This window comes from Numenius arquata, chromosome 12 (assembly GCF_964106895.1).
Source record: "Numenius arquata chromosome 12, bNumArq3.hap1.1, whole genome shotgun sequence".
NCBI classification, from domain to species: Eukaryota; Metazoa; Chordata; class Aves; order Charadriiformes; family Scolopacidae; genus Numenius; species Numenius arquata.
In genome coordinates, this window is record NC_133587.1 from 8,078,329 (window position 1) to 8,150,417 (window position 72,089).

Below are 72,089 nucleotides of genomic sequence, written 5' to 3' on the forward strand. Positions count from 1 at the left end.
ATTGCTCGGTCCCCCACCAGATTCCCTTTTGCACAGCAAAGCCTCAAATGCTGCAGACGCAATAACAGGATATAAAATCACTGTGGTGACTCTGCACAGTTACCCCATGCAATGGTTTCCTGTAAATATTTTAATTCCTTTATAACAGAAAAGTGAAGCTTTAAAGGGAAAAGCAGATGGGGAGAGGGCACACGGCATTGTGTAATTGAGAATTCCCGTGCCCTGCTAGGCAGGGTTAATGGGCATTGCCCTGCAGTAAACTGGCTCCCGTGAATCCTTGAAATGTCAAAGTGGTACAAAACAAGCCTGTGAACCGGGTCCTTCTGGTGCTAAATGGAGGCTGCAGGGCAGCTCTGCACCCAAATGCATAATTTGTAGACAGAGGATGTCATTTACGATTGCTTACCTCTCATTAGAACTAATCAGAATGGCTTTCTGTGAAAAATTGATTTTTAATTGGAAAAGTTAAGTCTGTGGACGGGTTTTATTTTTCCTTGAAAAGCTGGGAACATTTTGCTGGGAACTGATGGAGAATATCCTCATTTGCCGATAATTTCAAAAGCACTGAATGACCTTTTTTTCCTTCAGTCTTTGGCCAAAAATAGCAATGAAAAGTATCTGTTCACATGGTTTGCACAGTGATTTTTGTCAGAAAAGTCATTTTCCATCAAAAACAAATTTCAAGAGATGTTTTCACTTGCCAGATTGAGAAGCACATTAACTCTGGGATGCAAACAGGAGGGCAGACTCTTACGGTGGGCTTCCACACTTCTCCTGATACTTTTCAACAGGACTGTCACGAGCAGCACAAGGTGCAGCAATGTCAGTTTTAATTAAAACCTTTTGTTTTACCCACTGCACAGAACAGCTGCAGCATAAACTGAGAAGCAAAGACACCGCAACATGCACAAGATCAGGTTTTGTTGAGCATAAATAGGAGATGGTACCAATGTGAACCCCACACAAAGCTGGTTCCTCCCATGTATTCTAGAAAGCTTTGATCGCTTCCCCCTGAAATGTTCCACACAAACTTTTCCTGATTTTTCAAAGAGCGTTAGCTGGAAAAATTTGCACGTTTTTTTCCTCAAAAAGTAAAAGGCAACCAACTATTTTATGCTTAGATGTATGTGTGAGTGGCTTAGAAATCACTGCTATAGGTACCATTAAACAAATAGCTCCCAGAATTTGCTGAATCTAATTCAGCAACAATTACAAATTTAAGCTTGCTCCCTGGGCTTTCCAAAGGAAACAATACTTTTTATAGGGTGGATAGTAGTTGTTTACTGTTACTAACCACAGTCAATCTTTGAAGATGTTTAAGATGAAGGAGCTTTAGGTAAGAAGTAGTTGTAGGTATCAAGTTCTTTTTGAATTTCAGTGTGACAGCAGCATTTGGCAATACAAAATGACTTCCATAAATAGGTGGTAACCCTCCCTCTGTCCCTAAGCCTCATGTGCTGCTGCTCATCCCTGCCTGACGATTTCACCTGCTGCTCTGACTCAGCTGCCACCGCCCCTTTAGGATGTTCAACCTCCTATTTTGAAGCGGTTAGTGTAGCTCTCCACCTCTCTCAGCAGCAGTCACAAGAATAACTTGGGGTAAAAGCCAAGCCTGGGCAGAGGCTAACGTGTATGTATGCTTCTGAAGGGGGCCTACAAGGAAGCTAGAGAGGGACTTCATACAAGGGCATGTAGTGATAGGACAAGGGGTAATGTCTTCAAACTGGAAGAGGAGAGATTTAGATTAAATATTAGGAAGAAATTCTTCACCGTGAGGGTGGTGAATCACTGGAACAGGTTGCCCAGAGAAGCTGTGGATGCCCCATTCCTGGAGGTGTTCAAGGCCAGGCTGGATGGGGCTTTGAGCAACCTGGTCTAGTGGGAGGTGTCCCTGCCCATGGCAGGGGGGGTTGGAACTCAATGACCTTTAGGGTCCCTTCCAACCCAAACCATTCTATGATTCTATGCTTCATGCTGACCCATCACACCGGACAAATCTTGTCCAGAATTGAATGCCCATCTGAGCATGTAGAGAATGAGCTGGATGAGCAAGAGTGATCCTGAAGGAGATAAGTTATCTCCTTCCCCAATAATTAAAATGGGGCTGGAAGTGTGTACCACAAACCGGGGGTGGGGCCTAATCTCCTTGAGCACCCATTATTAAATAATTACTATAGGATATCATAAACTGGTGTGTCTGATAGTCCTTGTCCTTATAAATCTGAGCTGCAGCTGTGAGGGTGTAAGCAAGAATGCACTTTGAAACAGTGGTGGGAGTGGAAAAGATGCTATAGAGCAGCCAGCCCGGCCTCACTGAAACCTTCAAGCCCTACAGCAGAGTTGGCTGGTGCTTCCCAGCCCCTTCCACCCAAAATCAACCTCATGAGCAAAGATGATTTACACGAATGTGTCAACTGAAACAGAGTAGGGAGCATCACAAAAACTGCCCTCTTGTAAGGTGGAAATGCCCCACATGGGGAGAGGTGATGAGGACCTGGAAGTGGCAACATCTTCTCTAGGCAGCTGGGGCTGAAGGAGGACACGTGCCTCCACCTCGTTCCCACCGGAGTCCCCTGTGCATCAGACTCCCTTTATGTGCAAAATGCAGGTAAACTTATTCATCTCCTAGGAGGGGGAGACTGCTAATTAGATAATGATACTCAAGTTATTTTAAATTGAAAAATTGCTAAGTCTGGTGTGCAATGTGTTTTCATTTCTTTGCTTGTTTTCCAGAGATTTTTTTATTTCTTTGTGAGCATTCATAGAAACATCCTTGCAAGATGTGCATCTCATTTTCACGAGAATTTTATAAAAACCCCAGGGAACAGCAACTATATTACCTGAACTTACCTTTATATCATAAGATATAGGTAGCAACTAGTCAAGAGGCACAAAGGACCTTTGGAATTTAAACTTGTTAGGTGTTTTGCTTAATATAGCTGAGCAAGAATTTATGCTGGCATTGAAGTTTTCAGAGCTAGGCTGTGCTATTTAAAATGGAATTTCACACTAATGAGCCTAAAATAAAATAATGTGTGGAAGGAGATTTCAAAGTATACTCAATTGTATCAGTCGTTCTGTATGAACAGAAAAAAAAAATTACAAATGCAACCAAACAGCACCCTCTTCCGGACACTAGCACCCATGCAAAATGCTTCTTCAAAAACACGGGTTTTGCAGCAAGTCGTAAGAGCTTTGCTGGTCCTAAAGGAGAAAGGGAGAGAAGGTAAGATGCTGTAGATAATGTTTCACATTCCATTTTCCAAGAAAAACATAGAATATATTACTCTACTTTTATTTTTCTGTATGTTTTATATTAAATCATGAAAAATTAACAAACAAAGAGCCAATTTGCTCCAAAAGTAGATTCTAGTTATGAAAGGTTTATTTTCATCACAATTTTATCATTACTGTAAGACCTTTCAGGTGGGTCACTCAATAGATCTGGGTTCATAATTTTTTTGCATCCAAGAGATACTTAATTTTTGTCTTTTTCTAAGCTTATCATAAAGAGACAACTTTTTTTCCCCACTATATATTTTCAGAAAACATTTTGTGGAGCTACATTTTACTCTGCAGTTCTTTATGAGCAAATACGTTTTATGTATTTGACATTCTGCCTTCTTCAGGAAGATGCTCTTACATTTCTGATTCTTGACTGAATAAATCTAATTCTTAAGTTCAAGCTTCCAGTGCAAATTTAAAATTTGCTTTCAATGAATACGCTGCCACACTCTCTGAAACTCATGAAGCCTGATAATAGATGAATGAATTTTTTCTAGGATTCCTGGAAAGCAAACACATATGAACATGGGAAATATTGCCATGACAAAGATTTAATTGTAAAATGAAAATGAGTGGCAGTTGAAGTTCAGATAGCATTTCCCTAGCTGTGATTTTTGCATGCAGATCTTAATCTAAAGGAACCTAAGATATTACCCCCTCATGTTTGTTACTCTTTTCACGATTTTTTTCAGTGCCTGAAAAAATAAAGTACCAATGTCTTGTGACATGAACACGCAGCTGAAATCTTCCTTCAGAAGGATTATAATTTTTTTTTTCCAGCGGGTGGTACAGACTTCAAGAATAGTAGCATTAAGTTGTGGTGCAAAACCAAAATACTACTTTTTTTTTTTTTTTTTCTATTACTATTATTTTACATCAGAACTGACCAAGCTTGATAATTAGAGATCAGTAAATAGAAGTTTCTAGTTGGAATGTCCTCCAATGCTTTGTAAAATAGCAGTATGTTTATACAGTTCAAATACAGAGTTCTTTGCACACTATTTCTGAGAAAGATTTGTAGTTATACTTCTCTGTGTCATGGCGGAGTTAAAATTTGCACACAAAGAAACTGTCTATAGACTGATATACTTTGTTTATCATTCTAACAATATCAAATGTAATCTAATCCCACTAAACTCAGAATAGGACTTTTCTTCTAAGGAAAACCTGCAGCTGTCAGGAGTTGTAGCTCCAGTGCCCAGGACATGATATTTAATAAGTTATGTATAATTAAACAACACAAAATTAATTTTCTTTTTATTTTTATCTATCATCAGATAATCTAGCTGAAGAAATCTTTTCGTTTAAAAGTTGGAGAGGTTTGATCTCTAATAGCCAAGATACAAGCAAAACTCTTTCTTACCATCCAACAACAAAAAAAATCCTCTTTTATGGACCACTGCACAAATTATGGTTGTGTGAAGAGGAAACCCGATAAAGGGGGTTTTGTGGCAAATCGAAAGGCACTGCTTGTACTGAAATTCTGCAGACTTTTCTATATGCACAGACTTCATGAAAGATGGGAAGATTTATAGAGAAAAACTGAAGGAAGAAGATTATTTTTTGTAAGCTTTGGAGTGTATGAATTAATAAATTCTAGTTGTCCTGGCTCTTAGGAATTCCATTCTGTCTAAATTTCAGTTTTGTTTTCTAGTTTCCCTCCCCGGTAGAGTTGAACCTGGGAATAGCATCACTCAATGGCTCGTTAGTTTGATAAAGTGGCATAAGTGACTATAGCTACAATGGGTACTTCTGGCTCAGAAGCATTTATAGGTCTCGAGGGAATTCTGAAAAACACCAGAAAGTCTTTAGGTACTGAATCACAGGCAAGTATTTTGAATCTTTAATTTTTTTTATATATTCTTTTCTATGAGAATGTCAGAACTAAAATATGGAATATGCTTTTCCCACTTGGTTTCTATTACTTGTAAAGCATTCAAAAGCTTCTAGAATAAAATTACCTCTATGCCCTGCCAGGGAGCAGGCAAAACTCCACTGAGTATCAAGGGAGTCCCTCTGCTGGTGTTGCTTTCCATCTTTAACCCAAATATAATAATAAAAATGACTAAATATTAGACTGGAGCTGTACAATCTTAGATCCAGCATTTATTTGTTATCATGTTTATCCCAGCGGAGCTTTACTGTACTTTTATATTTATACAAAACGTGCTGAAATATATTCCACAAATTAACTAGTTTATTTTCAGGTGTGACACGCTCATCATCATGATAATGTAAGTTTGTTTTAGAAGTTTGTTCAGATTATGAGAGCAGCCGATTTGCATTTAGGAAAAAAAAAGAAGAAACAGAAATGCAGAGGTAAGAGGTACAGGAAGGATGGGAAGGTATGGCAGAGAAACAGTTTGTAAAGAAAAAAGTGAATTGCAGATAATAGATTAACAAATAGATATTACAAAGCTTAAAAAAAATCCAACAATTTTAGAATAGTTTACGGATACTGCAATTCAGCAAAAATCTGAAGGCCACACGACTATCAGGGGGGTGAAAAAAGGGGCATAAAACATTTTCTTAAGGATAATGAGAGCCTGGTATCGGAACAGCATTTTCATGCGGGAAACCCCAATGCAACGCTGCCCCCCTGTGCGCCCTGCGGCAGCAGCAGAAAGGCAGTGCTAGGTACGTGCCCGCTGATGCCCTCGGTCCCTTGTCCTGGGTACACCAAGACACCCCAAATCCACGCATCCAGGGGCTGAGCAGGAAGCCTGCGCCAGCCGGGGCTGCCAGGCACCACGGAAAGGACAAGTTATGCCGAGAAGCAACTACAGATAATCAGAAATTCCCTGAGAAACAGAATTCAATCTTGAAACAATATAGCTAACTTTTCTTATCATAACTGTGTATTTTCCACTGTGTGAAAGACAACGAAGCACAGTTGTGCAGTTAACCCCACAAAACCCTGAAAATTTCCCTGGTGTGGATTTCCCTGGTCTGCTTTCTGGCAATGAATAATTAGACATCTCAACATAAAAATACATTTCTATTTTGTTACAGTATACATTTAAGGTTTAATCACAGTTGTCAATGTGCTATTTCAGTGAATAATATCTTGAGTTATTTTACAGTTCATACAGCAGTAAGAAATATCTTAAGGTACTAACTGATTATTTAGACTTTATTTATTGTAGAGGAAAGCAATGACATTGAATATATTGTATAAATAGCAAATACATTAAACAGCAAAATCCCTACCTTGCATTATGAATTGAAATGACATTATTTAAAAACATTTGAAAGACATCATCATAATTATGTTATCAACACAGAGACAGATTACCTATTATTTTAACATAATTAATTTGAGCTCAGTGCATTTATGTTGCTGTGTATGTCATTATCCATCAATATAATTATGAAATGCTAAAAATTGGATTTTGAATCTTCAAGTTATTTTAATTGGCTGGGTTTTTTCTCTAAATCCACCATTCATTTGTCTCCATCTTCAACGTCTGAAAATTTTAATTACCATTTATATTTCTTTTTTGTCTGTCCCCTAGGCCACATTCCAATCTCACTTGTGATGTTTCCACACCACGGCCTTCAAGAGAGATAAGCATTCCCTCTTCAGTGACCACAAGCTTACAACCAATTTTATATTCTTTTCTTGCGATGCTGTTGGGGTTTTTTCACATCTTATTGGTATGTTCTGTTCATTTATACATTTATACATCTGGTTTCTATCTTTTTTTTTTTTTTAAACTATCATCCTCCACCTATTGTGAAAGACAAACAAAATAATAAACAGTATAATGTTTTAAAGAGCTCTCTCTATGTCAGGGTTTGTTCGCTCAACTGGTAACTCTCCTCCACGTACTTTCAATAGGTTTGGGTTCTTTTTTTCCCCTCTCTGCTTGCAAGGTAGGATACGTTGCCCCTGTGTGATCTTGGATGACAAGGGGGTAGATGGAAGGTATGTATGAAGGTAAAAGTCTACACATTTCTTGTTGTACATAAATGCCTGTCTCCAGGAAAGCATTGAGGCCACAGCTGTCCAACGCAGTGCCCAGGAACGGCTGTCTCCGAGGCTCTGATGAGGCCTGACTTTTTTATGCCGCTGTCTGATTTTTTTCCTTTCTCGCTCATGATTGACATTTGTCTTTTCTGGGCCTTGTTTGCTTGCACTGCACTTGTAGGGAGCCTGAAGCACTGCAGTATTTTCATTTCAGTCAGGTTAAGGGTGACGAAGATTACACATGCATACTGATTTATGCCTTAAAGGCTGGAAATATAGTGTCAAGTGTGATCTCAGCAGAGCTCTGCTCGATGACTTAAGTGCTCAGTGCGGTGTTATACTCTCAGACATCAATCCTCATCCAGGGAAATGAAAAGTCTCTGTCCAGAGCACCGTTCAATAAAGTCCTGATCTGTAACTGTTATTAGTTATTAATAAGGTAATAATGATGTTTTCAGCGTTCACACCAAAGCCAGAATTGAGCCTTTGTCGGGCTAAGTACTGTTGAAACATAAAGCAGTGAGCAGTGTCAGCCTCAAAGAGCTTTCACTGTAAATGTGCACCTGATAACTGGTATCTCTGCAAGCCACGCTACGTGCAGACTTGTGGGCTTCTGAGGACATTTCACTATGAAGGTTTTATGCAAAAAGGCGATATAAATGTATGTCCAATGTTTTTAAAGACAGGTCCTTACATTATTATATTTGGAAGCTTCTAAACAGCAGTGGATCTGAAGGTGGCTGTTATCCCAAAGACATGAGGCTTTTTTTTTTTTTTTTTAAATATTTCCAGCTCTGCATTACATTGAAGTCACTGACTAGTGACTGTTTTTTTCTTCTTCTAACCGCATATGTGAAATAAAAGCAGAACAAAACCCAGAGAGTGTGATATGACAGTTAATATTCTCTTAAGCTATAAAAAGCCAAGGACTTGAACCACAGGCGCCTGCATTGCAAGCTACTGGTTCTTCTTGTGCCAGTGCATTTCTCTCTCTGGTTTTAACCACGTGAGGCTGCCCACACCTGAAAAACTCTACCCAGCACAAACATTCTCAAAATTCACACATCCTTATGAAAAGTATTAATTTGGCCCCACCTCCTCTTTCCCCAATGAAAAAAAGCTTGCAGATTCCTAGCTGAGCTATATTTGCAGCACGCTGGGAAATACCAGAGATGGGAAGAACAAGGGAAGAGTAGTCCAAGACTGAGCGCTTTCCTTCCAATTGCCTTCAGCCCCTGCCAGCACAGGGAACTGAGCAGCTCGGTTTGCTACTGACCCAGCGCTTTTTGCAAGACAGCTGGAAGGAACGATAGAAGGGGTGGAGGGAATTCCTCTTTCAGATGCCAGTTGCAGCAGTGCAGTGGCTCTGAATCTTTTCCCCTAAGTAAATTTAACACATCTCGTTAATAGCGTCCAATTGAACAACGTAGCAAACATTTCTAAAAGAGCTGGTAATGCAACAGACATGAAACCATTCACACTTGACTCAGCAGTGCAACCTCAGACCATCCCTGTATCAATTAAATATTGTTACCCTGACACCCGGTCTGAAAGAGCAAGCACATCAGTGAGTATGGCTGCAATGCTCTTTCCCTGCTGTATTTGTTCTGGCAATAAAAACGGGGGCACGTGGTCTAACTGTCATTACAGGTCCTTGGATAAGTAAAAATTCACTTCTAACAAAACACAATGCCTATTCTTTTCTAATCACGTCAAGCAGGCTTCTATTTTAATCAAAAGGCATTAAACCAAGAGAGAAATAGATTAAAATAAGTTATGCTATATTCCAAAGTACACCTGTGACTGCAACTGTAATTGGTGGATAGACAGACAGGCAGACAGGCTGTCAGCTTTGGAAACGGGTCATAGTGTTCTGGAAAAAACAGCAAAAAGGAGTTAAAAGTCAGCCTTCAGTTCTATCTACGCTGTGGAAAAATAGATTCAAGTTGATTACTCTTACTCCGATTTAATTTCTTTTGGATATAGTCCCAAAACAGTCTCATCAGCACTAACAGTATTCTGTGCTATGCTTTATAGGTACTGGCTATGTGACCATGACGACATAAAACCGTCTATATTTCCAGAATCAATGTAAATTCCTTCATTTTTATTATTGTGGAGGGGGATTCTAAATGAATTTTGAAGCTAGTAATGAACCACGTTGAATGCGCATCCTGTTTATTTTGCTTTCCTTCTTTGTTAGTATTTTAATGTGTTAATCACATTTTTAATCTAAAATTGGATTAAAATATACATGAGGTCTTGAAGTGAGATAAATTTGATTCTTGCAACCAGCATTACGATGTGCTATCGAACACAGTTAGCGGGTTCCAAAGGCCGGAACTAGGATTATCACCTTTTGTGTCTTATCTTGGCCCCCTAACAATCCCATGTCTGTGCTATATTGTTTTGGCAAAATGGGTCAACGGAAATGTCAAGCAGACACCACTTTCCCAGGAAAATAAAACTTCAAGTGTAATATGAACTGGCATCTGAAATTCTGGGTATGTTTAGTGCATACACAAACTATTCTGCATTTATTAATGAATACACAGTTACATCTACACAGCTACAAAACCATTCTGCAACAAAATCAGACTTGCAATGAGAAAGCAGAATTAATAGTTTGTTTTCCCGTTTTGTTCATCCACACTGTATGATCTTGTTACCCATGTTAGTCCATTCTGCTCCCCCTGCAGCCGCTTTACCCCTGTATCACCAGGTATTTTCCTCCCCACTTCTGTGCACTCCCCAGAGCCCAGCAGAAATATTGGTCCCTAACACAAGTCTGAAGGTAGCAGGAGCCTGAATTGGATATGATGGAATGTGTCTGTCAGAGATTTCAGATGCCAAATGCTGAGTCTTTACTGATCACATGCAAATGGAGCTTTTTGTGTCTTGCAGCTTGGTGAAATTCAAGTAGCAAAAGGCTCCTACCTGACCTAAAGGCCACCAGATTCCAAATTTCCATTTTCTATTCCATGTATGTATAATGCTGTGGTTCTTTCCTGAATAACTGCATTTTTAATACAGACAAAGTAAAATAATTTTCAGGGACCTGGCACTCCAAAACGGCCAAGCCAGTTTCTTGCTGCAAAGCGCTAAATGCACTTGGCACAAAACATGTCAATCCCCCCTAAAAAGGGGTGTCATCTTATTGGAAAGTTTTCTCCAGTCCTGAGCACGGGGAACACTGTCTGCCTATAATGCACACCGAGGTCCACATCCAGAAACCCACTCCAACAGCCAAGAGGCTTTCCAGTTAACTTCAGTGGGCATCAGGTCCTTGTTTGGCACTATAAATCACATGATTTTCAAGATCTGGGGTGAGCATGACTGAAGAAAAAGTTGAGGGCTTGTGGAAGGTAAACGGCCTGTAAGGTGCAAGGTCTTGAAGACTGGTAAAATGAGCTGGAATATCAGTGTGGTCTTCTGGGAATTATGGCCAGATTTTGCCATAATTTCGCATGCAGACCAGTGATATGACCTAAAAGACCAAAATCGAAGAGTAGTTTTCACTGCTTCTACTACCCCAAGACTTAATCCCAGCGCCAGCCCTAACTCATTGCCAAACTCCGGCAAACACTGCTAGAGGAATTAAAGCTATGACTTAAGATGAAGGCCTCTGGGGAAGCAGGACTGAAGCACACACGAGGCCTCAGCTCCGCCGCCATGGCCGCGGCCGGGCCGCCTCAGCCAAGGTGCTTGTGGGGCAGCTTGCCCCTCACGGAACGCAGAAGCCCCGCTTTAGCGGCCACAGGGTTTAATAACTGCGGTTGGGCTCGTCAGGGACGTTCCTGCATGGGGCCCGCCCGTGAGGCCGGTAGAAACGAGAGGCGGGGTGGCGGCAGGAGCCCTCACAGCCCTCAGCCCGGCGGTAGCTGAGGGCAGCCGCAGCCTCGCCGCTGCCACTGAGCATGCTCGGCTCCTCCGCATCCGCCCCCGCTCGGCGGCCGGGAGGCGCGGGGGGAGCGGCTCCCCGTCGCTAATAAGCCCCTTGCAGGTGGCGGAGGCGGCGTGCGGGGCTGGCTGCCGTCATGAACACCGGCGGAGGCGGCGTGGGGGTGGCGCCGGCCTTCCCCGGCCCCGTACAGTGTAAGTGCCGCTGCGCGCCGGCGGGGTATGCGCGCTCCGGGGCCCGCGCGGCGGAAGCCGACTTGAGCCGGGGCCTGGGCAGGCCCCGAAACCTGAGTAGCGCAAGAAACAGGCGGGAGCGGAGCCCGGGAACCTGGCTGGGGGGGAGGGGGGGAACCCGGGAATCTGGGTGAGCGCTGCGGCCCGCACCGGCCCTGAGGGGCTGCGGCCGCCGGGAGCGCCGGGCACCGGGCGGGTTCTGCCGAGCGAAGTCGCGGAGCGGTGGCGGGGACGCCCCGCGGGACCCTGAGGCCTTCGGGGAAACGTGCCCGGAGGCACAGGCGGCCCGTTTGTTCCCGCAGCCCGGCCGTCCCGCAGCGCCCTAATTGACCCCCGCAGCTCCAGGCAGGACCGGGCCCGAAGGGGCTCTCCTGCGGCCGAGCCGCTCGGTCAGCGGGATGTCCGTGTGTCAGTTTGAGTGGCTTCCGCCATTGCCGTTTCCTCAGGACAAGCTCCTGACCCTGCCGCTGTTTCCACAGTTCCCGGTGGCACCACGGTGCTGGTGGAGCTCACCCCCGACATCCACATCTGCGGCATCTGCAAGCAGCAGTTCAATAACCTCGATGCCTTCGTTGGGCACAAGCAGAGCGGTTGCCAGCTCACTAGTCCGGCGGCCGGGGCCACCAGTACGGTCCAGTTTGTGTCAGAAGAAACGGTGCCATCGACACAGGCTCAAAGCACAACCAGGACCATCGCTTCCGAGACCCAAACCATCACAGGTACTTTGGTGTCACGCACCAAGAGCACGAAAGCACTGGGCTCCTGGAAAGCAGCAATGTTACGTAGCCCTCTGCTCCTGTGTCCCCACCACACTAAGCTAAAATAACAGTTTTCACATTAGTTGTCACATACCTGCATCAAAGGAAGGGGAAAAAGAAGTGTTGTGCTGCCTTCTTGGTTTTGGTATGACAGCAGCTACTTAACTTGCATCTCAATTAGCAAATTCACTCAGAGAATTGCTTAACTGTTGTATAACCAACTTGTGCAATCTAATTAAAATTGTCAATACTTATGAAAAATAATCCAATTACTATGCATTTTATTTTTTAAGAGTGCTCTTGATGAAAAACAGACATAGAATTGCTGTCGGGCGCCAATCCAGACCTTTTTATGTGAGAACACTGCATTCCCTAACATTGCTTCTGTAACTAATTGGCAGGAAAAATATTACTCAAAATTTCTGCCTATGTGAAGGCTCAAGTGAGGTCCTGATCCTGCAGACATTTAAATAAAACTAGAATCTTGTTCCATGTGTGAAGGTTTGCCCTTCTATATATAGATGTATTTTATTTTATTTTGGTCTGGGACCTTACTAAAATCCAAATTATTTGACTTTAATTTGGATGGACAGATTAGGGCAGAGAATCTGGAAGAGGAGTGAAACAAACTGAATTCAGGGCTCACGTCCAGGAATTTTTGTATTATAATCCCTCTACTCGGTGTGGGTTTTGGATGAGTCATTTTTCTGCTTCATATTTACTCATCTTTAAAGCAAGGGCAGTTATATCCTTGTGCCCTTTCGGGGTATAGCGTTGTTTAATTGATTTAAAAGCTGCTACTTTGGCTGAGATAGTTTCACCTGTTATTCTTGTGAGTAACAAGCTAAAAACAGTATAGTTGAAAGAAGCTGAACTTTTTTAACGATTAAAAAAAAATTGTTTACATGATGCCTTTTTGACAGCATTTGCCATATAAATAATTTGAGAGTTTTCTCCTTTGGGCTGTAGCACAAGCAGTGTTGAAAAACAAACATACCTTTATTAATGCAAGACCTGGACAGGCATCAGAAAATAACTGAAGTTCTGAAGAAACTGCACGGTGCAGTCAGATAGGATTCAGAGGGAGACGATTTGGCTCATGTAGGGTTGTACTGAGTTCAGCTGGGCTCATCAGGTCCTGGCAGAATTTTCACTAATAGAAGGATAGCAAGGGAGGAAAAAAGTCTTTCTCCTTTCCTCTTCCCTGAGGTGAACAGGAAGCCAGGAGCAGGAATTTTGCTGGAAAAACAGAATAGAGAAGCAATTAACAAAACTAGGAAATAATTAGATTTTTTTCTGATTGGAGATGTTAATGTTCGCAAACTGAGCTATTTTCTGTGTTTAGTTTCTGCACCAGAATTTGTTTTTGAGCATGGCTATCAAACATACCTGCCCAGTGAGAGCAGTGAGCCTCAGACTGCTGCTATCGTCTCTACACCACCAAAAGCACGTTCAAGAAAAGCTAATTCCTCACTTACGCAGAAGAAACTAAGCTGCTGCTATCCAGGTGAGATATGGACTGTAGCCTCTTCATTTTCATTTTAAGATTGGTATGTTTCGTGTAGTGATATGCACAGTAGCTCTGTCTGCCTTAAGCAGTTAAAACGCACAGAACGTGGAAGGCAGCCCACTTACTAAGGGCGTGATGTACTTACCCTTGATACCAGTAGTAGTTTTGCCATTGATTTCCCATGTCCTTAGGCGTTGGTCCTATACTGTGGTGTACTCTGGCGATGCTGCAGTGAGTTTGTGTATAGACGTTGGCCTATGCCCACAGCTGTCACAATGTACAAGCAGAGTCTTGTTACCTTTTTGATAACTGCCGTAGTTGTACATGAGAAATACTGTACGTGCATTTTGCATTATATGTTTTGTCTTTGGTCAGTTAATGTTTTTATAAAGATGGATTGAACCAAAGTATTTGGAGACTTTCATGAGTAAAAACCATGCAACTGCAGAAAATGTCTGCAGAGACAGCCGTGTACGTGAGTAGTTATATCAAAGGTAGCAGAAATTATAGTCTCATTTTGCAAGCTTGCCTTCATTTGAAAAGCACGTTTCAGATGCTTAGCATTCATTTCTGTGCTCTAAAACTGTAGTGCTTTCCACTTGGACAGAATTCCTGAATGGTGAGCTGTTACCTGAGGTCCCAGTTGTGCTAACTTGAAGTCATACGTGGAATTAATTAGTTCCCCCAGCATCCCCTGTGTACTGTAAAGAGCATCTCAAATCCTGGGCAGAGATTCCAGAGAACTTGTTTCAAAGCTTACAGAAAATGGTAATGTAGAGATTTGCCTCCTAGGGGAAGCATTAGAAAACTAAAGTTCATGGGTAAACCAGTCACTATTTTAAGTAGATGTGAGTAAACAAGATGGGGAATTCACTTTCTGTTAATACTGAATTTTTAAAATGTTCTTGAAAAGAAACAAAATGACCAGAATATGGTGGTATATTTTTATTATTTTGTTAGATTTTCCTTGAATTTAATGATCTTAGTCTTACCATTTTCAGGTTGCCAGTTCAAGACTTCCTATGGTATGAAGGATATGGAACGTCATCTGCGAACACACACAGGTTTATATAATAGCTATATTTTATTTTTGGTTGGTTTCCTCCTTTTGGCTTTTTGGCAAAAGGTATTTTCCTACAAAATAACATATTTATAGATAAATTAGATAGAATGTACACATATGTCTGTACATTTCAGTATTGTAGTTCTCTTTGCTCTTTCTGGCTAAGCCATGTCCTGCTCTGGGTAGTACCACTCACAGCTATGGAACATGAACAATGTACATCGATTTAAGGCATGGTTAAATTTCTGAGGTGCAGACCCTGTGTTTATCAGGGTACATTGTGGCGGTGGTGCATAAACGTAGGTTGTTCTTCATATGAAACAGTGATTACAGCGTTTCACCTCCCTTCCCCCTAAACGGCAATTTCAGAATTATGAAGGGAGAAAGTTCCAAAGGGTCTTCTAAAATTGTTGCACTTGTGCATGCAGCCTTCTGGAGCATAGAAGAGTCCTTAGCTGTTAGGACAGCTGCTGAAATCCAATGTTCAACTTCTGAAAACTAGCCCTGTTTCTATTAAGTGTTTAGTGTGTGCTTTTTTGGTTTGTTTTTTTTACTGCAACAACATCCTTATGGTGCAAAAATTCTTGATGTGTTTATGCTCTCCTGTTTGTTTCAGGAGACAAGCCCCATAAATGTGAAGTTTGTAGCAAATGTTTTAGTCGAAAAGATAAGCTGAAGATGCACATGCGTTCTCATACTGGGGTGAAGCCGTACAAATGCAAACACTGTGACTACGCAGCTGCTGACAGCAGCAGCCTCAACAAGCACCAGCGCATTCACTCCAACGAGCGTCCTTTTAAATGCCAGATCTGTCCTTATGCAAGCCGCAACTCTAGCCAGCTAACTGTACATCTCAGATCCCACACGGGTAAGTCTATACTAAAATTCAGATCTGCAAAGGTTTTAAGGTCTTTGGGAAGATTTTAAAAGGTATACAGGTGTCAAGGTGCCAGAAGGGGCCTATTTGAATTCTCAGAAGCACTTGGGCACACAGCTTCTCTGAATTTCTTGGACATAGAATCTAGTAGGGAAATACAGCTGTACTGAAAAAACCTGAAAGCAGTCAAGACAGATCTGACTCTTGGTAGATTTTCTTCTAAATTGATTTTGAAACTGCCTATTAGATGTTCTTAAACAAGTAGATTTGAAGAATCTAATTTACTGATTGATTAAGGGCATCCAGGTTCCTATCTGTGTCTCTGAAATCTGGTCCACTATATTAACACTGAAATTATTTTATAATTGAACTAGTTATCTCAGTGCAAACCTCAGTTGCATAATTTTAATTTTTCTTGCATCAGTAAATTAACAAGTAATTAGCGATTTAAGTTACAGCTTTTTTCACCTTTCTTTGTGGTACTTTCCGTGTGCAGACTGATGGGCATTAACAGTGCAGTATAAGCAGCCAGAACTATGTTCTGCCCATATCGTTTTTGCTCTATGGATAGAAAGCTTTAGCCTCCAGGCTAATAAAGTCTGTATCATTTTGTATTTGCATTATTTGCCTAAGTTTCCTTTTAATCGGATTTCTCTTTTGTAGATTGTTCCTAGAAGAGATTTGCTGTAAAGATACTACTGTACAGTTGTCTTCGTACAGTTGTCTTTGTATGTTGTTTTTCAGCTAATCCAGGGTACTGGATTAGTTTCTGTGTTGCCTTTTATACATTTGATTAGTTCTGTGAATTTTAGCTGCAAGGTGGTTATGGTTCAGCGATTACTAGATTAGCTTTGAACCTGTCCTGCATCTGATTCTGAATTCGAGTACTAAACAACATTAGTTCAGATGTGTGCAAGATGGGATTTATTTTGAGTAGATAAAAGAAATAAATCCCTTGTGCATTGTGAAGGAGGGGAGGGTTAAACCAATCTGTCTGTAGCAGAAAAGAATCTTTTATACTTCACTGTGTGATGGAACACACAGGACTGTGAGGCAGTTGTTTTCCAAGTTTCCCTCTTTCTGTTGCTTTATTAGAAGATACAATGATCAGTCAAAATAGCATGGGTTGTTTTGAGAAGTCATCTCATAGTAAACGCATTAGTCAAAATATGGTACTGCATTTTCCCTGTGTCATGTAAGAGTGTGCATACTCATGCATTTATGTACATGGGCAGGTATGCTCTGAATTTGGCCGTGGGAGAACCTATGGAGATCATGGTTCTTCTGTATTTCCAGTACAGTTAGATATTTGTGGCATTACATATTGTAATAGTTGGGAAGGGCTTTTAGGCTGCCGCCTTTCTTTTTGGCAAATCAGCCTGTTGTATTCTAAGCAATTGAATTACGCTAAGATTCAAGTCTGCAGTTCTGTCTCTTCATTTCTCAAAATCCTCTTTTGTAAAAGGACTTTCTTTGATTCACTGAAAGAAGGTACAAGAATTTTGAAAGTAATCATTTCATCCTTCTTAGGTTACAAAGGTGTTACGCACACAGCCAATTTTAGGGGAAAGTAAGGCATGTAAAATATATTGCTTACTGGAATAAAATTAGTCATTCTCTAGAAGGTGAGTGTAATCTGCATTGCTCAGCATGAGATCATCTACACAGTATTACTTGTTGAACTAGTCATCTAAAAATCAGTTTCCTGTTGATTTGAGTAAAACTACTCTTACAATTCAAAATTCCAGGATCAGACACTAGGTTTGTTGTTTTTTTAAGCTATATTCTGTCAGTGTCAATTATGTATGGACAGAAGTGTAAAGAAATATAAGTAATGGACCACTCTTTAAATAAACGGAACCAACATACTTTGCTATATTCAATAAAATCACTAATTCTTTTTCATATATGGTGCTACCCTGCATGTGAAAATTAAGTCATTGAAATATGTACTGTGCCAAATAGATAAAAATTCAGTAGCTGAGTGTGCAGCTGAGACTGTAAAATAAACTAGATGAACAAACAGTGCATCTTCATTAATAAAATCTGTTTAATGTAGATAATACACCATGTATATCAATTATTAAAAAGATACATGGATTAGCACAGTAGGCCACAACTTGATTTGAAAAATATGCAGCTAAACCTATGACATATGTAGCTGGATAAGCAAATTATGCAAAATTATACAGCTATCACCAACTCTATAAAACATTAACTTATAAAATAAATCAGCCATTTTCAGTTTGATTATTAAAGAAGATAAATGCTTGCTGAACTAAGTACACTCTCTTTTTCCTTCCCCCACCAAGGGTGTCTGAGAACCTAGTAACCCTATTCTTCCACTTTTTCTCAATGATACCTACCTAAAAACTTCATGCTTAGGTACTTTAGAGAATTACATATTTAGATTAAACAAAAAAGTCAACAGTTGTTTAGTTGGGTTGATACGTTTGCTTTGGATTTTTTTTAAATGACTTGAGAACAGAGTCACTGGTCTTTACCCTGGAATTTATTATGGACTCAACAGAGCTACAGCTTAATTTGATCCTGCATGTTGTGACACAAGCCTGCAAATAAAGAAAATGCAAAACAGTGGTTTAGATCCAGGCAATTCAAATGATTATTCGTGTAGTTAGTCTGACATAAATAGGCTTACAGAGATATTGCAGATGAGTGTGTTCATTTTTCATGCCTTATCAGTTAAGAATTTGACCTGACTTTCAACTACATTGTTAGGTTTCTGGATGAGCATTGCTCTCAAAAAACAAAAACAAACAAACCCTACCGCGCACTTAAGAATATTTTATGCACCTGTTTGCATGAATGCAAACTGATATTGTGTAAATACAAACTGATAGTAGTTGAAGTGATCTCTGGAACATTATTAGCTGTGCTATATGGGGCAAATATCTCTTTCTTGGTTGCTCTAATGCCAGAAAAACAGGAGCTTAATGTTACTTCCCTGTGTAAGCACATTTCCCCAGAGTCGCAGATTTGCACGTGTCTCATTAGTCTCACATTTGTCTTCTCCAGTTGCATTTATGTGGCTGTGATCCCTCTCTTCTTTCTTTTTTCTTTTTTTATCCCCTCTCCTGTCACTAGTGGTGCTGTGGTTGTGGCGTCACCTGACAGTGACCTAGGTATGGACTTTTGTGCCTACCTCTCCCTGTGTTCTGGACAAGAGTTTTCACTGCCTTCCTGTGCCAGCAATAGTATTTGTGCTGCACCACATGAACTGGGCCGAAAAAGTAATAGTGTTTCTTGTCAGCTGCTCTTATCAGCTCTAGGGTTGACCAGCAAAGGTGGTGCCCATTAAGCGTCTGTTTCTGCAGTAGCCTACCATTTACCTAAGTTTACAGTTAACCTTCAGGCTTTCCTGTAAGTCTTGTAGTGTAAACCCCAGACATGGATGTGTTTGTATTGTTTTCTTAGACTTCAAAAATACAGCAGCTGTTAAAGTTACAGTGTTTATTAATTTTAAACACCAGTTGAGATACACTGTTGCTAAAGAGGGACAAATGAGAAACTTCAGTCAGTTCTCTGGAGCACACTGAACAGTTTTACATGGAAAGTGAACTAAAAATGGAGAATATCTAAGATGCAGACACGAAAAAGCAACAGATGTGGGCAGGCATGCTCATGGAGAGTTTGCACACAAATATGCCAGACCAGGTGATAAATACTGTGCCATTAAAGTTCTCTACATCTTGAAAATATGCTGGGAGTTTACAGGTATGTAGAACAAGTCAGCTGTATGTAATTCATTATAGCATTGGTCTCCCCAGTGGATCTTGGTGTCTCATCTCTAATTTGAACTGTGGATTTTGTTGACAGGAGATGCTCCTTTCCAATGTCAGATGTGTCCTGCTAAATTTAAAATCAACTCAGACTTGAAGAGGCACATGCGTGTGCATTCTGGTGAGAAACCTTACAAATGTGAGTTCTGTGAGGTCCGGTGCGCCATGAAAGGAAACTTGAAATCACACATTCGTATCAAGCACAGCATGGAAAATACTCTCAAGTGTCCAGAGTGTGAGTTTCAGTGTGGAAACAAAACAAGCCTTCGGCACCACATAAGAACTCATCAGCCCGAACAACCAGTGAAGTGCTCGGAGTGCAACTACTCTTGCTCCAACAAGGCAGCTCTGAAAGTGCACGAGCGAATTCACTGCAAAGATCGTCCTTTCAAATGTGAATTCTGCAGCTTTGACACCAAGCAGCGGAGCAACCTGACAACTCATGTGAGGAAAGCTCATGGCGACAAAGTCAAGACCAAGAAGCAAACTATGGAGAAGAAGGAAGGAGACAGGCCAAAGCAAGGCGGCTCCAGGCAAGTTGCCAAATTGGATGCCAAGAAAGCATTTAAGTGTGACCTGTGTGATGCTTCCTTTGTCCGAGAAGATTCTCTAAGGAGTCATAAGAAGCAGCACAGTATGTATAATGGATCTAAAAATAGCGAACTGGCTGTTCTACAGCTCCAGATGGATCCCAGTCGGCAGACCAGTGCCCCAATTACTGTCAGCCACCTCCAGGTCCCACTTCAGGCTGCTCAGGTTTCTCCATACAATGAGGGAAGGGTCAAGATCATTGTGGGTCACCAGGTCCCTCAGACTAACAGTATCGTTCAGGCTGCATCAGTGAATGTCGTGCCACCTACATTAGTTAGCCAGAATCAGGAAGACCTCTCGGCCAACAGCCGCTTGCAGCTGCTGGGCCAAGTCAGTTTGTTAGCACCACCTCCACCTCCTATATCTCAAAGCGAAGCAGGGCCTGTGGCACAGCCAGCAGTTCTTCTCACAACCCATGACCAAAGTGATGGAAGCGCTTTACATCAGACTCTGATTCCTGCTGCTCCTGTCAGCAGTCATGAGGCTTCAGCAAACCAGGCTTTCATCACCAGCTCTGGAATCAGCTGCTCTGATTTAGAAGGCCTTAATGCTTTGATACAAGAAGGAGCGACAGAAGTGACTGTGGTTAGTGACGGAGGTCAGAGTATAACAGTGTCCACTTCAGCTCCCCCTCCTCCTATCTTTTCTTCATCCTCTCACACAGAAGCCCCTAAGCAGACCTATTCTATCATTCAAAGTGGAGCCCATACAGCTTTGCTGTGTCCAGCAGACTCCATACCAGATTAGTCGCAAAGTACTGTGACTAAACAAATTTCAGTTTCAGAGGCAGTGCTGCATTCAGCAGAAATGCGTAGGACATAAGTGAATGCAGGCTTTGTCCTACAAAGCCAAATACCTGTTTCTCACACACTTACACGTTTTACTTGTTTGCACATAGAAACATACATCTTGTGTGTGAAAAAGAGGATGTGTATATTTATGTGCCTCTATTGAAATTGGAGGCTGTGCTCTGTGTAAAATCTGAGCATCGAAGCAACTGTTGACAATTTCACCAAGCAGTAAGATTCCCAGAATATGATTCTTATATTGTGCGGGCCAAAATGAGAGAGCCTCACAGCAGACTCATTCTTTTATGCACACATGAAAAGGTAATAGTCCAAGCCATTCTGAAGTATATTTTTAAGTGAAGTATGTTTCAATTACATGCTATGTATGCATTAACTGCACCTGGCTGATTGTTCATCTGGAAGAAATACCTACTGCTGGGTCTAATGTAGCCCTAGTAACGTTTAAGGGGGCTGTTCCTTAGTATCTGTAGTAGTTGCTAGCACCTGGCACTTAAGCTGGAAATGCTTATGCAGAAGACCAGGTGATTGGTTTTAGAAAACAAAAGGATTTTGTCCGTCCATCAGTAATAACTAACTTTGTTAGCAAGAACACTATTGCAAATCATGTATATGGCACAGTGATCTCTGTCAGAGGCGCCTGTGTTTTAAACAACAAAACAACTGCAAATATATTTTTTACAAACACTACTTAAAGTTTGTTTTTATTTTGATGCTGCCTGTTTGTAGTTGCATGGGTGGTAAAAGTGCATTACATTTTGGCTCTGTTCTTTTCAAGTTAAAGGGGAAAAAGGAAAAGACAGAATTAATTCCATTTAAAATCAAAAGTTCTGGTCTGAAACTCCAGCATAAATTCAGACTGGATCACAATGAGAATAGCAATTTACCATTATATGATGCGCATTTCTATAACGAGTTAATTCTAGGCTGTATTTTGAACTATGCAATATTCTAGTCCTGTCCATTGACCATTCTTGTAGGTAATAGTATCTTCACTACCAAACTATCTAGTTAAAGAACAGACTCTCAGCTTGGGAAAATAGACAGTTCTGTAGGTGCCTGGATCTGCAAATATCGGAGATCGTTTCACAGCCAGGCAGCATCCCAAGGACAACTGCTAATATACAGGAAGACTGAAAAGAGACCATTATCAAAACTAGCTCTGAGATTCCCTCCTGGGGAATCAAAGTCAAGTTAAATTTCACAGTATTTGCTAGTGGAAGACATTGAATGATTGCTTTATGTGCTTGAAACATGCTTGGAAAACTTGCAAAGGTTATATAATTAGGGACACTTTCTGAATAGGCCTCATGTTTGGAGTTTTTAGCTTGTACAGCCTTCATTTTGTGTGGGGAGGTGTTCCCCACTCCATCCCTCTGTGCAGTACGTACTCTATGTACAGTGTAAGGCTTCCTGCTTTACAATGATGAGTAGGAAAATGCAATCATAACTCACAAATACAGTCATACAGGTTGTTCTTGAAAATGTGATTTATTTATTTTTTTTGTTCTTGAAATAAGGGTGGTTTAAACTTGACTGCTCCAGTATTGTGGTCTTCGTTATTTATGGAAAACGGTATTTTTGAAGATCCCTACCTCTTCTGCCTTTCTAATCCTTGATTCTAAATTAATGTTCTTTTAAAGCAAAAAATCCTTCCAAATAATCTTGGGTTTAAAATCTGGGTTTTGATTTGAACTGTCTGACAGTGTGCCTGACACTTGTGGATGTCAGCCAAGACCATGTTCCAGTTAGAGGGAGAAACTTCATAAAAGGTATTGTTTAAGACTTGTTTCCTAGCCCCATGTTGCATTGAAATATGAAGCAAAAGTTCCAAGTTCAGTGACAGATGTATTTCAGGGCTTACTATTTCCTACACTTGTTTTCCAACTTCTCTGGTGATACAGGTTTGTCACCTGTTAATTATCTCTTTCCTACAGATTAGTGATTTAAGGAGCTGAGAAGACCCAGTTCCGGTCATTGAGCACACCCAGTGTTTCTGTGCACTGGGATGATAGTTACTGTAAACACTAGTGAAAGATGGGGCACTTTCTAGTCCTGTAACAGTAAATACACATTTTTCACCCAGCTTACGGTGGTTCTAGGCCATGTGTGGCACTGGGGTTGCAGGAGAGGAGGAGATGCTGGTGGAAATTGCCACTCTGGGTTTAGAGCTGGTGGCTGTATATTACCACAAAAGGAGTATTTGTATCTTATTTTAAGGTAAAAGTCTGGAGGTGGTTAGACTGCTGGTAGCAAGCTTTCAAGTATAGAAAATTGTACCAATCCCGAAAACTTTTAAGTGCAAATGTACTACAGTTTGGCAACTAAAAGGTAACATTAATTTTCATATACTTGTTGGTATAAATGAACTCTGCAGGCAGGGTTTCATGAGCGTGAAGTATTTTGTGTCATCTATAGGTGGTGCTAGAAATCCAGAGAAACTTTTAAGTGTGGCCTGTTCTGCTTGATGGTATGTTTCCTGTTAAACAGCTCCCTGCTTTTAACTCTTTCTCGGGTAAAAGCATTTCAAAATCCACGTTTATAAGAAGTTACAAAAAGCTTAGCTATAAAAATCTTACTTTCATTTAAGAAAAAACCTCCAACAAATAAAAAAGAAACATCCAAAGATTTCTATTGATAAGATGTGATGAAGCAGATTTATGGCCAGAGCTTAATCTCACAATTAACGTTAAACTGATAATTTTTTCCTCATTAAATAATTTTAATCTGTTCGTAGTTTGCAGCTGCAGAGTTGTCGTGCACTACAAGAATGATACAAAATGAGAGATTTTGACAAAGCTGATGGTTTGAATTGCAGTTTCTCTCTGTTTGTACTTGGCCAACAGACCTGCACCCAGGGGATGCACCACCACGTCCAGGAATCTTATGTTCAATCTAATGTCACACTTAACGCTACACAGCTCTGTTATCTGCATTTCAGTTTCACAAAAAGGCTTGTTTACCTTCTAAAATAGGAAACCAGTAGATTTGTCATATTGTAAAGACTAACCTTCATTCTGGTCCTATGTGTGCCTCTAAGATAAACAGGAAAGATAACAAAATGGTGTGAATGAATAGACAAAGCTTAGGGCTGCTTCTTCAACATTGTTTAGCTGATTGCATTATGTTGAAGTGAACAATCTAGAGACTTCTTTCCTCCACCCAAAGGGGAAAAAAAAAAAAGCTGATAACCAAGGCTAACGTGCGGGCAATTTTTTTTTTTTTTTTGTAATTTTCTGTTCCAATATTCTGGCTTTATTCCTGTGTATGACAGTAATGGTCTTTATGTTTTGGAGCTGGAAGAAGCAGATTGTTTTAATCTCTGATACTCATTTAATACATTCTTCATGTTATCAGCAGAACTGTCCCTTGAGAGAGCATGGTAATTCATAACAAGTGGCTCTTGTAGAGCTTGCTTGCTTTCGAGCACATGGTAAATAAATCGTATGCCTTCCTAGAGTTCTGCCATAGCCTCAGACGTCTGTAGCAAGTTGTTTTTTCCCAGGAGAGAATATTGGGATGGATTTTATTCCTCTTGCCTGGGGATGTGCAAGCCCTCCCTGGTAAGCACCAAGCCCTCAGCGTGCCTGTGGCACGGAGGGAGCAAACCGGGCTGGGGAGCTTCTCGCTTCTGCTCCCCCGTTACAAAATGGATGATGTTTACACTGCATTGCACTGAACTGGCTCTTAGAGGAAAATGTAAAGCTGAATATTCCACACTTAGTTTCCTTCAACACATTCATCACAGGTTCTGCTCTCTGCAGAGGCTTGTAATTTTTACGCAATTCACTTGTGGAGCCCCATTGGTGAGTTACTGTATGTTACCATCCTCCCTCTTCTGTGACTATGAACCTCTATGGCTGCTTAAAGAAATGAGGTTAAACAGAGCAAGAGGGCTGGCCAGAACACTACGCAAGCAGTGGTGCATGGCCTGTATGCAATTCAAATAGAGCTACCCCCTGCTCTTGCCTCCTTCCAACCTTGTTTGATGTTGTCGTAACGCCATGACGCTGCTTTTTAAAACCAGACCCAAGTATCACGTGAGCAGAGGCTTATCCTCTGCAAGACCTACTAGAATGTGCTTTTCTCTCAGTTTTCGTGAGGTAGAAACGTGCCACAGGAAAAAAAAAAAATCCAAAGAAAACTTTGTCTTCAACACCCTTAATTGTGTTTTGGGGTGGCAGTTGTCTGCGTGAGCTCCTGCACAATGTCCCCAGGATGATGCAGTGTTGAGTTTGAACAATAAACCAGCAGCACTCTGGATTAAGCCCTCTATCAGTGTTGCTGGTATCTTTTATGCTATTTTGATAAACACTTTAACTGTCATTTGCATCAAAATGGCAGATTCCTGCTGAAAACCAGCATCAATTTGTACCGTGCACAGGGGGGGTTACTGGCTATGCAGATGCACCAGGAAACACTCCTGGATGAGTGAATGGGGTCAAGTCCTCACGTGAGGTGAGATCGAAAAGCAAGCAGAACTTGGCTCTAAGCTAGTACCTCTGGGATCTGGGGGAAAACCAAACTTAGATTGAATGTGCATGGGTTTAGCAATTAAAAAACTATAATCGGCATATATCCCAATGATTTTGGCAGAACTGTTTATTGCTATTATGATCTGACTGCACTGGAAAGTACCTTCTGTTGTGGGGTTTTAAATTGTTCTTTAAACATGTTAGAAGCATGCCAAGACATTTTTCTCTAGATTACAAACAACTGGGGAAAGGCTTCTTTTTTAGATACATTTATTTTATTCTGCATTTCTGATTCTTTATTTCTGTTTGCAGTCAAAATATAGTCAGTCATCCTTTTTGCAATGTGATGGTCTGGTGTCTGTAAAAACATTTGCTATCCTCAATGGAAAAGCTTCTGTCCTAGAATTTCAGGAATATTGACTGAATACTCTAATGGCCTTTTACATCTCTAGTTGGAAAATCTTTAGCCTTGTTATTTAAATTTTAAGAAGAGAAACCAATGTTGTTAAGAGAAACTGATGTCTCCTGTCACTTATCCCAGTGACCTTTCATAAGGTGATAAAGGTTTCTATAGTGACCTGAGGAAATAATGTCTCAGGCATCATTGTGAATTTAAAGTCTGTCACAGGAAAAGCTTTTTCTCTTTCAGGTATCCAGTTCTGCCTTTGTCTTTATTCCAGTTGCTAGACACGGAGAAGGACTCATAAAACATACAGTATTTGGTTACATGGCTGTCTTTCATCTTTTAGAGACTTTACAATGTTGTAGGGAAGTAAAAAAAGTCCATGACAAAGCAAAGTTGGGGTTTTTTTTAATGCTATATACCATTAGAGTAACAAATAACATGTATATTCAGTCTCCTGTGTAATGCCACTGAATTCTGTCACCAATGATATCAGATAATTTATTCCATAAACTTCAGGAGTTGGGTTTGCCTCTATAAAACACAGGAATTCTGATAGAAGGTGGTGTGGGGATTGCTCTAGGTTCCGAGTTTCAGATCTCCTTGTAAACTTGCTTTTAAATGTCTGAAAGAAAAAGCTGTATGGGTTAATGATAAGAGAGAGTGAATTTTGTAGGTAAAAGCTGGACGTTACCTTGGAAATAATTATCTGGGGACCTGCAGGGTTTTTTGCTTTTTGGTTTTTTAAGGATACAAGGATGCATTTATGTCTTCTTGTCCTCCTAGAAACATGTTATACCACGAACCTTTCAGTTTATCAAACCTGATTGTGGCGGACACCTAAAGCAAAGCTTGGAGAGACCTCCAACATTTTCAGCTGGAGTTTCCCATTGATACCGTTCAAAATGAAGGAAAGCTGTTAAAGTCTTTGTGCTATCCATATAGGCAGTGTTTGGAAGTAAATGCTGGCCCTACATAGCAGACTTACATTGTGTATCTCTGTTGGTCAGAGCTGTTCAGACAATTTTCTAGTATTTTTCTTTCAATCACAAAGTGGAAGCTTACCATGACTGGGAACCCCTGGGCCAGGTGAGGCAGAGCAAGGCCATCGATGCTGGTCGGCTGCATTCCCTGTGGGAATGTCAGTCTCTGAAAGAAAATACCCATCTATGACCTTTTCTTAATACAGTTCACAACTTCATATTTCCAAAGTGTGGCTCCACTTACTGTTGCTGGCCATATTTAATGATTATATTGGTAATATGTATTTTCACTGGAGTAGGGCTGCTGAATTCCCACCCGGAGAAGGTGACACGCACCTCAGAAGTATATTGTGAGGATGAGAATAACTTGGATACCTCAGTGATGAGCAAGATGCAAATACCTAGATAAATACTGGAGATAGTCACATCTCCTGATGGCCTAAAGGAAAATTTGAAAGAACAGGAATGCATAAAGCTAAACTGCATAATGCATAGCAGTCATAATTAATAGATTAAAGTTCTTTTTGAAACAAGCTTTTTTATTCTAATAAAGGAAAGGAACTATAAATGGTGACATAGTTGTAGAAAATCAACAATGTAAAATGCCATGTTAAAGTTGTAAAGCTAAAGAGGTGATAAAAATGAACCTTGTTTTTAATTTTTTACAAGGCTGATGTAAGGTTTATTATCTTAAATAGTAGCACTTTACCTCATCTCTGGGTATATTGGATCATTCTCTTTCTCTAAGTATACAGAGTTGGTGGGAAATTATGAAAAAGTTGCCAACTCTTGCTTCTTAGTCCCTCCTAAAAAGTTTAGAATTTGCCATGTAAATTTGTCTAAACAATGTTAAATTTTGTTTTTGTTGTAAAATCATGTAGATCAGCCATTGATATACCTTTAATTGGATAGGGATGTTCATGATTTTTTTTTCTTTTTTTAAAAAAAAAAAAGCCTGCCAACAAAATTGCTTTTTGGTGATGACTCTGCTTGAAAAGTGCTCTGCAGGGGCCCATTCCCAATTGATTATCTTTCACAGCTAATAGCTTCAAAGGCTATTTGGTGGACAGTCCAGTTTTACATTTAAATGTAAATCTTGATAGCCTTGACAGACTGATGATCAGAAAAAAGGGAGGTAAAAACAGTAAAATAAATGTACAGCTGGTATAACTTTCACCAGCTCCTCCAGGGGCAATTGTAGTAAGATTAAAACGGTTACAGTTTGACAAAGCTCTTTAGAGTGGATGGTGAGTGAAAACTTTCCTCAAAAGATCTAGCATTAATAAGTTGCTAAATAGCCTGTCAGCCTTAAAGGTTCAGTACAGTGTCAATGGCTCCCATTTGTGCTTCATTTGGGTTCAGGAGTAAAGTTCAAAGCACTGGAGGCACCCGGGTAAAGCCAGTCTTTTGATGAAGCTACAGCAGAGAAGTTCTCTGGAAAACCAAGTTCACATTTGCAGTGAAATCCTCGTTGTGGACCAGCTGGCATCAGTATGAGAGGATGTGTTGGTTGGCCACCAATATCCTGTGATACGGGAGCAGTGCTGCAGCTCCTGCTGGGTGGATGAGGACCAGGGTGCTTCTGCCTTTCAGGCACAGGAGCTGCACTGGCCCTGGGTCTCTTTGCTTGGACAGGTGAAGGAGGAGTCTGGGTTTTCACAGACCTTGTAAGAATCACCAAAGTGGCATGAAGCTAAAGCAAATGAAGATGGCAGAAGCCAGCTGCCCTGCCAACCTGTCAACTGCCCCACCCCCTTTATGAGCTGGCTGGGATTTTGGCATGGTGAGGGGGGTAGAGTCTTCAACCTACCGTTCATCTTTGAAATCAAGGAGGCAACAAAAGGATGTTGAGGATTGCATAGTTGAGGGCTCCTTCAGCAATGATGTGCTTGTCATCTTTGCTGCAGAATGACTGAGTTGCAGCAGCATGGAGGACCCTGTAGCTCACATGCTTTGCCGTTTCCATTTTGCCTCTTTCGCCCTTTCCTTGAGCCTTATCCTTTCCTTATACGTTCCTGCCAGATCACAGCGTCTTTGTTGGCTTCATTGCCTGAACTGCTAGAGACTCTTCAGTCACTGGTCATGACATACTCACATGCCAACTGCACCATGTGGAGAGAGGAAAGTAGTCATTGAGGATGGAGCAAGCAATTAATGCCATCCTATTGGCCGGATCCCTGGGCTCTTCACAACAGAAGACTACTGAAATAAAATGTCCAAAATATCCAAAGATAACTTACGTTTCTTACTTCATTACCATCTTGTTTAATTTCTGATGTGCTCCAGGACTCCTTACGATTTCTGATGTGCTCCAGGACTCCATAGCTAAGTGTGGTTTTGAGCTGTTGGATTGTGTGAGTGAGCAACGAGTCTTTGACCACTGGAACTCATTACAGATGGAACCGCTGCTCTGGCCCCATTAACCAACCTCACCATCTGCTCCCCGTGCTTACATGAAGTGCTCTGGAGTTGTGGTCAGTGAGTAGTGCTACCTCTCTGTCTCATGTGAAACTACGTGTCAGAGGAGCTGTAATCTCAGACTGAGCTGCCGACCACTGCTGAGCGTCAGCATGAGTGTTGCTGGTCCCTGTGCTTCCACAGCCCATGGGAGAAAAGGTGGACAAGGAACCCCTCATCTCCGAAGCATCTCGACAACTAGGAGTATGTGCCTTTTTCTCATTTTTAATCTTTGTTGCCATGGAAACTGAGCCACAGACACTCACTGCTCATTTCCCTCCGCCTAGTCTTTAAGTGTCCAAACACTCAAGAATACCAGTTAGCCACTGTCCAGCATTTTCCAGACTTTCAAAGGAAGGAAAAATAAGGGACAAAAAGGCAAAATGCTCAGCATAGAAGCCATTGAGAAATGGGAGATCAAGGAAGGAAAGTCTGTTTATCTCAAAGCAAAATATGAAGGTTAAGAATTAGGGATACATGGTGATGAAGAGATAGTAGAAAAGGTGTTTATTCTCAGCAAGAGCCCCCGCAAGGGACTGGCACACTCTGCAAAATAAACATCCCTTGTGCTCTTTCACTTTTTCGTACTAGTTTCTGAGCTCATCTCCATAAGGACTATGGACTCAAGATGGTTTGTGCCACTGCAGCCAATATAAAGCCTGGCACAGCTCATCCACGTGTACCAATGAAACCAGCAGCCTGGTGGGAACTGAACCTTACTGATGTCTCCAGCCCAGCCATGGAGCTGGTTAGCCATGGTCGGTGCCAGCGTGAGGGAGCAAGGAGCACCCATCAGCCTCTGGGAATTGAGTTAAAGCCAAAATTTTCAGATAGGGAAGGTGAGGGGGGCAGACCTTGCACTTCTCTCTCAATTCTTAAGTCCTTTGTGGGAAGAGAATGCTTTTGTTTAAATTAGGTTTGAATTCCACTCCAATGTCACAATATTCCCCTGTAATAGAGTAAAGGTCATCTAAGCCTATCTTTGTCTTTTTTCTTCTTTCCTTTTTTTTTTTTTAAACTTCTACAGCTCTATAAATCCTCTGCAATCAATCCCAAACTCCCTTAGGAGTGCTGAGTAGCACATTGACCACAGTAAAATGGTATCAAACCCCAGCAAAAGCCCACCTGCCTTTTAGCTGTCTTACAGGGCAGGACCATGAATTAACAATGATGCCTCCCTCCCAGTGAAATTGTATCCTACTTCCAATATAAAATTAAGAAAAGTGCACAAAGCATGTTTAATGAGCGGATATGTACCTGCACATCTTTCCCATGAATTCACCCCCCTGTTTTTTATTTACTCAGGATGTACAAAGCCAAAGAGCCAGCAGATCCAGAAACCTCACCTAATTGGCCTCGGCATTGAAAAGGCCCAAAATGAAAAGGCTTGTGCCACGCGAGAGCTCAAGCTGTGGGATTTTTTTTGAGCACTCCCTCCAGACACTGTGGTAGTAAATGTCCCTGGTGTCATGCGAGCAGCTGGCAGATGGGCAGAACCTGGAGCAGGGAGGAGTGGGGGATTCCTGGCACAGGGGCTGGGATTTTTTGAGGGAAACCCCTCTGTGTGGAGACAGTGACCCAGGGATGAAAACCCAGCTGGCTCTTTGCAGAGTCACTGAACACCAGCTAGTACAGAGCAGTTGCAACAAAGTATTTAAATTTGAATTAATCCTCTTTTCCTCCCCGTGGAGATAAGTCTTTAATAATAAATCCAGCTATCAGTCCAGTTTATTTGAAAAGGTCTGATTTATAAAATCCATGTGCAGAAATACAAAGTTCTGTCTATATTAAGCTCTGAATATATTAGTCATGTGGCCACTAAACTTTGTAGGAATCTTTCCATTGACTTCACCAGGCTTTATGTTACATCCCTAGTTAAAATATGTTTGGTCATGTGACTGGTACAGAAACTAGCAGTAACGCAAAAGAGAACAGAAAAAGAAGTTTGCTTTGCTTGTTCTTTTACCTTTTTGACATGCCAGTTTCCTGGGTTGGGATAGCTTTTCAAATATTTGTTTCACAAGCGGCTGACACATGCATGCATAATTGGTCTATTTGCATGTGCAAATTTCTGTTATTTGCCAGGCATCAGCATCTGCACATGCCATTGTATGCATTCAATTTTTGCATTTGTCAAATAGAAATACTTTGTATTTGGAGGAAAACTAGACTCCACACACAATTACTCTATTTACTATGATAACTAACAGCAAGTATTAAAAAACAAACCAAAATAAATAAACACACCATTAAAGCATTATTAATTCATGTAGAAAATCAAGCTCATCCAAAGTTTCTCTGTTCTGTACCTATCCGTGTTATAAAGATGTTAATTTCTTCAAATCACAAAGACGATCATTATTTTAGTTTATATATAGACACATAGACTGTACGATAAACTTAAGGATATTCCTGTCTTTCTTTCTGCATTGTTATTAGGCGAAAACCATTACAAAATGGTTTTGGGGACTTCCCCAAAACTGAATCCCTATTCCTTTTAATTTTAAAGATGCTCCATTTGAACATTGTTTATAATTTTCTGTATTCAAGCTTGGTAAAAATCTGGGTGTTCACTAATTTTCTGTGACCCCTGCCCTGCTTCCTTGAGCTGGCTTGTCTGAAGGAAGAAGGTATCACTATGGTAATTGAGAGCAGTTCGGCAGTAAGGGGGTAGTTAGCATTGCTGATGAGTTATGCCATCAATACCAAACTGATTTCCAAGATAAATGCAACACTGAGGCATAACAAAGCACAAGTTATGGCCAACTGTCTACATATGTGATCATCTTACAGTGATAATACAGCCTAGAGTTGCTTTTATCACTAGCCTGGTGATGCATTTATTGTGGTTTTTGGAAAGGAAAGGATTAAATTAAGAAGACAGAGTGGTGTTATCAGCTAAATTTTTTAGTTCAGCTCCTAATTGTTGAACAAGTTGCTCAGTTGACATCGAGTCTAAGAAAAAATGAAGTATAAATTATTTGTTAGAAAAGCAAACAATGTGGGTTACAGTTACAGAAACAGAACGTGAGGCCCCTCAGTGACCACATCATCTTCTATGGACAAACAGTTGATAATCTTATCAATGCAAAGTTACCTCCGTGCTGCATTTAAAAGCAAGTTGCCTTTATTCCAGCCTCCACTCCACTGAAATCTGCTATAAATACCTACTTTATAACACTGACCCAATATATAAATTGCTCAGTTCAAAAGAAAAGCTTTTTTGGAGGAAAGGGGGAATGGAGTAAACGCAGTGTGTTGTAAAAGCTAAGTGGTTTTATTGGCACTTTAAAATACCCTTTTATGCTGAACTCTATCAGCTCTGATTATATATAACAACAGTAGTTATGTATTAAAAATGTGTGTCAATAGTTCTAGTAACACTGTGATTTGTCATTTGTGTGCCAGAGGTCCCAACAGGCTTGGCTGACAAAATCTAGCCATGGCTGAAAGGGATCAGATGCTGGGCTATGCTGTTTGTTTGGTAAATTGATAAGAGTAACCATCTCAGTTATTTAAATAAGAAATTTCATGTATCAACCACACAAAGGCTACTGCAGTCCGCACTCACGCGCCTTTTACAGGCATCCCTTCATGATGCCAGTGGAGATGACGAGGCTGCCATACCACGTCACCAGCCTGCCTGGTGCAGGAGGTTCTCGTAGGAGTTTATCAATCAAATAATGAATAAAACCTCTAGTAAAGATTAAGGAACAAGTTTACTTGTATTTAGATAGGAAGGCTGATATTCTCCTGTACTCAGTGATTTAGTACGTGCCCTCATAACTGTGTGGCTGGATGTCGGTGATGGTAGAGCCTATGAACCCTTTCTCCCAAAACATCACCTACACCACAGGAGGTAAAGGTGTGTCTCACTCAGAGGCATTAAACCTTATATTTTCCATGGATGAGCTCCTTAAATGTAGCATACATTTCTTTGTGTGAGACTGTGGCCAGGATGCAGCCACTCGGACGGCTTGCCTCACCTAAACTTCTTAAATAAGCAGCATGTAAAGCAAGCAATATCACAATTCCTTGCAAAGATCAGTTGAGCTTTTAAAGGGATAGTTTTAAGACAGTACTGTATATAAAACAGTGAATAAAGTTTCATTGCACTTGACACAAGCGGAGCAGACAGCAGGTGTTGAGCCTGTTTTGTTCAGCGAGGGGAACCTCTTCCTTTCACCAGCTTGTTCTGCCGGCGTGTGAATTCACGGGCTGTGAAATGAAACATCCCCCAGGACAGTACACTCTTTGAATTCTCTTGGCTGTATCGCACATAAATTATGGACTGGAGGAAGTAATTTAATGCTGGAATTCACCAAAGGGTTTGACTCCTTGTTTTGCTGAGGTATAGCTATGATACACATTATATATAAACAGTGACTTTTGAAGACCCCCCTCTTATTTGCGCTCATAAGTATTCCCATAGGAATTAGATCAGTGACTTTATACTGATAATTGTGGAGTACTCAGTACTTTGTTTTCTTTTTATACCATCCTCAGCTGAAGGCCAAGAGTAATGCCCACAGGACTGGCCAGCTGCTTCTCAGCCTTAAGTGAAGGCTTTGACCAACGTGTCACAGCTGGAGAACATGCTCCTTCCTTCTCTCTCTCTCTATATATATACCAGCTCTCACCACCCTTGAAATCATGTCTTTAGATGCATTCTCCAGCTTCTTTTGCTGCAGACAGCAGTCACTGAGCAAATGCCCATGTAGGGTGCCAGTGTTCCCTGCTGTACAGCTGCTGTTGCCTCCTGTACTGTGCTGGTAGCTGGAGTTAGTTTATGGAGCATTTGACTGCCTTACTGCTGCCCTGATTCTTCATCTTAAAGAAAATAACATTATTGCTGGTTAAAGCTGTGTGCTATGCTGCAAGCCAGGATGAGGAAGGCAAGTTTTCTCCTCTGGGAACAGCAGCTTCCAAGAGTGAGCAGGAGCCAGCCAGAATCAGTGATGTTTGGAACCGCCTGGGTGAGCCTTGGCTCTTGCCTGAGCCCTGGGGTGGCTTCAGGAGGGAATGTCCTGCCAAATATTAGTCGTGGCTGATAGTGGTGAGTCCCTCTGCAGATGGGAAGTTTGTGGAATTAGTGCTTTAGGGTGACAAAAGTGGCCTTGTTCCATTTGTCTACTACTCTTTTAATGGCTTACAAATAGAAGGTAAAAGAAACAATCATTTCAAAACATATAAAGCTCCATTTATAACTTTGCAATCTAGACTGATGGGGATAGTCACAAAGGCTGGCTATCACCTAATGAGGCTAATCACACCCTGCCCGCTCCATATCAGTGGAGGGAAACAGTTTTCTCCAGGGCTGAGTCAGAACAGTGTCAGCTTTGACTCACCTGTTGGAAGAGCTTCTCTCTCTGCTGTGAAATTAAGCCCATGAGGGTGAAGTTTGGTTTGCAAATATTCCCTGTAAAGACAAGAGATATGTTGGACACTCCCTTCCTTTATCCATACAGGTTAGTTTATGGGCACGTGTTTTCAGTTTTAAAAGTAGAAAGACTGTTAAATGTATAGGTTGTTTTTTTTTTTTTTTTTCAAATAAGTTGAACTTTCTTTGTAAGCTGAGTATTTCAACTCCAATGTCTGGGTAACCAGCATGTTAACCAAGTGATGCCCACGTGTTTCTGACTGTAAGTACTCTGTTGAGGAACAGCAATATACTGGTTCTTCTGTTGTATAATACAAAATGCATCCAATAAAGTACCCAGCCAGTTCTGTTAGTAGCCTTAAGATGTCACTAACTGACTTGGCCTTGGCTTTTTCATCTGGTTTGCAGTGGAGCTGGTGTTGGAGAAGCGGAAATAGGCTGTTATTTTTAACACATCTCCCCCCTCCTACAGTGAGTGACAGACAAGGTGCTGATGTCAATTGGCTAGTGTTACAGGCATTAATTAAGTCAACTAAAAGTCCTTTTAGTTTCCATTTCCTTCTGCAGGGACAGCTAACCTACATAAATGGGAAGTGCAAGAAGAGAAGGCGAGTGCCGAAGCGACCTGCGGCTCCCTGTGTGGGGAGTGACGCTGTGCGTCTGCTCACAGAGCATCAGCTGCCTGAAGTAGTACCTGTGTGAGGGACCCAGCTGAAACCTTGCTTTATTGTGAGGTTTATGTTAAGCATCTCAGTGTTTTTCACTCCTCTTTTTCTCAAACCCCCCTTCTTTTTTTCATTTGCTGCTCCATGATCTCCCCGTGCCTTGCACTGGGTTGCTGAAGCCCCCTCTGTGGTGTTAGCCTCCTCTTTGCTTGTTCTCTACCCTTGCCTGATCTGAATCCTGGTTGTAATATATTTCTTCTAGCAATAGGGCTGTGATGCTTTTTAATGTCTGTGCTGAGATACTTGCATTGAATGTGCATGGATGGATGCAACGGGAGACTGGTAGAAAACTGTTTTGTAGGAGGGCTAGTTTATACCTGCTTGAGTGGGTCCTCACAGCTCCTGGTGCTGCGGGACACTGCAGGGAGGCTTCTGGGTGCCTCGTTAAGCCTTGAGGAGTCAGCCCAAAACCAGCACAGCCTTATTCCTTGTCCCCCAAGCTGCTGTAACTGACTGCAAGGCTGGGCAGTGGCACATCTATGATAAAATCCACAAATGTAAACCCCTGAGTTAAACTGATGTTTCATTTTACATTTGCAGTGGGATAAGACTATACTAAGCCAGCTGATCTGTGGTAATTAGTGCCTTGGGCTGCTGATTCTTTAGCTCTTAGTTGTTTTGGATCTTGGTGGTGCCATCCTGAACTTTGCCAAAGTAAGAGAGACCACTGACAACTTCCAGTGATCTTTAAATTAAATCTGTAGCATCCATCATACTGACATTCATATAGCTGGGATTGGTACCAGAATTGCCTTTTCTGTTAAGCAAGTGTTTGGACACTGCAGAGGCTAGAATTTAACATAGAATTTCTACTCTAGTATAATAAGAGATGCTGCATGTCCCCTGAGCATCTAGCAATAAGTAAAGGTTAAACTGGGAAAGATACTGTCTTTCAGCTCCCCTGTCTATATTTACAGTTGTTAAATAGATATTGTATTTCTATAAAACCAGTTGTTGTGATTTTCTTAATATTTTGTCAGATGCTGCACTTTAAGCTATCTTTGCACTAACCTACCCTTTCCTGTCCAGCCAATATAACACAGTATGAACAACTCCGTATCTGTATCTTGTACATATTTTCTACTTGTAAGAATAACTTCCCAAGATTAAAGCATATTTTACTCAAGTACAAATATGTGACAAAATCTGTCAAGTCTGTTAAACTGTTGTTTTGGGGGTTTTTCTGCTGCACCAGCTTTTCCATCCTCTCTCGTAGAAACTTCTTTTTCTTATAATTCTACAGATGATTAGTTGACTTGGATTTGGTCTGCACGTTACTTCCTTACAAGTAGAATTATTTTAAATGGTTATAGGAGTGAACTAGTGCTTTTGAAAGAGACATCTGTTCTTCCTGTACAGTATATTCCCAGCAGCAAACAGGACAACCAGGCATCACATACTAGCGGCTAAGGTGACATAAGTCATGTGTCAACAAAGCCATCATCCTACAGCTCAAGTTTTGTCTCTTTTTCACCTAGTGAGGATTCACAGCACAGGTTTCACAGTACCCTTATCTTGGCACAGGTTTGCCAGGACATGAAAAGCTGCTGTTTGCCAGATTCCTCGGAGCTATCCTCACTGGGGAAGAGAAAGATTATGGCCAATGCGGAGGGACTGGACACCTCTTTAATAGTGCTCATTAATTAGGACCATAACTGGGACAAAAGGAATGGGGGTTGTGTTTTGAAGTGAAACTTTAAGGCACTAGTGTTAAATGTTGAGATCTTCAAGAAAACAATGTACTTATGTCTTATAAGCTTTACTGCTTTAAAAAAAAAAAAAAAGTAATGAATACTAAACACCAGGCAATGTGGAAAAGCACAGAAAGAGAGGGCATGCTGGCTCTGGGTTATAGTAGAAGTCTCTGATTCAAGGTTTACTACTCTACCATGGTTTCATGAACCTTTTTGTGACCCCAAGCAACTTACTCCCATCTCACTATTCTTCCATTTCCTCTTTCTGTAAAATGATATTAATAGCACTTCAGCTGCAGAGCAGGTTTATTGTACAAGGCTTAATGAATGTTTGTCTCCCTCTGATTGAGATTCTTTCCTCCTGGAGGCAAGAATTTTAAGCAGGTTGATTAAATATAAGAGGTCTCTGACTCTCAAGCTATTATTAAAAGCGGAAGGAATTATTTCTTAGCAAATTTTAAATTTGAACTCTATTAGAATTTTCTAAAACATAGCAGTTTTAGTTCTTCTGTTATTTAGCAAGTTTAGTTTTGTTTCCCCTAGAAATTCTGTTAGGGGATAATCTGACTTTTGAGATGATTCAAGGCAATTAATGCCTAGACAGACGATGCTAAACTCCTCTTGCCCTGAGGAACAACAAATCACATCAGTTACATGGTCAGAAAACTTGTCACTGTATCAGCAATATACCCAGAGTTCTGGAATTGCAGGAAAAAATTAATTTTGGATGTTTGGCCAGATCTAGTCCTCTTCCTTAAGGCTGTGATGTTAGTGTAATGCTCTGGCATGAGATTTCAAGCACTGAGAGGTGCAAGGCCTCTTGATGTTTGCAAGGAGAAATCTCAGCAGCCCACAAGAGGATGAATGAAAAAGTGGTCCATGCTCGGCACAGCCTAACTCAAGCCAATAGGAAATACTGACGACCACTTCAGATATGCCTCGATTGCCTTGCAGAGGCCAGCAGTGGTATGTACCTGTGGTCACCTGTAACTGAAAGCTCAGAAACATCACAAATGTCTTGCTCTTTGAAAGAGGTTTCCCGTTCTTCTTTTAAAAGATTGCTGCCAGAAGATGTGGTTGTGCCCTCCTCTGCTATACTTTATTGCTAAGAGCCATTACTGAGAAAATAGTTTGTGCCTTCTACCTTCATTCACCCCTGAGGAGTTCAGATGGAGTTTCATCCATCATGAGCGGTAACCAGTGCACTGCGTGTGCCCCAGAACCTCTTCTCTTGTGAGGAAGAAACAGGCAGTTACTGCTCTCTAGTCTATGCTCTCTTTCTGTGTTTTATGAAAAACCATCTTTGGGTAGGACACAGAAACAGTCCTAGAAGCAGGGGCTCGAGTCCAAGGGCTTGCTCTCACCAGGTGGCTGGCTGCGCCCTGGGGTGCAGCCCTGTACTCCCTCCCTGGCTCTGGCCAGTCTTTCCTTACAGCCTGCCAAAGGTGAGGTTTCAGCAGGGGACAGTTTGGTGTCTGGGGTACTGCTCAGGGGGCTTTTGGCACAGCCTATGGCACAGATCAACAGCTGATTCCTTTATCAGATCTGGAACTTTTCTTCTGAAATAGAAGCTCAGTTTCCCAGCCCTCGTTCCCATCTGCAGAGTATCTCTGAAGCTGACCGGTGAATTCCCAAGCATTAGAAGTATTATTTGTGCCAGATTTTTGTTTTGAATTGCTCCGTTTTCTTTCCCCATCTCTTGCTGTCGCATAGTTCAGATAGCTTCTGCCACCAAGAACATCTGGTAAGTGACTGGTCCCGCTGAAGGGAAATTATCAGACATTAAGCACAGTGAGAGTATTTTAATCCTTATAAGATTAAATAGTGTGTGGCTCTCAGAAAAATATGAAGCAGGAGTAGTGTGAACTTAATTTGATGTACAGTAGTCTTGTGGGTGGTTTGCAACTCTAGTTGAGTAGGGGCTCCGAAGAACAAGGGTCATACTCTACGGTAATGGTGTGTGGCCATTTCATGGACCCTCTGGCAGCCCAGCAGCATGCTCAGAAATCAGTTGTGTCAGCATGAAGCTACATCCATACCCAAGGCATTTGCTACCGGAGCTGAACACCCAGCGCCAGCACTTCTGAAAACTGCCACAGAACTGCGCTTCATAGGTATTGCATAATCCCTGAGTATACCTCCATAAAAACAAAGCAATCTTTGTCACGGTAATAAAAGCATAACTACAGAATCCTGTCTTGCTTTTGTGTCATGAAAGAAGGAATTTGTAAACACTCCCAAAAATTTCAGAAAAGCTTCAAGAAGTTCCCCTAAAGGTACGCATTTAAAATGTTTTCATTCCTTTCTGGAATCAGTCTGCTTTGGCTATGAGATTAAACAATCTGAGTTATCCAATATATATCTATAGCGGCTGTTTCCACAGTTGTACGTAGTGATCTTCCTAGTGACTGCACGGCAGCAAATCTGAGAAGGTTTTTGTAGGGAATCCTTGCAGCCAGATCTCCCTCATTATGGTTTGTACAAGCACTGAGCAAAAGGTGACTGCCAAGGAGGCACACTTAACTGTCTTCTCTGGCTTCAGATATATACAACAAAATGAGCCTACGTGCTTGACTAAGGTGTTTTTACAAGCAGTTGTATGAACTGACATTAGTAGTTATATGAATTTAATCAGTCCTCTGTGGGTATGATGAAAAGCTTGGCAAGAATTTAGACAGTAGCCAAGGCGAGTGTTCCAGAGCACTATTGTGGGCCAGGGATTATATAGCTACTGCTGGAGGCCAGAGACAAAAGATGTGATGTTTTAAGAGTTAGCCCCAGATAGAAACCACAGTGTTTCCATTATTATACAAACAGGGCTTAAAGTCCTTGTCTTTCTTCCTGATGTGTTAAAAGCAATTGCACTGGTTAATAAAATTCAGGGACGAGTTTTGTTTTTCTCAGAAAATGGAGTGGATGGAGCCTCTTCAGAAAGCTGTATGATGTAATTTTGCTAATATCTGCAACTTATAGCTGAGAAAACTGTTTCATGATTCCCACATTACAGCAACAACGGCCAACGGAGGCTTTATAAAACTGGCAAAGGGAGGAAAACACAGGGGAACATATAAAGGAAGATTTTGCTATGGGAGCAACAGCTTTAATGTACAACACACACGTGGCCAGCAAATCTTCCTCTTTTCACTCTACTTTGATTCAGTGACCTGACATTTACTCCTAAACCTAATCTGCTTCTCTTGCTCATGATATCAACTACAGAATAAATAGATCCATCTCGGGAGTCAGGGTGATGACATGGGAGCAGTGCTAAACGTGGTGGGATTTATAGGTGGTCAACAGAGGCAGAGACACAACACGCACGTGAGGATGTCAGCAGCTTTTCTGCCACTGGGCTGGGAACACAGTGACTACGAGGCACCTGTGAGCCCACGAGAATCTAAGGAAGAACATTTTCTGTTTTCCCTCCTGAGATACCCTGAGACACAAAAGCAGCAGAAATTGCTTGAATCATCTGTTGTCAAACTTCTAAAGTGAACACCCGTGTGTAATCATCCTTGTACAGAGCTGGAAGGGGGTTGGTTTGGAGCTGTGCAAAATGATTGCCATAAAATCTAACCGGTGCGGGTTTTGTTGGGGTTTGGACTCCAGATAACAAATTAGGCTCAGTTCAGTGAGAAGACTTTTGAGGTTTTAAATTAATTCATCGTTTGCTTATGTTCCTGTGTTGAGTAATGTGTTTTTTCTGTTTGGCAAAGAAGCTTGTAGTCAAACTCTTTAGTGTCAGCTTAATCCTTCTGATGTTTGAGAGTCGCTTATTTATGAAATCCTCAGGTTATTCATATCCTGCTCATGTAGAAGTTACTACAAAATTAGCATGAAATCTCCCAACAGAAATCGGAGGTTTCATGGAGCTTTTGCTATGAAAGAATAATAACAACGATCATTTCTCGAAACCTGTTCAGAATGTCATATTAAGTTCTGGATGTGTTAAAAAAATCAAATAGACCTTACCTGTCATTCCGTTCTCTCAGAATAAATTGTGAGAGCTCCTTTGGTAGCCTAATTCATAGCTTGTGTCTTTTTTACCTCCATTACATTTTGGCATGCTCAGGCAATAAAACCAATAATCTTCCACATGTAAAAATGTGTTTAATAAGATAAAAACTACACTGTTCCCTCCTCCCTTATGGGAATCTTTCAGCATCAATGCAGAATTGCACATACAAAAATGGAGGCTGCAGTGAAAATCAGATTTATGATCTTATTTTACAAAGAATCATGTTTTTTCAGGCTATCTACAGAGTTGTCAGAATCCATTAAAAACAGAGGTACTCTTTTATCATCCTTGCTCTTTAATTTTTCAAACAGGGGTAGAGTGGTTGTGCCTTCGTAATAACAGTTTCAGTAGTTGTTTGAAAGGAAACTGTGCATTTATGTAGACACTTTAATGCAAGTTTTTATTCCAAGTTTATTAAACACATTTTTGAAAACACACTTCTCAAGAAAAATTGTTTGTATTTTAGTTTTCCATGTTAACAGTTTATTTATTTACTTATTTATTTCAGCTGCTGATCTCTCTCTAACTATTGCATTCCCAATCGCTTTTCTTCCATCAGAGGAAGCAATCAGAAAAAGCTGTCATTGCCCCTCAAGGTTTCTTGTTGGCTAATTGGAGTTTTTGGCTCTTTATCCTGATGATTAAAAGAACAGCTGAGTGGAAGTCAGAATGCATTTACAGAGCTGACACACCCAGCTCTGCTCTTTGGTTTACTCTGATTAATTTAGCAAATGAAACTCCTGTAAACTCACATAACTTTTTGCCTATACAAAACTACCATTGCTATATAGTTTTAAGTAAGCTCTGGGTAAACCGTGCTGTAGATAATTAAATCAGTATAACAAAAGCCTTTAAAAAGCTTTTTGTTGAAAAGTGTTTTTCGGTAAAGTAACATTTTGTGCTGGGGCATATAGATTGTATAAAATGAGATGGCTCTTTTCAAGAAGCTGCCTTTATTTTAGTGTATGAGAAAAACGACTGTTACTGTTTACACTCCTCAATCAAGGTAAGCATGTTTGCCTAAAGTATTACTACAGCTTGGCTTGCAAACACTTGAAGATTGCTTACCATTTTTCTATATATAGGCTGCTTGGTGGAATTGTCTTTATCAAAACTTTTGGGAAAATCTTTAACAGACTCTGAGAAACTTGCCTAATTTATGTAGCCATCTATTCTCCTTCTATCGATTCCCTCCGTGATATATGTTTATCCTCCCTGCCTGTGAAAACCTAGAATTAAAACTGAAGCATTTCTATTTTATGCCTGTAATTGCTGGTAGAAAAGAGATGGGTTTTATGGGTAAAAGCCGTAATCTGTTTAGTAAGCTTTAAACAAATCATCTTGTAAAACGGAATACAAAACTATCCCGGGTTTTACAAGACTGACATTTCCAAACAGTAAAGCCTTACTTCACCGCAATTTTTAGAAACTATTTTTAAAGAACTAACTGTTCCCGCACCTTTTGTAATGAAATAATACAAAGTGAAGCAGCCAGCTCCCCGGGTTTGAGGGGAGAGAGAGAGTGTTGGGGACGTGGTCCCCACATCAAAACTATCCTGGAGAGATCAACCATTGATGATTTAAATCTTCACTACTTTATCTCTTTGTTTGCTGCTTGGAATGCTATTGATACCTTCTTTGTCTTTGTAATTGTTTTAATTAGCCACCCAGCATGGGCCCCTGACAGTGCTTGTGATAGAGTATTATGGACAACCCAGCAGGACAGTGAGCCTGTTAACATGAAACACAGACATTATGGCAAGCTTAATTTCTTTTATTTGTGTCATTTTTTTCCCCCTGTCTTCTTTGTTTGTGTGTGTGCGTGCGTTATTACTTGGGAGAATGAAAATAACTTCCCAAGTACTTTGCCTTTTAAAGGGGGAAAGAAGCATGAAAACGCCATCGCAAACATTTCTCGGGGATTGTACAATTAAAGCTGATATTACCACGGGTCGTTTCTGGAGTCAGACAAAGAATGAAACATTGGCCATATTGATTAGTCTTTTCATGCATCGTGTCTTCAGCAATTAGACTGATATTTATGTCAGTTACTGTACTCTCGACTCTGCAAATTTCTTCTTAATTATTATTTTTTTGGCTCTGTAATGTTATTTGTTCTTGTTGACCACATCCTTCTTTTGTAAATGGAAATCTGGATGTTCAATTATGATGCAGATCTGCAACTCATTAGCAGTAGGCTTTGGTACTGTTGCCATTTGAGGACAATTCTGTCATTTAGCTTGTGGGAACTTTTGGCAATGTGTATATCTGGAGGGAAAAAAAGCAAAACCCGAAAGTTTGTTTTTAGAGAGAATTCAACAACGTCAAAACCTCAAATCCTTTCATAGTATAGGGTGGTGGTTTTGTTTTTTTTTTTTTTAAAAAAAAAGTGCTTGGGATAGAGGAATGTGAATAGGGAGAGAGGTGCTTCATGAAAGCACAAGTTTCCTTTGAATTTGGTTTGTTCAAATTAGCCCAAGGTCAGTCCCTGCCAATTATTGCTCCACTTCAGCTGTTCTCTGGACATTAATAAAAGCATCTGCTTTATTAACCAGGAATCCAGTTTTGCAAAGCAAGGAGTTTGGGATTTTTTTCTCCATACTGTGTTGGATTTCTAGCTTGTTAGCCTATTTGTTTCATTTTATAGGCCTCCTTGAAATATATCTATGATAAAGCGTTAGTTTGTGACTCGATGGACCAGATTGAAATCATTCTCCACTTTGACAGAGCTGAATGTAAATCCTAAATGCCTGGGAATTCCTATGTTGTGTTAACCTGGAGGCACTGCTTATTTTCAGTGTTGCCAACTCTTGCACTTTTTCGCATCCCTCAATCAAGAGGAAAAGGTGTGTAGTGGGGGAAAGCTTGTTTCTTAAGAAAGATTTTAATCATGACTGTTTTTAAGAGAAGCTGAAATGCAACCTGTGGTGTCCAGTGCAAGCCAGAGGGAAACCTGGGGGGAAGGAGAGGGCAGGGGCTGTGATGCAGGGGCTGTGCTGGGTGCTGGTGGGGACCTCAAGCACCATGGGGAGTGAATCACTGTACAGAGAACTGAAATCTTAAAATCCAAGGGTACTGCCTCTGGCATGGGGGTGGCTGCACAGGAAGCATATCTGCTCCTTCCACAGTTTGCAGCTCAGCAGTTAAAGGTAAATTCTCATTCTTTTCTATTTATGTTAGTACAGCAGCAATGACTCTGAGAGGTGGAGCGCACTGAGTCCTGGCTGGGTGGGGTGGCAGCAGAAACCTGTTCAGCTTCTGTGGGGACAGCAAATCAAAGATATTAGCTGTAACTCCATAATTCAATATACTAGAAAAATTACTAGAGAATTACAAAAAAAATACAACGAGAAATCCCCATTGCCTTTAAAATAGCAAAAGAAGCTTCTTTTTAGAACAACTAGACAAATAATGTTGCCTTATGTAGAAAGTGAGGGATATGGGTTTCTTCAGGGAAGGAAGCAGCAAGATAGTCTCTGGGCATGTTTTATGCAACTTTAAAATAGTCTAAAATGTGGTATATTATGTTTCTCTGCATCACCACCCCTTTTCCTTTGCTGGCAGTATGAGCGAAAGACACGTAGTTTTCTTCAGCACAGTTCACTTGTGTTAGCAGGGCTGCGGTATGGCAGAAATGAAGTCTTGAGATTTGCTAATTTTTACTTAAAAGGTAAAAGTCATGCAGCACATTATCTTGGCCACAGATTTCTTGTTTGACCTTGAGCAATGTGCACAGCCACCCTGTTCTTCAGCCGCCGCCTCTGTGAAGTAGGTGCAGCTCCTTTTGCTTTTCTAGAATGTCATAGGGCTAACGATTGCAAAGAGCTGAGACCCCTTTAAGGAAAGCTGTTGGGGCTGAATGGAAGAGAACCGATAAGATCTCTGATGCCAGTGCTTAGCCATCCTTTACAGAAAAATAAATAATCTTATTTATGTCTGTTTATGTCTATTTGTTTCTCTTCTTCAAACAGCAACATAACTCTCTAGTAGCACTCAGATTGAATAGCTGGGGCATGCCGTGTTTGCCAAACTGGTACTCATAGTTATATGTGATATTTTAGTATTTTAGTCAAAAATAATTGAGCAAAACATTGCAAATGTCTTTGCGCCATGAAATCGTGCACTCGCAAACTTTGATTTTTATATTCCTGAAGTCTCCATTCTGATTACTTTGAATTTGGGTGTGCATTTACTTGCAAGCAGCAGTGGTGGCACTGCTGATTAGGTAATTATACCTAGGATTTGATTTACTTATTTCCATATGTATTCATGCGTGTACAAATTAAAGGTACAATTTGGTGTTTGGTGCTTATTATATCCCCAACACTGCCCCTACTCTTTTTGATAAACCTGACTGATTGTAAAGTAGACACTGCAATTTATGTGAAACCATAAATGCAGCTGCCTGTGACATGGCAAGTTAAGAGCCAGATCATTGCTTTAATTACCTTGGATTTATAATTATTAATCCAGGACCCACTGAAGTCAGTGGGACCTCTTTCACCAATCCCAATGATTTTCTTGTCAGCACCTGGTGGTTGCATGGAGGCTGCAAGGGCAATGACAGCTTCATCAGCTCCTACCTCCCCTTCCTACACCATCCTTTCCTACCTGGCTGTTGTGGTAGACCAATACAGTTGTTGGGCTGCATTTGTGTGTTTTTTTCCAGCTCGGACCAGTGTCATGATAGAATTCATAGTGCAGCTGAATGGGAGGGATGGAATGGTCCAGGGCTGGGTCGTGTGAGGGACAGCTGTGGTGGCAATGTCATAAGCTGCTCATCCTTGCTGAATGCTGTGTTAAATTGAACCACAGTTTAAGGTGAGCATCCTTCACAGGATGAAAGTTCAGTGCTCTATAAAGCCAATGGGAAGTGATGGGTGCCCTTAGGGAAAGTGGTTGAGCACCTGAATTAGATACCTAGCTCATAAAGGTGTAAGCAAAACCAGAACAAATTAAACCCAGAAAGAATCCATTGCATTCAAAAAGCTCGTGGAAAGAGACAGATTTCCTCCAGTTTACAGGAAGTGTGACATGTTATTAAGAGATTAATATACTCTCTGTGATTATGATGGAGCCATTGGCCTGGAGTTGATTTTCTTTTCACATCAAAAAACCACTGGTTATTTACCAGATGGTGAAGGCTCCTCTAAAGCAACAGTAGAGAGCTTTTTGTGTCTCTCAATCTGACTTACGATTTATAAATAATAGCTGTGTTTACAAATCAACCATAAGCAAAACTGTCCTGGGTGAGGCAGTGTCTAAACAGAGACAGTTTAATTAGTTCTTGCTCAATATTTGGTAGGCAACAAAGGCCCATCCCAATGCCAGCAGAAATCAGTGGCTGGCTTCATGGGATGCTGGATTAGCTATCTGATTTGACCACTTTGGACAAGGCATTTTATTTTTATGTTGGAAAACTTGTGTGGGAAAGCTTTGTAAGTTGTCTGTAAGCTCTAGACGTTGGCACGCAATATCATAGTCTAATCACGTGGGCCTCTGCTGCATTGTGGCTTGATGTTCACGCTGGCAAAGGCTACTAGAACACATCTAATCTTAAATCCCCAGTTTCATACTAGTTAATGTTCAGGCCTGTTGTTAATGACCCCACTGCACAGGCTGCCAGTGGCCGGCCCCAGACTGGAGATGCGGAGATGCCCTTCGTGGGTGTGTGTGCATGCGGAGCCGCTCTTGGATGTTGGCATGGAGGGGTGTGAGCCTCTTGGAGAACACACCTCGCCTTGGAGAGACTATCAGTTTAAACTCCTCCTGATGGAGATGCTGTGATGGGGAGGGGATTTCTCTGTGAAGGTCATTGTAAACCTGTTGGGGAGAATGGATTCATGTCTGAAATGGGAGAAATACCTGATGTAGCTAAAACTATTAATTTCTTACACAAGAATTCTTGTAGTAACGCATTTACCAAAAGGCAGCTTGAGTGTAAACAACTAATTGTAAAGGTCAAGTGATTATTTTCTAGTTTTCATTTTGAACTAGATGGTGAAATGTTTACATCTCCTATAGATATGATTGATGTGGAGAGCAAACAAGGAAAAAAAAAATCCTTTACTGGGTCAACAGGTTACTTAGAAATGTGTGGAAAGGTTAATCCCAAAGCTTCTGTCCTTCTTAAGTGACCATTGTTATTTATGTATTCATAACCCTGGAAAAATCATAAAGACCTTTCCCCCCACTCCAGGAAGTTATACTCATGCATTTACCTGTTACAAATGACTAACTAAAGTAATCCACAATTTTTATGACCTCTCACTGCACTTTCAAATGAGGTTTTTCTTCTTTGTGAGAGCTTCATGAGGTATTACTTTCTGCTCAGGTGTAACTGAAATCCTGGGTCATCCATTCAAGAATGTTGTTGCCTGCAAGATATTAATTGCTTCTCAAACCTTAGAACTACTCCAACTTCCAAAGGTTAATGGAGCAGATAGATTTAGGACATGTTCCTAACCACACAGGTTATCCTCCCTTCCAGAAATATGACACTCGCTGGAGATGGGTCATTCATTTTTATTGTTTAAAATGTAATGAAGCATGGCATTTATAATCCGCCGGCTGGGAACATCTTACTTGTGAAAAAAGAGGCCACGATATACACTGCTTTTATGGATGTCAGCACATCTATCTTTGTTCTCATTCTCTGGAAACTGGCCACAGAGGCACATGTTTTAGTTAAAGCATCTGGTTACCCTGAAAGGGCAAAGCTGGTGTGCCCCACCAGGACACTGGTGCCCGCAGCCCTTCCAGGGTTAGGTGTGTTGCAAAGCCACCGAGAGTTGCAGAAGCTAGACTGGTGTGAGGAGCTCAGAAAGGTACAATAAGAGAACATGCCACCTGGTTAGCAGCAGTGAGAGGTAGCCGGTTCAGCTTTGCAGACTGTGAATGTGGTGCGCCGTGTGCTTTGTTTATGAGCAAAGTCCTCCAGCATCGATGTTTCAGAAGTTCCCGAGCTTCCTTGGAACAGCCTCACACCGAACAGTAGCGTGTTTTGGGTTACATTACACTTGGTTGACACAAGCTTGCCTTTCCGTGGTGTAAAATATACTCAGCTGAAATTTGGAGTGAAATGTTAGTTTCTTTAAATATCAGTAGGCCAGAACTCTTGAACTCTGTGCCAGACGACTCTCTTGAACAGCAACAACAATTCCTCATGTGAACTCCATTATCCACTCCTAATTTTCAGAAGTTATCTAAATTCTATCTATCATAAACCCTTGGCAAAACAACTGCTAAGTTTTGATAAATATTTGATAAGCTTCAGGATTTACTAGGAAGATTCATGAGAGTCCCCTCGTCCCTCCCACGCACACTATAGGCTCTGGAATTTTAAAAATATTTGCACAGGTTGTGTGTGAGCAGCGTGTGTGGACACGTGGCTACCCCTAGCATGGATAACCTCCAGCTTCTCCTCTTGGTCTTCCACAAATGAACGTAGTAGTTTGGCTTGCAGTGTTTTCCAACCCACTAGATACTGATAATATAAGGAGGTCTAAATCTGTTTTGTATCAGTTAAGAACCATGTATCTTTACCCCAGTTAAGGTTTTGACTAATAAATATAATCAATGTGTTGTGCAAAAGAACGGAAACACTTCTTCTGGCTTTCCAGTGTATGTCAGTGAAGTCAGATATTTTAATGGGTTGAAAGTGTGATATAAAAATGTCATACCCATTGTTGTTATAACAGGCTGTATTAAAAACAGTGATGAAAGATATTTTCAGAATTATAAGGAAAACAAAAGAAAACTTTGATCTTGATTTGGGAGAGATCCATGCAAGCATTAGGCTTCAGTTGCCATCCCAGGGAAATCAGTCAAATTCTTTGCAAAGGCAGGTGTCATCCAGTCTTTTTTCTCTGATTTAAAGATGAAGGTCCAAATAAATACTGCTCTCAAATTGCTCAGTGATTTTTCTTTGGGACCTAGTGGAAAACTTTATGCTTTAAATTTTGATCTTGCGGAAGAGTCTGTCCAGCATTTCTGACTGCAGTGTCATTGCACTCCAGGCTGCTCTACATGAGTATCAGTTTCTACCTACCTTGAGATAGTGGCAAGAGTTTTTCTCCATACATCTCAAGAATTGTCAGTGTAGTTTTACTTCGTTAATTTAATTTTAAAACTTTTGCTTTTTTTGTTGTTGTTTTGTTTCTTTAAATTTCTGAATTCTGAGTGTATTCACCTTTTCCTCTCAAAAATAGAAGGCTCCTATTTCTTTCCCCCAGTTTCTCAGTAGGGATTTTGTGGATCGCAGCAGTAGCTCAACAAGTTGTCAGTCAAATATGCATGCACATTGCCTACCACTTCAATGATAAACTGTATTGGTTGGAGACTGCAGTGTCTGGGTTTAAAGTCTGTAGCAGTTTACCTTCTGCACTGTTGCCAAGCATCTTAAAAGACTCAAGTTCACTTTAGGAATCCATCTCTGTTGTAATAAATACAGCATTTAAGGAAACTCCTGAGGAACTGGGATTAACACTGCAATTTCAATATAGATCTACCAGAAGAGCCTGTAGACTTTTTGCTGGGGGGTATCTGCCCCCCAGCCAAGGACACTACCAGTGGGAAGACCACAAAGATCTCAGTTGCCCAAAGAGAGGGTTGGTAAATTATATGGTGTTCTTTATGGTCTTCTGCTGTGGAGACTTAACATTATAGACTATAAAGTTGAGCACCACACTGCAAAATATGAAGGGGAAAATTTTATATCTTCATCACAGAGTGATATTGAGGATAAAACTATTTCAACACTTAGGACAAACAGTAAGTGGGAGGTCAGTAGATAAAGAGATTAAGAGCAGCCAGAAGGCCAGCACATCTTACTGTGGAGCCAGGAAGAAGGTAAATGAAGAAGGGGGCATGCCGAAGAGCGAGGTGTTTGCTGGCTCCTGATACAGTATGGGCTGCCTCTGCAGCTGCTCAAAATGCAGCCCCACCAGGCTAGCAAAGGGCTATATACATCACAAGAAGAGAACAGTTGTTTAACAGAATTTCTTCACTACTGCATTTGGATTAATTGAATCCTGTGCGAGGCCTTATCAGGAAGAGCTGTCAGCGAAGAATTCCAATAATCCAATCAGGAGGTCACGAGTGCAAGAATAAGTATCTACAAATCGGATTGAGAGCACCAAACCTGAAGCCAAGCAATATTCCAGAGATGACAGAATAGATGATTTCACCACATTGCTGATATAATTAATGGAGATTGATAAGTTCATCACAATACCCATCTTTTGTTTGTTGTGCTGGAAAGGTGATAATCTAAAATCCTGATTAAAAAGGCAACAGAACAAAACAAGAAGTGTAAATCGGGTGATAATATCAGCTAAACAATCATGTCTTTCATGTTAGAGTCTGCACAATATTATGAATATCAAGTATTTTTAAGCAGGTGTCCAATGTTAACCACCATGTTAAGTACAAAGCCAGTTGATAACTGAGTAACAGATGAGTTAAAGGTTGTTTTAAAAAAAAAAAAATCATTGGTCATGGGACTGGTTGTGTCAAACAGTTGCCTAAAAATAACAACTACTCTGCAGTGCAGATATTCAGGAGTATCATCTGTATCAAACTGTTCTTGGGAAGAAATATTTCAAGAGGATGACTCAAGCCTTAGTCACTTGTTCTGTGTTTCCCACTGTATTTATCAGAGAACTCTCTTAATCTGCGCTGTCCTATGTAAAAATAAAGCGTAACTAAATCAGTAAGTCTAACTTTCACCCTGGTTTCACCTGTCAGTCTATTGACTTGAGATTTTTGGGTTGTGTTTTTTTCTTGTGGGAAAGGATAGTCTCAAAAAGAGAAATGCAATGTGTGCTCAGGACTGGGTCTTGACTAGGAAAAGCATTGTAAATGCGTGTATAATTTTTAACACATATCTTGGCCCAGTTGAAAGGTGGTATTGGACCAGGACGGACCTGGAGACTTATGACTCTCCAAAGGGAAGGAGTCTAGGAGCTCTCTTATTCAGGGCAACTTTAGGTCTGTGAATTAGTAATCCAAAAAAAAAAAAAAAAAAAACAAAAAAAAAAAACAACCCATGATATGTGCTGTGAATAGGTCTTCCCCCACTCTTGTTCAAGAAGTATAGCATACTGTTCTTCAATTTTCTGACTAGTGATACATAAACAATATATCTACATATCTGTATTTTCTTTGTTTTATTTCTCTTTCAGTGTTAAAAGATAGTAAAATCCCTATATGCCAATAAACCGAAACGAACCAAAGATGAGAACAAGTGACATGCTAAGTTCAGCTTCCCTTACACAGGAATGACTGAGAGTAACTTTGTGATTTAACCCAGTGTGACTGAGAGTTGATTTGGTCTATTGCTGACTGCATAAAGGCTTTCCTGATCCAAGAGATGCCTCTGTATTGTAAAACCTTGTATTTCTAACCTTTAACATCTTACCAAGAGTACTGTCCATTGCTTTCACATCATTATCTGAGTTTAAATACCTCTCATCTGAGCTTTTTCTTCCTTAATCTTTAAACCTTGCTTAGTGCTACCTTCATACTTAATCATTCTCCTGCTTTGCAAAGCACTCGGGGATCATTCCAATGATAAATTTCAGCTTCATCAGCTACTGACCCACATATGCTCCACAGCCAGACTGCAACTGCTTGTCCCTATAGGTCCTGGGGTAATGTTATAATTAAAGAGCAGCTGCTGACATATATAGGCTCCATGGACTCTGTCATCAAAGGGCAACTGATGTCCCACATTAACTGAATGGATCTCTAAGGAATTTCAGTGATAGAAACCAACTTTCCTCCTCAGGAGAAATTACGGCACATCTGCCTTGCCACAGCCAGACTTCACTTCTGTGCAGCCAGCTGCACTTCTCCTCATGATTGTGACTCATCCAGTACTGCAGTCATGCCTGTAGGTAAGGCGATTGACATCTTGACAGTATGTTGGGTCTTCCATCCATCTTTCTAGGGTACCAGAGGTGCTTCTGTGCATGTCACACAATAAAGTTGTGTGATTATTTACCACTTATTTACCCATCTGATGCTTAAAGCTAAATGGCAGTCAAATTTAAAATCTTCTTTTATATGTCAACCAAAATGGATAAAAGAAAATAATCTTCTGTTTGGTGTATGATTAACCTGTGGAATTTACTGCAGTAGGATATTACTGAGGCAAATAGTTTAGTAGGATTTAGGGATTAGACACACGAATAAGAAGAGCATTTACTGGCTACCTTCTCTAGATTTAAGAAAGGTAATTTCTTCCCGGTGCCACCTGATACATAAGGTCAGCAAATGATGGCTAGCATAAGGACAAGCAATGTCTTCTCCAGCCCATGGCTTCCAGCAGGTCTCCAAGAAAAGGTTCTTCCTTCCTGGAGAAGGATAAGGTATCAACATGCTTGTCAATCAGGGCAAAATACTGTACTGAATGCACAACTGCTCTCTTCTGCTGAGGGATTATTTTGTCTGTGTGGGTCAGGTCAGGATTATTTCACACCCTCAGCAGTTTGGAGTTTTGCCCTCCCACCTTTTTTATTCCTTTCTTAATTTCAGAAAGCCCAACAGTGTGGCCAATGCCCTTCCGCAACGATCATTACAACTAATGGACAAGCCTATTTATTATAAAGTCTGTTAAAGAGTAGTTAACAAGCCCTGATTTCTATTTAACTGTCACTCTGTAACCTGCTTGAGAGCAGATCTGCACTCTAAACATAATCACCTCTTAATGCTTCTTATTTATTTATTTAGAGGCAGTATAAACACCATAGGCCAGAACCTCCGCTGATACATCGGCATGCCCCCAGCATCCAGGATCTGTTGAAATCAATGGGGCTTTACTGATTTACATCCCCTGAGAATCTCCACGTAAAATAAATTCTGGCCAGGAGGTAGAAGATATATGTATATGCAGAAGTCAGATAAACTGGTGTGTTTGTATGACACACAGACATTTCAGGGTCAATAGTATGTACAGAAATCAGAGTTCCTTTGAAAGAAAATGACTAATCCAACTTATTAAACCTGATTTATGTTTGTTAAAAAACAGTCAGGTGACAACTAACTGATGCATATCTTTATTTGCTTTGGTGTAATCCTGCATTTTTGTTTTGCACTCATAGATACGATGTTTCACTGTTTTAAGGTCAGAGTCTAATTTCGGATGTCACAAGAAAGGTAGTGTACAAAGCAGCATGCTCCTGCTTTGTGTGCATGCAAAGAAAAAAACAGATATTTTGCAACACTGAACAACTCCACAGTCACAGTAGCTATGAACTGCCCTGTCAACCTTAAAAACAACAAAATACCTTTAAATCAAGAAGTTGCAAAATGCTTTTCAAACTGTCATCCCAGCCAGCCAAGTTTTTAATAAGTTGCAATAGTCCTAATTCTGCCCCCCTTGCCTCATTGAGGTTAGTCTTCAGAAAACTATGTGCGGGTTTTGCTCCAAGTGAAATGAATATGCATCCAATTTTCTGTGGCCGCAGTCCATGGCATGTGCACAATTGGAAGCTGGATTAAGCTGAAATAGGTGGATTTCTACGAAGGAATTGTATATTTTAAGTACATAATCTTAACTGACTCATTTCTCTGCCACTTTTCCCCCTCCCTCAAGATGAAAGAACAAACCAAAACTTTTTTACACAATTATTTTTGTGATTTCAGTGATGTAGGCTTGTCCCTTAAGACATGACTACTGTACTATGACTTATTATAATGTTGTGCCATGAAACACCTCATAAAAATAATGTTATTTCCTCTGCTTTCTTCTGAACCTTTACAAGAAAATTGCTTTCAGTCTGCTTAAATCCTGTTACTTTTCATAACAACCTCTTACAAATAAAAGCAGTATAGTTAATTAGGTTGATATGAACAAACCAGAAAAATAAGGTAGGTGTTTAAGTTTTTTTTCCCCTCATTTTGTTTATTGTTTTGTCACTTACCAAAAGTTGGAAGAAAAAAAGTAATTGGATGTTTTATAATTTGTGACCATTTAAAAGAATAAATGACCTGAATCAAAGGTCAAAGCCTTTGTGCTTTCTGCAGTAGAGAGGTTTTTGTTTTGTTTTCCCCTGAATCTTTCTATACTGGAAAAAAAATAAGAAAAAAAATTAAAGCAGACTAAAATAAAAATCTTCCCTGTGCATATTCACGCATAAGACGATTCCTAAAGGATCTTTACAGCTTCTGATTTAAATGCCTTTTTCCTTAAAGCTTGCAAATATCAACAACATTCCTGCACACTGTAATCAAATACTTTCCCAAAAAGCCATGGAATGTGCCATAATTTGTCAAAGATCCTCACTGACAAGTTTTTAGTAAAGTCCACTACAGCAAACCCTCCTCGGCCCCCTTGACCCACGTAGCAAGAGACCTTTGACCCTATTTGGGCCTCTTTTATGAGCTTCTTTCACTCTGACCAGATGGCTAAACTATCAAAGGTTTTTATGAGTAAAAACTGCTTTTCAAACTCACAAGTTGTATATTTCTCTCCATGTTAATGTGAACTATCAACCCAAAGGCTTTAAATTGAAAACACAAAAGGTGCTCTGCAGCTGCTGGCTCTGCAGCGGCACCTCGCATTGTGCCGGCTGGGTGGGGATGTTTGCAGAGTAAACAGCTGATGTCCAGATGAAGACAGTTTGAGGCCAAATAGTTTAAAAAACCACCCATCGAAACCCTAATAAATTATTTTTCCCTGGGATATTGTTTTCAGCCTCTGATGCATCATTTGCATATTCATTCACAGCTACCGCCAGCCCACCCCCTCTCTCCTGCATGGAGACCACTACCCCGAGTGGCAAATTAGGACTAATTAGACCAAATTGTGTCAGAAACAAAAATAGAGAGATTACAGACTTCTCAATCAGTTTGAATTTCAATGCAAACATCTCGGAACACCTGGACATTGCTTTCTTAAAGCCAACTGAACTGTCTTGTCGCTTGCTGTCTGTGTGCTGTCAGAGCAACACTGGGGAGGATTTTTGATCTAAGATAATTAGTGGATATTTGTTGTCACTGTACTGTTCATCTATTTCACATTTTTTTTCTTTACAGAAAAATTCAGTAGCTTTTTTTTTTTAAATGTAATATACTCCTGTATATGTCTTTTAGATAAACTACTAATAAACTACATGTATTTCACAGCATTTGCTCTTCCTGTTTTTAACAGATATTTAACAATTTTCAAATCAAGATACTATAAATCACAGGGAGATTAATAAAGAAAAATCATACCTTCATAGGCTTTCCCAAGAGACCTAGGGAATATAATCTGGTCTTCCTCTTTCTCACAGGTTTCCAAGAGCTCTTTTTTAACCCTTCACATTCTGGCATGCTGTTCTCTCCACAATGTATCTGTTTTGTTAATGGCAGATCACATATTGCCAAAGTTGCAGAACTGCACATTTAGAAACAACTTTAGTTTAACATTCTTAATCAAATTACTCTTATGGAAGGTATGTCTTTAATTCAGTTTGAAATGAGGGTCTTAATTGGTTATGTATCTTTTTAAGTCAAATATCGTTTCCTCTCACTTAAAATCACAAAAGGGTTTTGTTTGGAGGAAAACAATGGTATCAGAGTAGGATAAAAGATAAATATTGGCAAGAAGTCTCTACTTCGGTGAAACCAGAGTGTCCGTTAGCATCAGGCTCGTAGATCATATGGTCATCTGAGCATTCAAAAATCACCTAGGCCAGGGCTGTGTCTTGTCTTCAGTAGGTGTTCAGACCTACTGTACTTGTAGCTGTCACTCATGCCAGCATATATTACAAGTGAATGTACAGAAAAATAGATGTAAAAAATATCAATTTTTCTCTTTCCTCAGGAAAAAAAAATCAACTTATCCTTACCTTCTGTCTAAAGCTTTTCACTTTCTCAGATTTCTTTACATGTGACTTGTTAATCCATCAGTCTTGTTTATCCAACCAGGTTTATTAATGACAAATGTTGCTGGCCTTGCTGAGTTATGACTGTAAACTGAAAGAATATGAGGGCCAAGGTGAAAAGGTGATTTCTTTATAACAGCTGTAATTTATCCTGGGCTTTGGCCAGGCCTTTGATTTTGGACTGGCCCTGGATATAGTATTCCTACTGATTGCATTAGAATAGCCCTCAGGGGTCATGCTGAATTCCAGGGCCCTGGAACCAGTTAGAAGAATGGAAGATGACCATATGTGCAGGGTTAGAGAATGATAATAAGGTGCAGCACAATACAAGCCTGGGTGTTGTGGAAATCCTCTGCTATGCCTTCTGCATGCTGTCATTCATATAAGCATTGCATAAGAAATGCATCCCAGCTTGGTCAGGAGGAGGAGAAGAGAAAGCAGGAAAAAAGAAATTAAGTCTCTTAGTTAGTCCTTGGGTTCATTAAATGTCTCCTGCAATGAGAGGGTTTGAGTGTATCATGTTACTCCTGTTTAGATTTTGAAAGGATAGGAGAGGCCAGTGCCATCTAAAGCAGCTTCAGCAATTGTTGTTTCCAAGTATAACTTCTTGTGCAAAATCTGTCTGGTCCTTTTCCCACAAAGGATGAGAAGGAGAACATGAGGACCTCGTTACTGGTTTTCACTTAGGGTTTGTAGTCCTGAAGTCAGGTCATGCAGATTGGCCGTGTCCTGTTCTATTGCCAGCACTGGTTTCAGAGACAGGGTCTTGGTCTGTCCAGAGGGGATCCTCCCCTCCTGCCCAGCTATGGTCTCTGGAGTTGGAGCAGCCACCCTGGAGTTAGGAGACCTCTCATCTGTTCCTTCTTCAGCCTGGGTGAATAGCTTATCTTAATCAGGAGTGAGTTCTCAGTCTTTCCTGTTGAAACTGTTCCACTTCTCAAGGCATAATTAGAGTTTAAAATGGAGTTGTAAGGAGAGAACAAGAATACGTATAGTATTCCTAACTAGGGGTTAGGGCAGTGTCTTGGGAGAGGTAAGTGAGTACGGGTCTCTGCTCTAGCAAACATTTGCATTATTTTTATTAAGCAGTCACAGATAAGTTACCACAGGAACTTTTTTTTTTTTTTTAATTCCATTCTGAATCATAAGAAACTACAGGAAACAGGAGGTCTGGGCTCACCTGCCCCCAAGTCAGCTGGATTGCAACTTTGTAGGTGCAAACAGATGATTATACTGCAATAACAGTTGTACAATTCAGTGATACATACTGCTATAGACAAGTTTTCACAGGTGCAAGATTGCCTTTGAAAAGAGATCAATCCAACCTCTTAAAGCAGTTTTATTAACTGTTGACAATTCCCATTATTTTTCAGGCACGGCTGATTACACTGTCACTTTTGGCAAATGCTAAAATAGCTCGTGATCTCTGCTGACTTCAAAGGCTTTTGGAGCAGGGCAGTACTGTACCTGAATTCTACAAAATACATCTGGTATCTCAATAAGGGCACAACTGTTAATTGCAGGGATACAGGTCTGGCTATCTACCTGCACATAAAACTGTACATGCTACTGCTAATCCTTCTACCCGCCAACCTGTCATTAAGTGCTGAAACTGTGATTTGCAGCCGGACGTGCTTACCATGACTCAAGTGACCGTTCTCACATGAGATCTGTGCCGTATTAAGACGTGACATGGCATTAGCTCTTCCTTGTGTGTGCGCCTTTTGGCTTCTGCAGCGTTTTATCACTATTATCATACATTAACTTATTAATGGTACAGATTTTACCCAATGTCAATGTGAACCTGCTCTTTGCAAGTTCCCACGTTGTTTGCCTTGTTGGGAAGTATCTGAGCATCCTCCAGCAGCGCAGTAAGCGATGTGCCTAATCAATGGCATGTGTGTGTGTGTCCTCCTCCCTCAAAGGAAAAACCTATGTGGTAAATGGCTTGCTTTCGAGAGGGAGAGGCTAGGATTTTTTGAGAGGTGGGAAGGAGGGGGTGAACATTCATAAGGCTCTTACTGCAGTAATTTAACACAGAAAGGCATTCAGGCCTCTGGACGGTTCCTAGAAGAAATAAAAAAGCAAGCTACTGCCCACGTACCCCTCCAGCTGCGATTCTGGTCTTGTGATAGGTGTGGGTAAATGAGAAGACAGAGACATGAGTGGGAGAGCCGTACTCCGAGAGGCATGGGATTGCACGGGCAATTGCATACTTCATTTGCACAGGGTGACTCTTTCAGCTCCTGGCTAAACAATTGCCACTGCAATGTGCCAGTGGAGCAATAAACAGCTGGGAGGATTGTTTGGGCCAAATGCTAGTGGTTCTGTGTTCTTCATGGCCAATATTTCAGGAAATATAGCCTTAAAGTCCTTCGTGTTCAGATGGCAAAATTAACAGTAAGGCATCAATCTTCGCTGGCAGAAGCACTGCAAGTCACTTGAAGTTTCATTATTAAGTATATAGAGGTTATGGATTTTCATCTCAAAAAACCAATTTCAATTTCTAATTAAGAATACTAGAGAAAACAATAACCTTTATTACACATTCTTGCTTCTGTTCTCTCTTCCATATCGTTGTCTGTAGCGCTTATAGCCTAAAGGCAGGGTTATAAGGTATACCTGAGTATTTGGGAAGTGGGCACAGAATGTTCCAGCTAGAAATGCTAGGCAGGAAATGTGTGTAGCTTATCCATACCTTATCAATTAAGAAGCATTAATATCTAAAGTCAGGCATCATTTTAAATCATGAGATTTAAAAAATGACTCAATACTCATTTCTTTACTTTTTACTCATTCTTGAGCCCTCATATATATCAGAGTTTTTATTTCCATCAGTCTTGCATTAAAAAAAAATAAAAATTTTCTTAATGAAAACTAAAATTTTTAAGTTGCTTCACTTTTGCCCCAATTCCTAACATAACTAGAGTTAGTAGTAACTTGGTATAATGCAGCTATGTTCCCAAACCATTGCACCACCATGGTGTAAACAAAAGTACCTGAACAAGAGCAGGCCAGAGCGGGGATGTCGGAGCTGCAGTATGTCAGGACAAAGAGTGTTGACTGACAGATTCTTGCAGGTCTGGTTAGTGCAGTTCAAGAAGTTCCTGCCTGCCCCTGTTTATTACTGACTCTCGGTTGGTGATAACTAGTTGAGAGGTGGGAGCAAACAAACAAGGGTGGTAACTTCTTAAATTGTTCCAGGTAGATCCATTTCCAAGGTGTCAGCCCGTACCCTGATGTGTGCTCGGTTTGTTGAGGCTGCTTCTTGTTTGGCTAAAATTTTGGACTAACTAATTTAAAAACAGACATTGAAAAGAGCAATAACAAAATTGCATTTCTCAATTTGGGTCCTAGGAGGGTTGGGCAGAGCACCAAAAGGAATGAAATGAAATGAAACCCCTTCACAGGTAACTGCACCTTGGGCTCACATAATGCAAAGCTGTTGTTTTATCTTCATATCTGACATGCCACTGGCCTTATTTGCAGAAAGCTGACCTTGTGTCAAACAAGATGATCTGACTGACATTTTCTATTTCTGGAAATGATTAATCTGTTTATAAAAAGTTCAGCTAAGAAAAGCCTTGAAGTTTCCTTCTACGTTTTCATTGATTTCTTAAAGATTGAGTTACATTTTCCATTTGTTAGAAGACATAGAACTTGCTATTCAAAGAAATGCTGATCCCAGTGCTCTGGCACGTACGATGACTGGACGGTTGCACTCTTATGGGATACTTACCCCGAGCAGCCAGTTTGTCTCAGCGCCGTGACAAACATCTCCATAACCACCAGAAGCTTTTGGGTTCTAAATCTGTTCGAAAATTTGGTGGTTAAATCCTAACAAAATGCATTCCCATCCCCCAGAGTTTCACAAACCCTACGTAGGAGTTGAATTTTTGTAAGCCTGTTGACTATGCTGAAACGTTCACAGGCATGAACCTCCTGGACCAGGTCCTCTACATAGAAACTCACCTCTTGCTTGAGGCTTCCAGACTCACAAGCATTTGTGAGCAACTGTAGCTGCATTTTTACCTTCAAATACAGTCTAGATAATAATCATGTCTCCTCCAAAGCCATGCCATGCTGCCTTTGCCCCACAGAATGGCAGTATGGATTCTCTTCAAATTTGTTTGCATTTCTTTTTTTTCAGTCTCTTCTGAGCTATAAATACCCTCAGGATCCATTAGGTTCATATCAGATACATTCATATTTCCCCTTCTTTTGGCATTCCAGTTCCCAGCTGAATCTGATAAGCAGATCAGTCACTGCTATGTCAGCAAAGAGCAGCAATGTTGTACCTTAATATTTGTCATCATTACCCAACACACCCATGCAGAGCAAGCTGTGAGGAATGCAGGTTTTCATGCTTTATCAGCTGTAACTAAACATCTGGTTACAAAAAAGAATGAATCACTCAAAGTTAATGAAGGTTATGATTTCATGTAATCCTTTTCAAGCAAAATAAATTCCATTGGAAGAATATAATGGATTAACTGTGGAACTGAATCAATTGAGGTTTTAACATCACTGTTATTTACAACCTATCCATTTTCTATTCTAAGCTCAAACTTTGTTTTGTCATTGCCAGCAGGGCTTTTGCATTTCTTGTTAAATGCACTCCAAAATGCCTTCATTTTGTAGTTTCCTAGAAACATAACCACTACTCTAGCCGTGAGTTCAAACAAATTAATTCAGTTTGTATTACTGAAATGCTGATTTAACAAATGGGAAAAAAATACATGTATTCTTTAAATTCAGGTATTGTATGCTTTCTTGACATAAGATTCAGCTGCAGTGGTGGAGTGACGTGGCCTTCTATAGCCTTTCTCATCAGCAGATCTTAAATATGTCACATACAGTAGGATGATCTTAGCAATGCCCTGCCGGGTTGAGGAAGGAAGTCTTAATTTCCCTTCTGCGGATGGGAGGAACTGGGGCACACACCGCAAGAGGTGGGGAGCGCTGCTGCCAGGGATGGGGGGAGCTGAAGCAGGCAGAGCTGTGCTGGGCAGGAGGACATCATCCCTCAGGGACACACTGCACCTGAGTGAAATGCCACCCAGTCCCCAGCAGGATGCTCGGGCATCCCTGTGGCCATGCCTGTTTCACTCCACACGGTTCCCTGGCCTCGTCAGTTTAGCCCGATTTCCTAAGGAAATGAGGTTTATGTGGCTGTACTCCCTGCGCCTCTGTTTATGTGTGCCCATCTCCCTCATCCCCCTACCCGCTGCAAGAAATTGTCTGATTTCAACTAAATTTGAGAGACATGTAGACGTCCCAAAGGAAGACCAATTTCCCAAGATTTCTGTGCACAGAGTGGAAGGAAGGAGATAACTCGTTAGTGTGCTGATGGAGGCAGGAGCAGCTGCCTGGGTTTTCCTTGGTAGGAATAGGAGAATCCACGCAGGCAAAAAGCAATGGGAAACCAGCTGCATTCCCTGTTTATTTGTTTTTCTGTTGTCTTTGGTTTGTGGCATTATAATATTTTAGGTGCTGAAGGAGGGGATGAAAGGCAAAAACCCAAATGACTGTTGACCAAACCCATCCTCTGACTCCATCCTGTAAGTCCATTCTCAGCCATTGATTCCAACCCTGTAATTCATAGATTCATAGATTGGTCCAGGCCGGAAGGGACCTCCAAAGGTCATCTAGTCCAACCTCCCTGCAGTCAGCAGGGACACCCCCAACTAGACCAGGTTGCCCAGGGCCTCGTCGAGCTTCACCTTGAATATCTCAAGGGAAGGGGCCTCAACCACCTCCCTGGGCAACCTGTTCCAGTGTTCCACCACCCTCATGGTAAAGAATTTTTTCCTAATATCCAATCTAAATCTCCCCTTCTCCAGCTTAAAACCATTGCCCCTCGTCCTGTCGCTGCAGGCCTTTGTAAACAGATTCTCCCCAGCCTTACTGTAGGCCCCCCTCAGGTACTGGAAGGCCACTATGAGGTCTCCCCGGAGCCTCCTTTTCTCCAAGCTAAACAACCCCAGCTCCCTCAGTCTGTCCTCATAGGAGAGGTGCTCCAGCCCCCTGATCATTTTGGTGGCCCTCCTCTGGACCCGCTCCATCAGGTCCATGTCCTTTCTATATTGAGGGCTCCAGACCTGCACACAGTACTCCAGGTGAGGTCTCACCAGAGCAGAGTAAAGTGGCAGAATCACCTCTCTAATTCCATTCCCAGCTATTGATTCTGAGTCCAGGAGAAGTTAGGAATAGTCAGATTTTTCCAGACATCTATCCTTGCTTTTATCAAGTAAAAGGAGATTGGTGTGAGATGGAGGCAGGTGATAGCCCAGAAGCGTTGTAGAGCATCAAGGAAAAAGCTCCTATGAATGTGCACACACTGCTGGGAAGCTGAGGGCATCCCAGCATTACATGTTTAGCTTGTCAAGCTGTCAGCAGAAATAGTACATAAACTCTTAAATGGTGGAGCTTCTCTTTGCTACCCATCACTACAAACAGGCAAAGGAGGGAGATATTTCATGCTGGTCTCTCTAAGATGTGGCTGAAACTGGTAAAAGAGCAGAGAGGACAGTCAGTCTGACAGCACTGCCCCGGGCTGGGCAAAACCAGCAAACCATAACAGAATAGTAGTCTCTTGAGTTGAAAAGGGATGCACAAATGCTTTAAAAATCACTAAACAATTTTTCCTGGCACACAGGCGACAGAATTTTGGGAGGCATGGCAGGGAAAAAGTGCTTTAATGCTTTAAGAAAACCTCTGAGTTTTATTCACTATCAAATTATGATTTACCTAAATGTAAATTAGAGTATTAATTTCATTTTTAAAAGCAAAGCTAAATAAAACTGCCTGTTTTTTAAGAATGCTCCTCTCTGCACCCCTGAGTCTGGGATTTAGCAGACTAATGGGATCAGTCATCCCCTACTTAAATACATCCTGGACAGCATTCACAGGAATGTTGTTGTTTGTGTCCAAAATGCGCTGTTGTCCTCTTTTTAGCATCTCCGAAAATAAGCGAAGATCATGGGAACTGCAGATGGTGCCAGGGCTTGGCAGGCCATGCCTGCAGGAGCATCTCCCATCATACTGGCCCATGTCCCAGGAGGATCTTGCTCCCCTTGACTTGCCCCTCTAGCTTATTCTCAGCTTGCCATTTAGTGGCCCACGTTCAATGCACCCAAACTCTTCCCTGCCCATCGCTGGTGACAATCTGAGGCAACAGCCCCACACTGTGCTGGTCCCAGTGCTCTTGTCACAAGCCGGGTTGTGCCAGATCCACTGCCACGCTGGCGTTGGAGTGGGCGAGTGATAGCCGTGGGCACCTGGGTTAGGAGATGGGCAACAGTCAGAGCCTCCCTGGGTAGCGGTGGAAGCAATGCCTTGGCATCCAGTCTGTTAGAGAAAATGCTTCTTGAGTCTTGACAAACTCAACTCAGCTAAAACAGATAACTTGTGTTAAAAAATCATTAGTGTTGGATACACAGCAATTCAGCATCTGACCCCGAGTAGCAAAGTGGAAATTCTAAGTGGGGAAATCCCAGTGAGCTCAGCTCTGTCCTCTCGTGCTGCGATGTAAATCCAGAATAGTTTGCTTTAATGAATCTGGGGACACAACGAAGCCATTGAGCATTAACAGAATTTAATCATTTAATGGGGAAACACAAAAACAAATGGATTCAGGATCTTTCTGGAAGGAGAATATGAGTTACAAAAATAGAGATGCTTTGATGGCCCCTTTTTGCTGGATAGAGTTTCACATCCTTCCAAATGACACCCAGTTGTCTCCTCTGTAGCAAAGATCTCCCACTTCTTTTACAAAGCTTCCATGACTTATCTATTTTTGGTTTTCCCAGCTGTTGTTGTAAAAATCTGTTATCTTTAATGTATTACCCTGAAAAACAACACACCTTTGAGAAGGCCAGCAGACTGTGACATAATTAGATGCAAAATGCACATCTAAAAGCTGTTTACTTCCTGTAACACTAGGATAACTACTAATGAATCACCGACTCTGGGGATTCTCAGTTTGTAACTGGATACTCCACAAACTTCTTATCAGATCAACAATGATTTCTGTCAAAAAAGGGGGAAAAAAAAAAAAAAGAAAAAGTGGGGGTGGGCAGGTTTTTTGCCCCTGAAACCAGAGTTTAGCCTATATGCACCAATTCTAAAGCATTTTTAGCATGTCAGGCAGAGTAGTCATGGTGAGTTTGAAGGGATAAGAGAAGATAAAGTGTATCAAAGCAGGATCTGACACTCGTGATGCTATGCAGACCTTTCTTTCTGAGAGCATCTCGCAGACTGGACTGACAGCAGGGATTAATCCATGCAATGGCAATAAACAATAGTTGAAGTGGGGTTGAGGCCTAACACCTGGATGTTATGTTACCGTCAGTAAAGAAGCCTGTTTCATGCTGGGGATGAATATATATGATTCTGACACTGTTGCTTTCTCAGCGACAGGTAAGACTTCTCAGACCTCTTTTGTGAAAGGATTTTTTTTTTTTTTTTTCTTTTGTATGTGAGAAAGCTGCAGGCTGTCTGATTCAAACGAAATGCTTTAGCAGGTTTTGCATATGACCCTTGTTGCCAGGTATGAACAGCTTAAATGCATGGACTGACATTTAATGTTTATCTGTAGATGCATATTTATTCTTTTTAACTCTTGCTAAATCGGAAGATGAAGCTTTGCCTTGATGGGCATAGACATCTCTAAGTTGTTGGGGTAGTCCCAAGGGGTGTAGCTCAGTTTCCCACGCAGGACAGTGGGGACATCCTCCCAGCAGCTCCGCGGTGCCAGTGAAGGGGTGAGTCCTGCACCAGGAGCCACCAAAGCCATCATGTTGCATTGTCCTCAGCAGAACTGAGTTTGTCACGTCCACTCAAGCGTGCCGGCACCGTGGAGGGGCGAAGGAAGGAGAGCATGAGGAAACCTTCCTTATCTCTCTCTAGGGTTACCCTTTTTGGCAGTAAACCTTGCCAAAAAATTATGTAAAGAATCTGAAAGGCCTTTAAAGGACACAGAGAGTTTGAAACTTATCCGTGCACCAAGTCGTTCTCAGGAAGTCGTGGTGCAGCTAAACCTTGCTAGGAAGGTCACCATGTGGGGGCTTTTCTCCATTTTTTGACCTCATTTACTCTTGTGTATTATCTCTGCCTCCTCAGGGTCAGCCTATGTAGGTCAGGGATTCATTGACATAGATGTTCATCTCTCTTCTTTACAAGAAAAAAAAAAAAGGCAGGGGGGAGAAAAGAGAAAGTGGGTTGGACAGACTGACAGAAGGCCCATGTCCAGAAAGCGATCTGGTGAGAGGCCATGAGTGCAGGCGTGAGAGGGGGCACAAAGGAAAAGAAAAATGCTTCAAGGGACCCTTTGGGCCAAGCAGTGGGAAAACATACATGTGGGAGCTATTGCACTGATTTGGAAGTACTTCACCTTGGTTTTCCCGGTAGATACCTGGTCTTACCAGCCTGAGAGCAGAGAACTGGGCACATGGCATGCAAAGAGCTCCAGCTCTCTCCCCTTCTTTACTTGGCAGACTCTCATGTGCTTTATAAGAAACTTTGTCAGCCAGAAAACAGGGAGAAGTTTCTGTGGAGAAGCAGAAATATCATTTAAGGTTTCTCAGTGAAACACTGCCTCCTCTTGGATCCACATCTGTGTGCTGAACTATGAAAACCAAAAACGTTTCCACCTTGAGTGTTTTGACTTAGATGAAGAGACATGTATCTCAAGGTGCCACAGAGTTGGAAATCTCAAAAGCAGGCACAGAAAAGGCATTAAAAGGACTTGTCATTTTACCGTGTGTTTTCCAGGCAGCAGAAAGGAAGGTCATTTCCTACAACATGCTTTATGAGGTTACTCAAATGATGGACTCCGGTCCACATCCAAACTGCACCAAATTCCCAAATGTAATTTCTAATGTAGTTCATTTCCCAGTCACTTGGCAATTTGCTGCCACTAATCCTGGCCATGGGGGTGGCATTCACTGCCTGGCTGGCCAAGCGGACCTGGGGCTAGAGTTCTTCCAGCTAGCTGGCTTCAGTAAAATTACTTGGAGACTTTAATTATCCTAGTCGTGTACTAGGATATCCCCTGAGAAAATAAAGGTAAATGCAATGTATTTGCCAAATTGTGCTTTGTTGCAAACTTGTTGTGCATTCAGCAGCACCAGTCTATATGTATTGAAGGTCTGATTACTAACTCGCTTGGCCAAAATCAAGAAAGATTTTGCTTAGGAAAGCAAAGAATGAAATCCAGATTTCCCAAAGCTATGTGCTAACTCCATTCTGCCATTCCGGACTCATCCACACTGAATAAAAATCAACATTTAACAAGAGACAAAATCACTTTTGTCCATTGTTATCAAGAGGTACAAATGACTATTCCACTTTCACCTATCTCATCTAGCCCTTTATAACTACCCAGTCCTTCATCAAAAATAGCCTGGGGAATATTAGATGTGACTCCTTTGTGAACTAACTGTCCTGTCTGTATCAGCTCCTGCAGAGACATTAATTTAAATAAGTAGCTATGATTATTATTTTTTTCCTCCTATCCCTTTCTCTGCCTAGACAGATACTTAACACAATTTTATCTCTTTCCTCTGCTAGTTGGCTGGTGTATTTAGATGTTACAGATGAGATTTCGTACACATTGAATGCTTGCAAGGGCCAAAGTCTGAGGTTGGTAACCAGTGAGGTATCTGGAATACAGAAGTCAGTCTGTCTAATTCAGTCCCACTCATGTGTTACTGGAAGCCTTTCTGCGAAATTCAGGCTTACGATCAGCCTGTTAATGTTTACAATGTGGCTCTTTTGGAATAGATGGGAAGGATTTGCAAAGTGAATGTGCCTATAAAATCTCTTATTTACATGCATCATTTGAGTGATTGTGTGTGCAGAGGGACAATGACGTGAGTTGTTTCCTATGCAGTGTATTCAGCAGTCTTTTTCATGCAGCAGCGTGGGCACAATGGGTTTTTAGGGGCATTCATCAGTGCCCTCCTCTGTAACCTGCCTCACAGAGTTTACAGCAACTTGATTTCAGGGTGTGTTAGATTTCCAGAGGAAAAAAAAAAAATGCACCAAGCGAGGGCTTGGAAACCTGGCCAGGTGGGGGATTGCTGCAGCCCCTGGGCAGCTGCTCAGCCTGGAGAAGAGCCCTTGGACCAGCCGGAGGTCCCATCCACTGCCCTCCCTCTGATGTTTCCACCTCTTCTGGGTCCCGGGGTATTTTTTTTCCCCAGTTCCTTCAAGCGTTTAAAAACCTGTTTCTAGAAACAAAGGCCACGCTTGGGAAGGGAATGGCCTTTCTGTGGTTATGAACAGGGAAATATCTGCTGGATGAGAGCCAGATTCAGCTACAACTAAGTAGGAACCACATCGTGAAAAATTTAACAGTGGAATACAAGGAGGACCCCATTGATGTGGGTTTAATCCTTGGCTGTTTACCAAAACACACCATAGCTTAGGTACCGACTTGTGCCTTCCTCCTCTTCCAGCCTTTGCCTGTCTTGTCCTTCCATGAGGCTGACCAGGGCCCGGCACACAGAGGCTGATCTGAAAACTCTGGAAGCTTCTGCAATACAGATAATGTATTCACAATATTGGCTGCATCACATAATAAAGCCTTTAGGCTACAGAACATCTAGCACCAGAAACAGGTAAATCTTGCTCATGGAATTTTATATATAATTTATTTCTTGATCCAATAATAATATCGTTTCACAGGTCTATGACATCTTTTTATCCAAGTGTTCCAAACTGCTTTCAAAATATTAATTCCGAAGGTCTCACAGCTGCACTGAATGGTAGATACCCACCTTGTTCACTTATGTTCATTGAATTACTATATTAAAAAAAAAAAAAAGGAAATCTGCATTCAGTTTTATTCGGTGATGAAGCCCCCTTGTCACTGCAACAGAAATTAACCTTTTGTCAACAGCTGTTAACAGGAGGGTTGCAAAGACCCTGACTTCCTAAACTGCAGAAATAGCTAAGAAGCAGCAGTACTCTGACATCTGAATTTTAATACACTAACCCCTTAGGAAGCTTATCAGAAGGGTAGGGGGAAGTATTTGTGCAAAATGCTTTTATTTGACTGTTTTCTCTCCATTCAGGAAGAGTAGTTGCCCTAACAATGGCATGAATCTAGTGTATCGGTGAGTTGTATCCCTTGAACTCCAACTTACAGAACAAAAGACTTCTAAGAAGCATCCATGCAGCAGATGTTTAGTTATCTGAAGTGTCAGAATGCCAATTAGATATTGAACATGGCAGGAGGAGGGTGGAGTTTCCAAAACAAATGAATGATGAATAGGAACAGTTCCCGAGTTTGGTCTAAAGTCCTGCTGTTCTTTTGTAAAATGATTTGTGGCAAATTTGTTTTGTCACTGAGGCATAGTTCCCCTTCAGGATTTAAGTGATTTTTATAATCACTCCAAGGAAACTTAAAAAAAAAAAAAAAAAGGAAAAAAGAAAAAAAAAAAAAAGAGAGAAAGAATATGTGAATAAAATGCCCTATTTGTTATGAAGAACAGGCTCTAAAAATGAACATGATTTAAAGTGTAACCAAATAATCCTGTCTTCCATGTGGTTCATACATAGGGGCTACTCCCCCACAGTGAAATCCTAGCCTTGCATTGAAATAGAAAGGGGATTCTTTTTCAGGAGGAGTGGGGGTAAAACATGAATGAATTTAGTGAAAATTATTTGTTTCAGAGATTAAATTTTAAATTTTGTTGCTAGTCAGTGCCAGGATAATCTTGTACATGGTGGCATGAGGGGGGTTAAAAGAAAAAATCAACTAGGTTACAAAATGCCTCTATAGCTGACTTGCATTTTTATTGTCATTGACCTCAGTAAATCATTGTTAGAAATTAATATAACATGGACATTTTTAGTTCAGCGTTTTACGTGGCGTTATGTTTAACATAGTTGTCTTTGACTTCCAAAATGCTCTAGATTATTCTTGCTTAATAGTCGCCTACAACTTGTAAATGTATTAGGACAACTGATTCTGTGTGTGTGTCTGTCAAATAAGAATAATACTGGACAGTATAAAATACCAGGCAAAACAGCAGAGAGGAAATTGGACTTGCATTGACTTAAATAAGCAAGTGCTGTGACAAAATTGTTTAGTTCTCTTTTGACCTTTTGAGGTCACGTTTGACTATTTATGCTATCTCCTAATGCTCTACTTCTCCCTGCCTGGTAACAATTATGTGTTTATGCTGTTCTTTGCCTTCCCAGTTGGTATATTAAACAATCACTAATTACTGCATAAAAATATACATTCCTATTTTGGAGCTTCCTGTAAACACCCATCCACTTCCAAATGCTCTATTTAAACAGCTGAATGAAAACCTGTGTGTTTTATCCATGTTGGTTGACTTGTTTAAAACAAAGGCATAGAAACCAAAATATTAAAAATTGTCATCAATTGTTTTTCCATCCAGATATGGGATGTATAGAGTGAATAACAAAAACTATTTTGGGGAGGAAGGAGCTGAATGATGTAGGTAGATTGAGATTTTGTTTACAGTAGTGTTGACAGGGGAAAAGCTCAGCTGAGCACAGTATTGATAGACATATTGTGATCATCTGTACGTGAAGTATTTCGCCCTTTTTTCCTTAGGTGGGGTATGGCTAAGAAAACTGAATATAAGACCTCTCTTACTGTCCTACATATGGCAATTCTTGTCAAATTCAGCAGGAGAGGAAATTAGAATTAAGGGTCTCAGGGCTGCCTTTAAGAACTTGATGTTATAAAGTACTGAGTGAGTTCTGCTACTTTCAGAGCTTTCCCCATTGCCATTGAGGTCTACAGAAGTTACTTAATTCAAAAGGCCATCAAGCCAAAGTGTAGCTAATTTAAAGTTGGGTCCTAATGCTAATATTAAAGTATTTGAGTGAAAGAAATTTGATGTTTAAGATGTTTGTAGATTCCATCTTCTACCAACCAGCAGTTACTTTCAGAAAATATTGATGATAAGTTTTTGTGGAAAGTATCCAGCCACTGTAAAACCTGTTTAATGTCTTTTTTTTTTTTTTTTTTTTTTTAATTATATGTCCTCTAGTTCAATGCTGCAACTTGAAAATAATTCAGGCAATTTATTGTTGCTACCATTAAGAACCAGATTGAGCAATTCCACCCAAGTCAGTATTTCAATGCATTTCAATAAGGCTGTTAAGCATCAAATAGGTCATGCACTTTGCCCACCTGGTTCTTTGTTCTAATGCTTAAAAGCATTGAAGTCTTATGGAAAATTGTTTACAAAATACAAATTCCTTTCTTGCACTCTTAGTTTATGAACTCTACTTCCACACTGAATATTCCTTTAGAGAAATTAGTTTATAAAAATGAAAATGCTAGATGAATCATCTGCTTCCTGGGTAGACTTGATCTTTCTGGTTTTACTTTTAAAATTGTGTGCAAGGGCAGATGGTTCAAAGTGAGTGTTAATTGAGTCTAACTAGCTGAAACATGTCTAGTTTTCCAGTTAACCACATGAACGAATCACCACTGAAATCTGAACATGTCTCTTGCTGTCTTGTGCTGAAATTAAATCAACACTGTATCCTTTAATATATCGTCTTGGTACTCCAAAAGCAGAGAAAAAAGCGATATGACATGCACACCCCAAATTAAAGACGCCAACATAAACTGACAGAATCTCTGCACTCGATGACGTTACAGTACGTAAAGCAGTGAAACGGGACAGGAAAGCCATTTCCCATGCTATTTCCTGATTTCCTGCTCTCTGCATTCCTGCACATAAACCTTTAATTCATTTCAGAATGCAGAGGTCATGACAAAAAGTCAGAGGATAAATATACCCTTTTGACAAACAGAAGGTTGACAGCAATTTTTACCCAAATGTTTCTGAGGCCAGGTGTTTCCCATATACTGTATTGAAATGTGTACCTCTAAATGTTTTGTTAGTATTTGAACTGTAAACACTCTTAAGCATTATGCTCAAAAATAATTTCTTGGTGGCAAGGCAGTAACGTTCACATCTGTATTTGTGCAAGACCAATGGTCTGTCTAAGCAAAGGGATTTGGGGTTTCAGTGACCTAGGGACTGCATGGTGTAAAACAGTGTCCCATTTGAACACAGTGAATGGCAACTAGTGTAGAAATTACATATTTGATAGTCTCTTACGATTGAGCAACGCAAATAATGGCTTTTGAGTAACAGAGCAGCCAAAGATTTAACTGAGAAATCACAAAGGAGAGACTAGTGTTGAGAAAGAAAATGCCCTCCTCCCCCCCAGCATCCTACCATCCCTGGGATCCAGAGGAGACAACAGAAGCTCTAGAGAGAGTCCCACAAAAGTGGTCTCTTTATAACCTTTGCAGCCTGACAAGCTTTTATAAACGCACAGAAAATAAACTTTTAATTGTGGAGGCTGTAGTGGCTATGAAGGTTCCCTGGATGGTTTTGAGAGGCCAAGGCTGAGAGCCGTCCGGGAGCGTGCCAGGGGCTGGAGGCAGCGAGGGGCTCTGCAGGGTGTCCTCCTCTGCAGCCAGGTTAGTCAGCCTGGACCTCCACCCAGTACATCTTCCTTCTGCATACAACATTTTGGAAACCTTTGCCTTTGTGTCCTCCACAGCTCGGTATCCCATCAGTGCTGCAGATAACCGGTCATTATAAAACCACATTATCTCCCCGGGAAAATATGGCAGGGTGAGAAAATGTTCATTTTGTCAAGATCAGAGGCCTGTGTAGGACGCACATGTTTGCAGGTGTCAGAAACTTGCTAAAATGTTTTCGCTGTCCTCTGCTGGAAGCGAACCAAACCCTGGCTCTTCCTCAGATGAAGAGGATTTATACAATTTATGAATATCAATGAGTGTATTCTCATGTTTCTAAGGGTCTATTCAGAATGAAATCCTCAAAACATAGGAATGATCCATCTGTGTGTGCAGGAGGGGCCGGAAAGCAGGTGTGATTTCTGTGTATAGCCAACTTTTCTGTGGAAAAATTCTCAACTCTTTTGTTCTGTTTGCAGAATGTCTGTGGATTTAATTACACTTTCTTAAATTAATTCTTTCTAGCCAATTCCTAGAACTGGAGCCAGTGGGTTTACTGGAAATATTCTCTTTCCCTGATATCCGTATTTAATTTTACTAAGAGCAACTGCAAGACATGCTCTCCTCAGTCTTTATTTTTCTCCCTGTTTACAAACTCTGTTACTGTCCTTGTCTGCAAAGTATGAGTGAAAAATGGGGTAAAAGAATACCAAATCCAAATGAAGGAGAGGGAGCAGGTAGAAGTCTGCTGAGGTTGTCTCACATGGCGAAGAGCTACTACACTCTTTTAC

At 40.9% G+C, this 72,089-nt stretch overlaps 1 protein-coding gene across 1 annotated transcript; it reads left to right on the plus strand.

The window, feature by feature from the left end:
* The first annotated feature begins 11,217 nt into the window (after window positions 1-11,217).
* On the plus strand, window positions 11,218-22,575 carry ZFP64 (ZFP64 zinc finger protein). Its single transcript, XM_074156870.1, has 6 exons — window positions 11,218-11,350; window positions 11,869-12,108; window positions 13,493-13,654; window positions 14,659-14,721; window positions 15,337-15,588; window positions 19,435-22,575. The coding sequence occupies exons 1-6, from the start codon at window positions 11,293-11,295 to the stop codon at window positions 20,733-20,735; spliced, it is 2,076 nt and encodes a 691-aa protein (XP_074012971.1). The 5' UTR covers window positions 11,218-11,292; the 3' UTR covers window positions 20,736-22,575.
* Window positions 22,576-72,089: the final 49,514 nt, after the last annotated feature.

Coding starts and splice junctions, on each gene's coding strand:
- ZFP64 (XM_074156870.1), top strand. CDS start 11,293: ATGAACACCGGCGGAGGCGGCGTGGGGGTGGCGCCGGCCTTCCCCGGC. Junction 11,351..11,868: donor CTTCCCCGGCCCCGTACAGT/GTAAGTGCCGCT, acceptor CTGTTTCCACAG/TTCCCGGTGGCACCACGGTG. Junction 12,109..13,492: donor CGAGACCCAAACCATCACAG/GTACTTTGGTGT, acceptor TTCTGTGTTTAG/TTTCTGCACCAGAATTTGTT.